The following is a 51588-nucleotide window of genomic DNA, read 5'->3' on the forward strand; positions in this document are numbered from 1 at the left end:
GTTAAGCATGGTGTGATTAATGAGAAAATACCCCCCTCCTCTCGGAAAGGAGGCTGAAAAGACACACAAAGATCAGGCAGGAGATGACTGAAGATATTTTTAAAAGCTGGATGTTTTCGTCAGGAGGGTCTCATAATACACGTTAAATTCCTTAAGTAATTAACAGACATTATTAGAGGTCAGCATGATTTTCGAGAACTCATTTAGATGGAAGGAATCCCTAAGAACTAGGACATAGATAATGGACCTGCTTTGAGGTTGAAAATGGGGGTGGTGTCTGCGGGTCGCATGTAAAGGGCTCGTAACTCGAGTGAACTGTTAAATAGCGTCTCATTGGACTCGTGTTGTGAAACATCACACTTATTTTTATAGCAGTGGTCACAGTGGGAGAAATTACAGGAGACTAACTTGTGTGTGTAGTGACACTGAGGCCACATGTGCCACACTGACGCCACAGCCTTGGGATGATTCTGGCTCAAGTCACTTTTGCCAGACTCGATAAACAGCGGCGCCAAGAGGAGTCTCAGGAGTTTCCATCCCAACCGCTGTCTGAGCTCCAGGCCCACACCACCAGCCGTCTCTGGTCACGGATCCGTGAGCATCCCAAAGCACTGGCGTTTCCCCTCTGCCTGCTCCCGCTGCAGTGCTCTGCAGCCCAGGTGTACCCTAAGGCCAGACAGCTCAGAGAAGCTCTCCTTCTCTCCTCCTTCCACATCAAAGGAGTCCCCAACTCCTAAAGTTTTCTAGGACTTACTCCCTCTTTTCCAATCCTAATTTCACAGCCCTGGTCCTGTCCCAAATCTGGACAAATAACTCAACTTTTTCAAATGCAATTCTGATCAAGTCACCCCACTCCTCTTGTCCCCATCGATGGCTTCCCATTACTCTGAGGAGTCGGGGCAAGCTCCTTCCACAGCCTCTAAGGTGCTTGGACATTCACCTTCTCTTGGTTCCTTAAACAGACCAAGTTCCCTTCCACCACAGGACATTTGCACATGTTGTTCTCACTGCTTCTGTGCCTCCCACTCACCCTTCAGCTCTGAGTTCAGCATCTCTTCTTTAGCGAAACTTTCCTCAGCCCCTCTGTCTAGGTCAGGATCCTTTGGCTTATACTAATGATTCAGAGTCACCTGAAGGGCTTGTTAAAATACAGATTGCTGGGCCCCACCCTAGAGTTTCTGATTCAGGAGGTTTGGGGAGGGTCTGAGAATTTGCATTTCACTAAGATCCCGGATGCTGCTGGTGCAGGCCACAGTTTGAGAAGCGCTGGCTTGCGCTGTCATGTCATTCCCCGCTTCCGGTCTGTAATTACATACTTTCCTTTGTGTAACTCTTTGATTATAACTGTCTCTCCTCTAAACTATAAGCACCATGAAGCAGAGACCCTGACTCTTTTTGTTCATCATCAAAACTCTAGCTGGCATATGGAGGTGCTCAATAAATACTGTTGAACAAATGAATGAATGAATGAATGAATGAAAGAAAACTGGTCTTCCCAACTTCCCCTCTGGCAGGCTGGAGCTCTAGATTTTACATAGAGTCCTCCTACTGCAAAGCAACTAGATTCCAGATCCATTATTAGATACATGATTTTGAAACCATTGCTAACTTTGCAAGAAATAAGGGAACTTCCCAAAGACCCCTTCAAAACAAGGAAGTGATTGCAAGCCACGTGTTGGAAAGGGGGCTGCCCTTGGGGCGAATGCTGACGCTGCCCCCTTCGAGATCCACCCAGAACAGAACCACAGGGAACAGAAGACTAGAACTTTATACAGTGGGGGAGCTGAACCAAGACTCATAAATTAAGATCCTGGAAGGGGCTTCACCTTTAGTGAAAGGGTAGACCAGGAAACCTCCACCCACCGGAAAAGGGACTCTACAAAGAAACGTGCCTGAAAAAAGATAGGTTCCCCTGTAAACCAGGAACCATATGCCTGCTCCCCACACTACCCTTCAGGTCTGGGACAGGTCCGCCCGGAAATTAATTTACCATGGTAATAGCGCCCTCTTGTGTCTGGTATGAGTAACTACAAGTTTTTCTAGAGGAGAGCCCCTTAAGTCAGCATCTTCAGGTTTTCCAGAGATTAAGTGCAACCAATAAAAAATCCCCACGGCAAAAAATTACCAAACCCACAAGGTAAAAAGCCACCAGGAATTAAAGTGTCAACAAAAACAAAAGCAACAGATTTAGTCCCCCAAGGGTTTCAGATATTAGATTTATCAGATACAGAGTGTGAAATAGCTGTGCATGAAATATCTAAATACTATATAAAAGAATTAAAATAGAAGAAACAAGAGCGTATAAAAATAATTACGTATATTTGAAAAAGAGAAGATGGGGAACCAATCTTTCTGCTTTGGGGCTCTCTGCATCGACTTCATCATCTTCTCGACTGATGATGATAAATATAATAATAATAATAATATCTAACATGTTTAGTGTTTAAAATAGTGCCTGGCAAGGAGTAAACGTTTTATAAATATTAATTTGTTTAATCCTCATGACTGACCTGTATCATAGGTCACTTCTTATTTCCCCCTCTGGTTTGTGAGCACCTTGGCACAGGGACTGTCTTATTCATCTTTGCTACCCTGGAGGCTTGCATGCCTTATGACCATAGAGTGTTCATTACATGCTTGTAAATAAACTGAAATAATGCACATAATTTCTTTGTCTCCTCCCCACTTTGCATGTGGCAATACCTGCAAACTTGGATAGGCCTGCATGACCATCTGTTCCATTCGCTTCCTCTCACCCCTTCATACCTTACACCCTATCCATGAGGAAGTCCCACCTACTGCAGAAACTTCTTACCTGCTTGGTTTTCTGGTCTCCACCTTTGCCCCCCACCCCATATGTTCTTCATACAGCAACTAGACTTAGACTTTTTTTTTTGCTGAGGAAGTTTCGCCCTGAGCTGACACCTGCTGCCAATCTTCCTCTTTTTTGTATGTGAGCCACCGCCACAGCATGGCCACTGATAGACGAGTGGTGTAGGTCTGTGCCTGGGAACCAAACCGGGCCGCCAAAGTGGAGTGTGCCAAACTTAACCACTAGGCTAGTGGGGCTGGCCCTAGAATTAGATTTTTTAAAATATAAAACATACCATGTTCCTGCTTTGTCTAAATCTGCCCCCCCCCACTGCAAAAAAACCTCTTCCTGTCTTACTTCGAAGGAAATGGGAATGTCCTGCCCACCCCTCTGCCCGCTCCTCTGCGTGGCCCTCTCTTACTTTCAGCCACAGGACGGCTTTCTGTTTCTTAAACCTGTCAAGCTGTTTCTAACCTTAGATGTTTGTACCTACTGTTCCCTTTGCAGAGAATGTTCTTCCTTCTGAAGAAGGGGTGTTTCCTCCTTACCGTTCACTCCTCAGCCCAAAGGCCCTTTCCCTGACTCCCCTCCCCCAGCCCGTCTCTCTGACGTTATTTTATTTTCATCTTGGCACTTGTGGCTATCTAAAATGACTGCTATGTGTTTACTTCTCTCCTGTGTATCTCCCTCCACTAGAAAGAGAGGGCTTGGAGAGGAGCGATCCTCTGTCTTGTTCTGCACTAGCTCCAGGGCCCCAGCCCAGGGCCTGCCCCACAAGGAAGCAGTCAGTCAGTACTGCCTGAATGAGCCGTCACAGTCACCTACAACGAGGCAAGGTGTGATATATGAGAACATTGCGAGAAAGGAGGAGATTACTTGTGGCTTTAAAACAAAAGCTCTGGGAAGAAGTCAGCGATGAATCGCTGCTCTAAAGGGAACCGGACACCGAGAGCAGAGGGCTGATCCGTCCCCTTCACGTTGGCTTCCTCAGGCCTTTGGGGATTGTGTAATTTCGGTTTCAACATTTAAAAAAAGATATGTCAGAACTGGAATGATTTCAGACAAAGGACAATTTAAATGAATACACGTAGGAAAAACAGACTCTGTAAGGAAAGGCTCAGTGATTTGGGATCTTAGGCTAGACGTGGAAGGCCAGCAGGTGGCTTCAGAACTACTGAAAAGTGAGTCGTCCTTGGTCCCTGTCCAGCTGCCAGGTGTGGAGGTGGTCAGCTGGGGCAATGAGCCAAACTGAAAGGAGAATCAGCCTTTGCCCACCCACAAATGACCAGTCCCTGCCTTGACTGAAACCCTTGGGGGAGCCCCACTGCTGAGCTTGGCGGGCCAACGACCCCTCCAGCTCCCCAGGCCTCCCCCTGTGCACTGGTGGCCTGCCTGCCTCCGCCAGCTGCACTGGGCTCCTTCACTCATGGTCGGCCTCCACGCCTGCCACCCCTTGGCCTGGACCATCCTTCCCACTCCTCTGTCTGTCCTTCCAGCGGCAGCTCAAAGCTCACCTCCTCCAGAGTCTCCCCAGGCTCCGTAGGGCCATTGCACTTTGCACACACCTTCATGACAGCCCTTAGTCACACTCCACTGCCACTGTCCACAAGGTCCTGCCCAGCAGGCACACGATCTTTGCAACCTCATCACCCAGGAGGCCTTGCTGAAGAGATGTTGCGAAACCATCAAATGAAGAAACAACCATTCCAAGTTCTGGCTCCTTTCTGTGGCGCTAGAATGTCCCCGGCCTCCCCCTCTCCTTCCTGACGCCACCCCACCACCGCAATCTCAGAGGGAAATTATCAGAGCAGCAGAATGTCCGGGGCGATACTTGGGATCTGTCTGTTAGCCGATGGGGAGTCCCCATTCACTGGGAGTCCTGCCTGCTGGGATTCTGGAAGAAGAGGATCCTCACTGGTCATCTGCAGACAGCCCAGACAGCTGCACTGCAGCAACCCTCAGCTATCAATTTATTTATTTGCTGAGAAAGATTCTCCCTGAGCTAACATCTGTGCCAATCTTCTATTTTGTATGTGGGTCGCCACCACAGCATGGCTGCCGAGTAGTGTGGGTCCCTGCCCAGGAACCGAACCCGGGCCACCGAAGTGGAGCATGCCGAACTTAACCACTAGGCCATGGGGCTGGCCCCTCAGCAATCAATTTAAAAAATCTGAGTCAAAAGTTTTCACCCTTCTCGCGTGATAATAACATCCTGGCGTCTTTTCTGATTAAAAACTTTATTTCCAGAAGCAGAACTGGTTTTAACAGAGTTCAAGGGATCAGCCTGCCTGTAAGGCCCAAATTCCACCTCCCCAAGTCCCAGCCTCCCTAGAAGTTCAGAAACTCTGCAGCTTCGTTCCCCCCAGACGCCCCACCTTTGAACCCTCTTCTTGGGGCTTGGACAACTTCTGCTCAGAGCTAAGACTTGGTCTCCCAACTTGTCTCCCTTCTACACCTTTCACAAAAGCTCCATTTCCACGGGAAAGAGACCAGCCTCCAATCTGCTTTCTGCGAGAGGGCGTTTCCATGGGAAACAGGAGAGGAGGGGGCTCTGGCGAGCAGCGAGGGGCCCTTCACAGGCAGCAGATACGCTCCACCTCCTCCTCACACGCGTAGAATTTTTCAAACAGCTCAGGGGAGGTGCCATTACACTCCAGCCACCTCCTCAACGTGCCCAGGGCCCGGAGGGCGTCGGCTTTGGTGGGCAGGGGTGCAAAGCCATCCTCTCCGCCCCCCTCCTCGTCTTCAGGGCCTATCTCCTCTTTGCACACTCCAGACACAGCCTCCTCACCCTCTAGGTCCACAAAGCGGGAAAACTCCTCGAGGCTCAGCCCAGCAGGGACAGGTGGCATCTCAGAGGCTTTGTCCAGGGACAGGGGTGTTCTGCCAGGAGCTAGCCCTTCCTGAATGAAGCTGCGCACGATGAGCTGAGGAGGCACCTTGGCCCAGGCCACTGCTGCCATGTGCAGTGCGTCCAGCACCGTGATGCCTGCTGCAGCCTCAGCCAGCGAGGTGCCAGCCCTCTCACTCTGGACCACAGCCAGCTTGCCCAACAGACGGTGCCGGTAATGGGCCTTGAAGGCCCGGACCACGGAGGTGGGCAGGGAAGGTGTGGTGCTGGTGGCAGACAGAGGCAGGAGCCTCACATGGCAGAGCCCGGGCGGGCCTGCCAACCCCTCCACCACTCGGGCGGCCAGCAGCAAGGCTACCTGTCGGCCCTGCCGCCCCATGTCCCCGTCGAACTGTGCCAACCACTCTGACCAGGGGACACCCAGGTCAGCGTGGTAGGAGGCAGGCAGAGCCTCACTGCTGACCCCAAAGAAGCACCTCGGCGCAGCCCGGAGCCCACTGACCCACGCCCGCCGCTTCTCTGTGCCCCTGCTGTTGGCACACAGTAGCACCTGTATGCGCTCACAGGCACCCACTGTGCCGGGCACGGCTCGATACAGCAAGGGCACTTCAGCGCAGCCAAAAACGTCCTCTGGGGAGAAGTCTTTCAGGGAAAGAGGCGGTTGGGCGGGGGATGTGGGGCCTGGGGGAGGCGGCTCAGGGGGGAACGGAGGCGCGAGAACATGGCGGGCCCCAAAGCCTACATTGTTTCGACGTTTCCAGCGGACCAGCCAGCCGATGCTGGGCACAAAATCCTGGCCCATGATGTCGGCCAGCTCCTTGGCTTTGTGGAGCAGCATGGGCCCCGTCACGTCCCAGGCCTTGGCCCGGGCGATGTGGTACCAGCAGAGCAGAGCCTCGTCGATCCCGCTGTACTTGGACTCGCGCTTGCGCTTGCGCTCCCGGTTGGCCGTGCCGCTGCACCAGTCGGCCAGCAGCTTCTCCTTATTCTTGCAGATGCGTGAGATCTGGGGCTGGGAGACCCGGAAGCGTCGGGCCACCTCCGACTGGGACATCTTGGACTCATCCAGGAGTTCCAGCACCTGGATCTTCTCAGCCAGGGACAGGGCATGAAGCTTCTTCTTGCTGCTCAGCTCCATGGCTTCTCCACAGGCACTGTGGGGTGGGGAGGGCGGGGGTACAGACGGCTGAGGCCAGGTGGGAGGGGAGAGGAGCACAGCAAGGAAAAGAGAATCTATGAGGACAGGGAAGTAGGCTGGTGTGGGAGAGACCAGGGACGACTGGACCAGCTGGGAGAGGGGGAGACAGTCACCCTTGGGAGGAGGTGAGAGGGCTGGGCTGAAAGAGGAAGGGCAATGGCTAGGCTGAGGGGGCAGCGGGCTGGGCACTGATCCCCAGGAATGCCAGAGCAGAGCTGGGGACAGGGAGCTCACTGGTCAGAAAAAGACGAGAGTCTGGGCTGGGGTTTGGCATAATTGGGGGAGAAGGATGAATAGAGCTGAGGGGACAGCTGCAGAGACAACAAAGGAGTATGGATGGGGAGGACGTGGGGCTGGGCTGAGTGGGGCAGGTGTAGGGGATAATCCCTGGGAGGGGGAGGGGGATGATGGCCTGGGCTGGATTGAGATGAAGATGTTGGGGGGCGAGGTGGAGTGGATGAACAGAATTGAGGTGACAGGTGTACAGACTACAAAGAGGGACGGATGGGGGCTGAAGGAGCCAGTGTAATTTGGTGCTGAGTCCTGAGGAGGAAAGGCTGGGCGGGGGTGGGTCTGGAGGCGGAGTGGGGGCACAGGGCCCAGAGGGCAGGTGCACAGCGACAAAGGGCAAGAGGGGTGAGGAGGCTGCGGGCAGAGAGAGGGGCGGGGTGTCCCCGGCGGGAAGGGTGGTGGCCTGGGAGGGGAAGCAGGGCGCGGGCACGAGTGCCCAGGACCCAGGCAGGCCGGGAGGCGGGCTCCGCAACCTCTCCCACCTCGAAGCGGGGTCCGTCTGAGGGGCAGACCCAGGCGCCCGCCCGCCCGGCCTCCCCGCCTCCTGGCCTCCCGCTCCGCACCCACCTCAGGCGCTCGTCCCGTGGCTCCCGCCCCTGTCCCGGCCGGGCTCCCGAGCCCCTGTCCGGGCAGCGGCAGGGGAGCAGGGGAGGGACGGACGCCACGACCCGGAGGGCGGAGCGGCCGGGGGGCTGCGCGGGCAGCGGGCGGGTGCGCGCACAGCAGGGCCCCGCGCGCGCCGCCCGCGCCGGGCTCTCTCCCGGCTGGGAAGACCGCGGTGCGGCCGCTCAGCTTGCCCCCGCCTCAGCCCCGCCCCACCCCACCGGATTGGCTCTCAGTGGCGTTCTGTCCCGCCCTCGGCTAAGTCTCATTGGACTTCGCGGAAGTGGCGGTTCGTCGGGCCCTCCGGGGGGCGGGGCTCCCAGCGCGAGAGGGCGACTAGGCGCAGCCACGACCCGGCGGGAGTCCCGGAGGCTCGGCGGGCAGTTGGGCACCCGGCCCTCGGGGCAGCGTGGGGGCCGGAGAGCAGACAGCGACCCAAGGCCTTCCCGGCAGTGACCCTAAGCAGCCTCAGCTTCCTCGTCTACCAGAGGGCTGATACCCCTCACGAGTGGTTTTGAGAAAATGGATGCGTCACGCTACACAAAAGCCGTTACCATGGACAGCGCTGGTTCCACGTCCATCAGCCCGGCTACAAACTGTTTGCCTCGGGCCAGTTCTGATTTAGGGCGAATAAGGACTAATGTTGAACAGTTTTGGTACCTGTTGGCAAGATTCAAGTTCCTAAACTCAAGATGTAACATCATTCCCTTCCTTGGTGACCTTCAGTCTTGCCTGTGCCTGTTCTTTGCAATTAAAAGTAGACATCGTAACCTGCGGCCCAGTGCTCCCCACCTCCAACTTCACCTGCTTTCCACCCTCGCTTCCCTCCTCCTCTCACAGCTCTGGAAGGCTGGAGCCACATACCTGAGTCCCCATCTCTCTGCCTTTCTCATGGGTTTCTCTCCCCACCCCAATCCGGCTGGCTGATCCTTCTTCAGCCTTCTACATCCCATTCTAAATCTCACCTCTTGCAAACTCTTTCCATATTTCCTCACTTGCACCTGCCAAGCCTCCTCCTTTTTTCTTTTCTGGACCTTACACTACTCAGTCACCAAAGATCACTGCTTTACTATCTCTACTGGACTACTGCTGTGTAAAAGCGCGAGGACCGGGACCGTGCTCTGTTCCAACACGATCCCCAGCCCAGAGCATCCTGCTTAAGTACTGAATGCAAAAGCCCAGGCCTCAGGCCTTACAATAATAGTGGCTTTCAGACTGTTCCAGAAGACCCTAAGTATACTTCAGGGGGCTGACTGATTTACATCTTTACAAAAAAGTTCAAGAACTTCAAAACACACACTTAGGAAATATATAAGATCTACTACGGAAGCTGTCGAAATGTTGGCTGCAGGTAAGGGAAATTCACTCATTTTTGTGCACACAGAACATGCCCTGAGGATGGCTGCTGTGTACACTATCAGCCGAGTGCACGCCCAGAGAGTGCCTGCCCCCACCCCTCCCAGCACACAAACCAACGAATGCCAGGCCAGGCTGGGGCGCCTCTGCTCCTGCTCATTACTCGTGCAAAATGCTTTCATGTCCCCCATCATGACACCATTAGTTTTCTTGTGTCACTAATTGTCTTTTATATTTATACAATAATCAAGCTTCTGGACCCATTTTAAATATCTGAAATTGCCAAGTGCAAACTTATAAACCTGCCACCATTTGCATCTGTGTATCCAAGTCTAGCAGATTTTTTCCAAACCAAAATGCTGAAATAAACAGGATGCTAAAGTTGATTTTTACCCACATTTCATATTAACGTCATTCTTTATAACAAGGAATTGTTATAACTTGAATTTACATAAGAAATTAAAACTAAGAAAACACCCAATTTTACATATTGAAGTTCAGCAAAAAATTTAATTTGGGGGAAAAAGCTGTATTCCAAAATGTTTAAAAACCACTGTCCTAAGGCAAGTGTTAGAATGAAGCGGCCTTCTTAACCAGGAAATGGAGTCAGGAGATAAACCATCCAGCAGAGGGCTCTGTGTAAAAACGTTTATTTCTACTAATGTTGAGAATACAGGAACTAAAGAAAGAAAAAAAGATACCTCAACTCCAAAGTGACAGTGAATTAGGGCCTGCCCACAGCCAAGGAGAAGGCCACTCCAGGGTGTCCTGGCATGGACTGTCCCCCCCTACTACTTAATGTCAGTGTCACCAGGCAGAAAACTGAGGAATCAGGGTGTGAAGACCTTACCAGCTGCTAGCGAGCGTGCAAGGGAAGAAAGGGATGTCTACGTGGCTTCCCCGTGAGCCAGGAGCCAGGATACACAGAGCAGGAGGCAGAAGCTCCCAATTCAGTTAAGGGCAGGAGCTAAATGCCCAGGTCAAGGAAGAACAAAAAGGGGATTTTGGAGGTAGGCTTTTTCATCGAGTTAAAAAACAGGCACATTATCCAACGTCTCCCTGTGGCCCCCAAGCTGCTGGCCTGGCCCCCTGATGCTTCCCCTCTCCCCACAAAACCAAAGAGAATAAGGAAGGGAGGCAGAAGATAGGAAATTCCAAGGGTCGGGAATGCTTCGGTCACTAGAAACCGTCTGTGAGAGTGAGCCAGGCGAGCACAAGGAAGAATCAGGGTGAAGCTGCTACTCCCCCTGGGGTGGGTGGAGTGGGACAGGGCAGAGCCAGGAGGGTGACCAGGAGCATCCTGGCTCGGGCAAAGGATCCTGGGTAGCAGGAAGAGACGGCCACCGAGAGCCACTCTGGGGGAAGGGCGGCAAGGCGAAGCAGCACGAAGGGCTGGAAAGCTCCTTGCAAGCGCCGCCTCAGCTTGCTCAGTTGCTCACTCCCAGCTGCTCCTGACAAAGAGACCCCTGCCTGGCTTACCTCCGGGGGAAGGGAAAACCCTGGGGACTAGAGTGGAGGCAAAGCTGAGAGAAGTGAGCTGCTCTCCCACTCTTTCTCAGAGGACAGTTTGAACCCTGTGATCACCAGGGCCGGGGCCCAAGGCAGGCAGAGTGAATGCACTTCATGGAGAGCAGTGAGAAGCTGGGCCCACAGGTACGCCTTGGGGCAGTGTGCTGCTCCGTTCTCCCTGAGGGCCTGGGGCCAGAAGCGGTCAGAGCTGCCTCCTCAGCTTGCTGTTGCCAAAGGCAGGTTGGCACAACCGCTCCGAGGTTCTCTGGACTTGTGAAAGAGAGGAAGAGGAAGGGCAAGGTGGGCATGAAAAACAAGAGAGGAGGAGAGAAACAGCTCTAGATGTATGGGGGTGCAGGGGGGTGGCCACATCAAGAGGAGTTCTGGTTCTGGTAGATGGACGCTTTCTCCTTCAACAGGTCCAGACACAAGTGGCAGCTCCAACTTCCTGCAGAGAAGCATAACGGGGTTAGGATGGGTCCCACACAATCCTGACCTACTATCCTTCCATCCCCACACCTTGCCTCCCAGAGCAGGTCAGCTACAGATAGGATGGGAGATGTTCTGCAGTACCCAAGTTTCACAGTTACCCTGAGCTAGGAGGAACCTCTAGGTCCTCAAAGATTATGAAAAATAATTCTCAATGGAGATCAAAGAAAGAATCACCTGGAGGTCTATTTCAGAATACAGATTCCTAGGCCCTCTTGGCCCTGTTAAATCAGAATCTCTAGGAGGAGGGCCTGGGCAGATAGGATTTTTTTTTTTTTTTTTTTCCTGAGGAATATTCACCCTGAGCTAACATCTGTTGCCAATCTTCCTCTATTTTGTATGCGGGTTGCCACCACAGCACGGCTGATGAGTGGTGCAGGTCCACACCCAGAATCCGAAGACACGAACCCGCGCTGCTGAAGCAGAGTGCGCCAAACTCAACCACTACACCACGAGGCCAGCCTCAGATATGATTTTTTAAAGCATCCCAGCTTTAGACTTGTGATTACAGAAGAACCAAGACCCCAAAGGTTAGAATAAAGATCAAGAATAGAGGCTCTAGAGAAACCAATTTTGATTCCACCTAAGCTTTCTGAGAAAACCATGGAAAGATGAGAAGGGCTCCCCACCATCACTAGGTCTTTGAGCAGAGGCTGAGGAAATTCCTTTCCAATGAGAGGAAAAGGGGGTGAACTATGATGACCCAATTTGTTATGACCCAAGTCTAGTTTCATAGAAAAACAGGAAATAATGTCGAAGAAAATAACTGGCTCAGACCCTGTTTATTAATATTTACTATGGTTGGATTCTTCCATGCTTTTTTTTTTTTTGAGAAACAAAATTAGCCCTTAACGCCTTGAAATTATAAGCATAATTGCATACACGTGTATTTGGATATTACTCTGCAGGAAAGAATCCACAGCTTTTTTCAGCTCCTCAGAGATGACTCTCAAAAATGTAAGAAGGTCCTTTTTAACCCAAAGATCAACTCGCAGGGATTTGCGAGCTTTTCTGTAAACAGCCAGAGGGTATTAAATATTTTAGACTTTGTGAGCCACATACAGTCTCAGTCACATCTTTTTTTTTAAACTCCCTTTAAAAATATAAAAATTATTTGTAGCTTGTGAGCTATATAAAATAGCTGCGGCTGGATTTGGTCCGTGGGTCACAGTTTGCCAACCCCTGACCATCTGATGGCTTCTAGAGGGTCCCCCTGAGCAGCCTGCAGCTCTCCACTACTCAGAGTCCGACAGTACTTCAGCAGGAAAGTACTTCAATAGGAAAGCCCTTCTACAGTTAACATAGAATTTTGTCTGTAAATTGTTATTTTATGGTTAAAAAAAATAAAACACACTACCTGTCCCCAACGTAGACTTATAAACTCGGCATGACAGATGACAAGAGCTGAGTGCTCCCCTGCAGCTGCTAAAGGACTCTCAGATTTTGTTAGTGGCCTCTTTCTCTAGGAGGTGACAGCAGTGTGACCTATATTACAAGTCAGGTTACATCACACAGTGAGCCACTTTCTCTTGCCTGTAATGCTGGCCCACATCCTTTGTGCACAGTAACAGCTTCTGAGTAAGCTTCCCAATTTCTATAAAGGAGGGGTTTCAGCAGAAATCTGGCTGGAAGGGGACTCGTGCAGAGGCAGCCACTTTTTGGTGCCACCACTGGTTTCATCAAAGAGATTCCATAAACCTGGAGCATTATTAAGCGAACTACTGGAGGGGCAGAGTGACCCACTAAGGCTCCAGGTTCAACTCTCTTCTGGATTAGGTGGAAATGAACACTCAAATCTGTCAAGTTCGAAGAGCTGATACCGAAGCTTCACATCAGACAAACTATGAACTGAGTTTCCTGAACTGGTTGGTGGAAAACAAATCACTCCTTCTGGTAATTGTTCTCTGCTCAGCATCTGTTTTCTCTAGGGCATCTGGTGACAATGTGCAAACATTAGACCCTTGAAGTTGAAATGCTAGGAAAGCATCTGAACTGAGTGAACGTGAAGTGCCTACTGCCTAATTTGGAAGAATACATCACTGATAACAGACCTCATTTACTGGACAGGTGATTTTCCAAGTTACTAATAAAATAATTGCTCTGAGTAAGAGATCCGGGCCACCTACCTTCAGGAGGCTCAGACATGGATGGGGTGAGACAGTACATGTGGTAGCCGCGATCACAGTCGTCACAGAAGAGCAGCTGGTCCTAGAGAAGGCAAGATGGAAGAGGAAGGGGGAGGTGAGTGACTAACAGGCCTGTTAGGCCACTGGGGGTAGGAAGGGCGGGAAGGGTGGGAAGGGAGGGAGGGAGGGAGGGAGGGAGAAAGGAGGGCTTCTGCAGACACTGCTGCTACTTCCAAGAGGGGGGCAGGGTAGGTGGCAAGTAAGGAGATGTGGGAATCTCTGGATAGAAAACCACTGCTGTCCAAGGCCACCCAGACCAAGTCCCTGTTATTCCACCTGGACACTACCCAGCTGCCTAACTGATCCCACGGCCTCCCGTGTCCCCTACAATCTATTCTCCACAGACCAGCCAGTTATCTTTCTAAAATTTCAGACAGATCACACCACTCTCCTGATTCAACCCTCAGACCTGGTGGTGCGTGCCTTCCAATCTCATCTTCTGCCTGCTCTCCCACCAAAGGAAGGCTCCAGCTGGCCACACTGGCCCACGTATACTTGGCCTGTCTGCCTCAGGCCTTTGCACTTGCTGCTCCTTTCCTGGGAATGCTCTCCCTCCAAATCTTCTTCTTTTAACCCTGAGCTAACATCTGTCGCCAACCCTCCTCTTTTTGCTGAGGAAGACTGGCCCTGGGCTAACATCCGTGCCCATCCTCCTCTACTTTACATGGGACGCCGCCACAGCATGGCCTGACAAGTGGTGCATCAGTGCGCGCCCGGGATCCGAACCCGGGCCGCCGCAGCGGAGCGCGCGTACTTAACCACTATGCTACCGGGCTGGCCCCTCCTCCAAATCTTCTTGAACTGGTTCCTTTGTATCATCCAAACCTCAACACCGACATCACCTCCTCAGAAAAGTGATCTCTGACTGTCTAAATCAGTCATCCAGTCACTCTCGGCCACATTACTGGTTTCACTGTCTTCGTGGCACATCATAAAAACGTCACTCCTTTCCTCGCTATTGCTTGTTCCCACAAGAATGTAAGTTCCACGAAAGTAGGGACCTTGTCTGTCTGGTTTCGTGTCCTTAAGTGCCTAGAACAGGGTCTGACACAAGCAGGTACTCAGTAGACACCTGCGGGACAAACCAGAGTTCTGACTGGGATGCTGGGGCGGGGCGTGAGGAGGGGCATGCTCCCTTTGGAGGGGACGGAGCAGGGACAGTAAGAGCCAGAGGCGGGGCGGGGGCACGCACGTCGTTCTCGGAAGTGCCGCAGATGTTGCAGCACTTGCATTCGATGCACTGCCAGCGGTAGGTCTTCACGGCCGCCATCATCACCGGGGTGAACTGCAGGCAGGACGGGTGCCCTGTGGGGGGAGCGAGGGAAACAGGCGGCGGGAAACGGGGGAGAAGTGAGGTGCCCTGGTTGACTGACAGCCACTGGACGCTGGCAGGCCAAGAGCCCCTCGGGGATGGGGTGCTGGCGGGGGCAGCCTTGCCCCCAGGTGGAGGTACCTGAGCGGCCACAGTCAGAACAGGACACCAGCTCCTCGGGTTGTCCTGTCTTCTTGTTGATCTTTGAGTCCCCCAGGCAGAAGTCGCAGTAGTTGTTGGGCAGGGCCAATCCATCGGGACCCTTCTTGGCTACAGGGAGAAAGAGAAGAATTTTGACAATATCCACAAGGGCCCTGGGGCCTCTCCTCCCTGCAAGGAGGCTTTTCATCACCAGGCAACTCCTGCTTGTGCCACCTCCAACCCCTCAGCTTACATTTCTGCTCCTCGGACCTCTGGGAAACCGGGGTGGGTGGCTGCGAGTCCTCCTTGTCCTCGCCCTCCTCCTCAGCCAAGTGGGAGTGGGCATAGTGGTAACTGAGGCCTGGTCGGTTCTTATAACGTTTTCCACAAACTGAGTGGGGAGAAGATTGCAGAGAAAGGTGTCAGGAGCTGAGAGTGCCACCTCCCTGCCCCTCTAGGCTGTGAGGCTCCACCTGAGGCAGAGGCAACCACCCCCGCCCCCAACAGCTCTGCTCTGGGACCGGCCCTTAGTGACTGCCATCTTCCCTTGGTCAGGAGCATCAAGCCCTGGGGCTCTCCAGCTTCCATGGCTCTTCTCCTTATTAAACCCCAGCCCACGGCCCCTCTACTCTTCCACACTGGCTGTCTGGGAGGCTGAGCCCTTACCCCATAATCACTTGCCTTGGGAATAGTCTGGGGAGCTCCAGGTCAGGAAGGAAAGGGAATTTTTACAGTCTTGCAGTATGGCAGGAAGGAGGGAAGGTAAGGAAGAGACTCCAAACTTTTTTACCTCTCAGTAAATACGGAGGCTCATGCTACCCTGTATATACCATGGAGCCCATCTCTGCCCAATGTGGACAACGGAGTTGGGGGCGGATGCCTTGGGGATAACCTACCAGCTGAGTCTGCTGGGGTACCTAGCCCCCAAAGAAATCCAAAGACACTCCCACATCAGTGCCCTGCCCAACCCCCACCAACCAGCAAGGAAAGTAGATCCCCACAGGCATCTTAACTCTTGAGCAGTGATACCAAGGAGAGCAACGGGCCAGCAGGAAAGGAGTGGGGAGAGGACGGGAGGAGGAGGTGGCAGGATGGTGGGTAACACTGGCTGACCACCAAGTGTCTGTTTTGGGGAAGGGAGAGCAGAGGGACCTGTCTGTAATGGGCTCCTTATAACACTTTTGAAGCCACCCCATGCAGTGGGCCGAGCAGCCCTGGGAGGAAGTTTGTGGGAGACAAGCAGTGCTGGAGGCAGCTTCCAGGACCGTGAGGAGCAGAGCGCAACAGAAGGTCCACTGCTCCTATCCCCATGCCATCTTGGAGATTTTTAAACTAGCATCACAGGAGATGAGAAAGGCAAGAGGAACGAGGGAGGAGGGAAAAAGGGATAGGAAAACCAAAAGTCTGAAAAGTTGAGAGAGCTACCTCTCTGGGGCGCTTTCGAGGTATGCTTTTGTTTGAAACTATCTGAAAGACAGAAAGAAAAGTCATGAGAAGAAGGCCTTGACACACTTGAGACAGGAGCAGCAGCAGCAGGAAAGCGGAGCAAACGAGAGAGAGACCCCAGCGGCGATGGGTGCTGTCCCTCCCAGGGTGGAGGGACAGAAGTGGGGCAAGTCAGAGAAAAGGGGGAGAGAGAACAGACACTGAAAAACTCTGTGCCGGACTCCCGAGGCCCTGGCTTGATTTGGGCCAGCAGACCTGGATGCCATCTATTAAGAGGCCAACCCTGCCTGCTGTGTGTGCCCCCGCCAGCAGCACCACCCAGGGACGGCAGACATCTCTCCCTCAGCATGCAGGTCCCCCCGTCACGTAGCAGAGGCCAGGGCCTCCCAGGGGTCTCAGAGGAAACCAGTCAGCAGGCAGGACAAGAGCCCAGGCTTGTTTTACCACTCTGAGAAAGAACGCAACCCTCCCTCCTCTCGTATCTTGAGCAGGCGCTGGCCCCAGGCAAGGACTACCCAACCACTCGTGAGGCACTCACTGTCACAGGCGTAAGGCTTGTCCCGATCCTCCAGGATGGAAGCGTCTAGCTTCTTACGAGCACTGCCCACACCTTTACCCTGCCAAAAAGAGCAAAAAGATACTCTTACTAAGGTGTGTAGGCCTGAGGAGTGAAACTCTCCCAGAAGTGGCTGCTAATCTCGCCCTAGAGGGAAAATGCCAACGACAAGCAATAAAACAGCAGACGTTGCAGGGCCCCTGCCCCAGGCTGCAGGCAGAACCCCGGCCCCTCACCTTGGATTTCCCCTTGCCCCGACGCTTGGGAGTGTCTTCTTCATAGTCCTCATCGTCGAGGTCATCCAGGAAGTCATCCGGTTCTAGGATCCGCTGAGTGGACAGGAGGATTAAGATGGGCAGAAATACTGTACATCCAAAAACGCCCACAGGACGGGTGTGGCCCAGGCCGCCCAGAGCCTCCTCCGTGACCAGGCCCCTCCACTCCGGCCTCGTTCCTCACTGCTGCCCTTCACAACCTATAATGCTGTTCCTTCTTCCTTCAATGCTTTGGGCTTTCCTGCCTCTGATTCTCTCCATGTTGTTCCCCTAGCCAGGAATGCCTTTCCCACCATCTCCAAGTGGCTATATTGAACGCCATGTCTTCATAAAGCTTTCCCTGATTCCCAAGCAGCTGTGCCCTCTCCTGCCTCTGACCTGCCGCCCTGGGAACACGCTACTGGTGGTTCCTTTCTGACACCTCACTTCTTCAACTTAAATCAGAGCTTTGCTGTTTATGGCTTCCCTTACGGGAAGTTTTTTTTTAACTGCTCTGTTTTGGCCTCCCTGTATGTAAAATGAGGACCACAGTACCTACTTGATAAGGTTGTGCAGACTGAAGAAAATGATGGAAAAGCACTTAGCACACTGCCTGGCAGATTCTTTAGCTCTTATTAGTTTTATGCATAGTTTGATCTCCCCTGTTGGCAGGAACCAGTCTGCTTCACTGGTGTAACCCCAGGCACCAAAAAACTTTGGTGACAAAAGAAGAGGAATGAGTGCGAGTCTGTACTTAGAAGGAAAAGAGCAGAAAAGACTGACAGTGAAGCAAGTCAGTACCCGGTGCTAATTAGAGAATGAAGCAGGAACAGCACTCCAGGGGCCTGCCTCCTGGCCCCCAGCTTTTGCTTCCACTCTGATCACTGGGTGGCCTGTGATGAAGAGGAGCATGGTTCCCATCAAAGCCCCCTTAGCCATGGCGTTAATCTTGTACCTTTCGTGCTCGACTGTTGGTCACAGGAAACTCGCCCAGGCTGTCATCATCTACTCGGGGGTCTGGGGCACCTCGCTTCTCCAGGGGGTCGGTGCGCAACAGAGCCTCTAAACTACTGCCGTCCTGAGAGATGAGCCCCTCCTTCTTCAGGGTCTGGTCTGTATCTGCAGGGAAGGTCAGGATGAGGCGAGGCTCAGAAGGGCTGAAAGCAGACCGCTCCGGGTCCACACGCTGCTAGGCCAGCCACAGGCCAGTCATGTCTCCTGGTCTCTGGCTGCCCAGGAACCAAGACACCCTAGTTCACTTGGTACCATCACTTAAACTGTTTACCTGTCTCCTCTATTAGACTGAGTTCTTTACAGGAAGGAATCCCGTCTTATTTATTCATTTTAGTATCTTCACGATCTAACATTGGGCCTGGTACAACAGGTGCTTAGCAGGCCTCTTACCACGCAGCAGGCCATGCCCCCGTTCAGGGAGGAGTGGGCTTTACCTGGTTTAATAGATGGGAAAGAAAGTCTTGGATCCTCAGGAGGGTGGGCTCGCCGCTTTTTCCGCCAGCGCCGGGCAGGGTAGGAGTACAGCTGCCCAGAGGCCAATCCTGTGGAAGGAAGAGAGAGAGTCAAGCCCTAACCCAGTCCTCGAAAATAGTACCCAACACTTTCTAGATAAGTAGGTCCCCTTGAGTTCTAGAGCAAGTGAAGAATATGGACAGTGAGAGCCTGGGGGCAGAGGGAGGGATAGTTTATGGAAAAGAAAAATTGATGTAAACTCAGGGGACCTGGCCAACACATAGCTCTGCAGAAGCCCAATAACAGCCTCAGCAGGGCAGCCCTATGGGTACAAAGACACTGGCGTGAACCTGTCTGCTTCATCCTACCTGGGCTTCTAATCATGGGAAGACCACATTCATCCATGGGTGGAAAGCAGTAAGGAAAACCCTCTCAGCTGGCATCACCTCAGATGAGGAAGCTTCTCCCTCCTTGTGCTCCTGAGTCTGGACCCTCACCTGGACCCCGGTGTCGCTTTTCCATCCAGATATAACAGTTGCTCTGGGCTACTCCGGTCTGTGAGTCCAAGAAAGGCAGGCGCACGCTGCGCTCGGCACAGAGGCGGGCGTTGTAATTGTGGCACTGCTCCATGGCATCTTTGTAGTACTGCTCCCCCAGGCTGCAGGGAAGACAAAATCGGGTTGGGGTGTGTGCTGGGGGCAAGGGGCCTGGGGTGCTGAGCTATCCCGCTCCCTTGCCATTGGCTTCTCTAGAAGGCTCAAGAGACTGGGAGACTGCCACATTGCTTCTGTTTGCCTCCATTTCTGCCTCATGGGATACCAAGCCCCTTCACTAAGCCATTATGAGGAAAGGCACTTTATAAACAAATTACTGCCAGGAACACACGATTTATCATGTGTCTAATCAGACTTAAGGCTAACCCACAAAGAGGGGAAGAAACTAATGTTCATTCTCTGCCTCTCATGAGTCTGGCCCTGTGCTAGTCAAGATGCTATTTCTCTTGACCCCCATGACTCTGAGAAGCAGAGGTTAGCTCCTTTTTACAAATGAGGATAAAAGTTCACTAAGGTCTGGGGACTTACTAAAATATGTTTAGCAAACTACAGTATAGCTATACAATGAAATTCTACTTGGCCAAAAAAAAGAAGGAAGCTCTTCAGGTACCGTTACTAAATAATCTCCAAGATAACTAGGAAAAAAAAGCAAGGTATAGTGCTGAGAGGTGCTGTAGGATGCTACCATTTATGTAACAAAGAGGTGGAAAGGAAACTGCAGGCCTCCAGGGAGAAAAACCGGGTAACTAGGGGACTTTCTCCTATATGCCCTTTCATATCTTCTGAATTTTGAACTAGGTATTTAGCCAACTAATTAATTCTATATACAAATTTCACAGTCAATGGAAAACATCTGAAAATACTTGAATTTCCCTGAAGCCTACTTTTCACCGAGTACCATTATACTGATACAAAACCTGTTTGCTCAAAGGCCCATCCTAGGCCCTTCTCCATTCTCACACCATCAAATTAGGTGTGAGAATAGGAAAGAACCTTCTTGGACTCAATTTCAAATCTGAATCAAGGGTAAACCTTTTAGTGCTTTAAAAAGCTGGAAAACTGCACAGTGCCAGGAGTTTTCCAGTTCTAAGAAGCATGTATATAAAACCAATCTTGTTCTCATCCTTCAGGGTTTAACAAGCACTTTATTATTGGAGCTTTAACTATAACAATTCATATTCATATATTCGATCAATCTTAATATAAACAAACAGGGCAGAGGTGATTTTTTTTCCCACAGTATCCCTACCCACGAAGGTGTCTGGAACATCTTAACTTGGGAGTAAAGAGACCTGGCTTGGCTGCAAGTCACCATATAAACATGGACATTTAGTCAATCCATGTGGACCTCAGGTTCCTCTGCTACAGACTGGGGAGGTTAGACTAGATAAGCTCTGGCATATTCTATAAGAGGGAGGGTCCTAGCATGGGAAGCTGCACAGAGTAAGCCTCCGTTGCTTACATCCATAACTCGAGCTACACCAACAAACCCTGCTCTGGAATCCGAGGGGGGGCTTTCACTGAGCAGCCACAAGAGACCACTTAGGCACAGCTTAGTATGTCCCAGCAACTGAAAAAGACACATACCACACACAAGGCGGTGACACCACAAGACATGCTGGCTGGAGTCAATGAGCTGTAATGACTGTAATCTGAGGTAGGCATGAATCTTGTGTTGCAGAGTGGAGAGAAGGGAACAGGCTCACAGTTGCTCGCCTTTAGGAGGCAGCCATGTCCTCACCACACAGAGGAAAATTGGATAAACAAGGCTGAGTGCAGCAGCTCCTTTGTTTCTGCTGATGGGAATTGATACTGACACTGGAAGTCAAATGGAAGGAAGGACCAGACGGCCTGAGAGCTGCAAAATCAGAGCAAGGAGGCTGGAAACGGTTTGTGGGGAATGGATGACAGATGTTCTATCCAAGTTCTTATGAGTTAAGTGGGATTTCAGAAGGTGGGGCAAACTGTCTTGTGAGTAAGATAGCTGGGAATGAAACACTTAAGTTGGCGGAAGAGGATCTGATGAGGAGAGGGTAAGACAGAATGAGAGAGCTCTTAAAAACTTAAGGCTCCTATCGTAAGAAATTTCAAGCTAACATTATCCTCTAGATCTTGCTACCTAACTCAGAAGGTTTCAAGACCACTCAGCAGCCCCAGCTATTTTATACTATTATTGTACCCTAATAAGACCCTTTAAAGACTGCTTCAATTCTGACACCACATTTGAGAGGGACAGAGAATTTACAAATAGGAAAATTCTTCTCCCAGAATAAGATGCAAGTCAGAAAAGATGAGCTAGTAGTCCTGACCTCAACGTATAATCTCAGCTGTCAGAAAACAAGGCATACCATGATCAAGAGAAGACCAAAAAAGTGTCTCTTTCCAAGGTGAGAATGGTACAGAAAGAATGGAAGCCCCTTCTTAAAGGGAAAGTTCTGTAGCGGAATGTATTAACTGTGGTCCACAGCCCTCTGCAGCCAGGACTGAGGAGGAGAAAGTTGGTTTCTTATTACCGGTGCAGTACTCAGGAACCAGTGGCTAGTGACCCTCATAATCTCTACACCTCTTCAAAAAGAAATAAGAAGTCATGCTTTCTTTAAATGGGGAACCCCTCACTGCTAAAACTACAAGAAAGAGTTGGCAACTCTATTTCCCTGAAGAAAGTCTTCCAACAGAAAGAATCTCATTACATATAACTCTCAAAACCTAGGCAAGTCTGACGTTCCCCCAGTAAAGTAAGATTTCCAAGGTTAAAGCTTTGATTCTTTTTCAAGAAGCAAGAAACCCCTGTAAAACCTCCCCTTATAATGGGATGGGGGGAGTCGACAAAAAGAAAGGCAGGGAAACAAAGAAAGAACATCTGAGTCAGTAAGGATAACTATATAAATGGTAGATCAACAGCGTCATTTCTAAATTGAGGGAAATGTCAGCCTGAAGAGAGAGCTGGGGAAACTAGAGTGGGCAGATCAGAGAGAAAGATAATAGTGCTGGGAGGAGGGGGATGAAAGAGGCAGCAGGATGGAGCTGAAAGCAAGAGGAAAAAAAACCACAAGAGGAGAAGGAGAAGGCACTTAGCTTAATGGAAGTGGGAAAGCATTCTCAAAGAAAAGGCTCCAGGCAGGAGGAGGGGAGGAGGCAATGTACTCTTAAAAAAGGCTCCCGGGAAGAGTGGGGCTCAGTCTAACACGAAGGCAGATGAAAAGGTGTGAGACCCTTAGAAGAGTTCCCAAACCTTTACCTTGTCATCCGGTCAAAATCCAGAAGCCCCGACTGGACAACTAGCCACCTCTCAATTTTCCTACCCCAACACTAAACCCAATTAATCCATGAAAAGGCGCTTGCTCTATTCGCCCATGGGGCATGAACCCATTTCAAAACTCATTCAGATTCCCCTTCGGGGAGGGGGCTGGGTGAAATCAGGTCCCAAAGCGTCTTTAACTCACAGCTCACAACCATTCTCCATTTTCCCAACCACCACCAACTTGGCTCGCGATCTGCCCAGCCCAAGGGGACTGCACAGCGCGAGGCCGGCCGACCCAGCTGCTCCCCTAGGCTGCAGGGGCGCCCTGGACGCTTCCGTCCCGGTCCCGTGTTTGGATGGCTGGGAGGGGAAGGCGCAAAGGCCCGCTCCCCTGAAGTTCTTTCCCTTCTGTCTCTGCTCCTCAATTCCTCCCAAGAATATTTTTGGTCCTGGGTACCAAGACCCCCGCGCCCCCCAACGTCACGGGGCTGTTTAAACAAAACACCCCGCGGGGCTTCACGGCGCCTGGGGCTCCAGGGCCGGCTGCGGGAGGCCGACGGGGAGGGGTCGGTCCCGGGCCGCCCTCGGCCCGGCTCCTCGGACTTCGGCGTCTCGGGAGCGACCTCGGGACCGCGCGTCTCCCATACGCAGCAAGGGTGCCATACTCCGGACACCGCGAGCCCGCCCCGCCCCGCACGGCGCAGGGGGCTGCCCGCCAGGGGCTCCCGTGTGCCCCCCTCAGGGCCTCCACAAGTTTCCAAAGAAGCGCAACGTCTTCTCCGGAGTCTCCTGTTGCCCTCCCCGCTAGGAGTCGCAACGCGGCCTTTCCGGTCACGTCCCTCTCTCCGCCTCGTCCTTTCCCGCACCGCCCCCTACTCCCAAGCCCCTCACCAGACCTCCCGGCCGAGAAGAGAAAAGAAACGACCACTCACAGCTTCACTACATTTTCCACCACAGCCGCCATCTTCCCTGCTCCTCTCCCTCAGGCCGGGAGGCCCGGAGCCCGCAGCGCGCAGGCGCCGGGACCCCTCCGGGGAACCAGTTTCCTTGTCTTTCTGCGCAGGCGCCGCCTGGGGGCGCGCGCGCGCCCCAGAACGAGCAACGGAGAACGAGCTTGGGGGCTGTTCGCGGGGGCCAGAGAGCCGAGGAGCCCGGTGCGCAGGCGCGGCGGACACGGGTGCGCGCCCCGAGGCTCCGGCTCGAGCCCCACCTCTTACATTTGGAGGAGCGGGAGGAGGGAGCAAGGCTGTGGCCTGGTCCAGAAATGAGAGGGCGAGAGGTTGGTGAAAACTGGCAGGCCGAGATGGGCTACGTGGAGCGCATGCGTGCGTCTTGGTACCTGGCCCACTCCCTGCCAGGAGGTACCTGGCAGGCCTCCTGGTTAACCATTTGCCCTTACTCACAGGCGGGAGTTGGCAGGTAGCGAAGGTCAGAGGGGTGCACAGTCCACTTGGGCCCCCAAACATATGTCCGTTTTAGGGAGAGGAAAATTAACCCCCAGAACTGGGCAGTTCTTTGCCCTAAATATTGGGGTCTGACAAAAGTTACCTCACCTTCCTACCACCAAACCCAGCCACCATCTTCTCTGGTACCTACCTCTTCTCCCTTGTTTCCTACTCCTCTCTAAGCTCCTTCCCTCCACTTATGTTCTGAAGACATTCCCTCCTTCAATTATCCCTCTCTCTCCTGTACCATTCATTTCTCCTTCACTATTGAATCATGCAAATTCATGTAGAAACATGGCTTAATATCCTCCTTAAAAAAAATCAGAGCCCTTCCTTTAGCCAATGTCTGCCTTCAATTATCACCCCATTTCTTTTCACTCTTTTAAAGCAAATATTCTGTTTATACTCCCTATCTCTGTTGACTTATTTCCAAGTCTCTTTCTGCCCAGGTTTAATGGGAATTTTGTTTCCACCAGTTCACTTGAAACAACTAACAAAGTCACCACCACCTCTACCTCAAAAGATTTAGAGATTTCTTCTGTGTCCTCGTTGGCGTATCAAGCCCCGTGACACCATTCACCCTTCCCTCCTTTTCCAAACTCCACTCCAGGTCTGTGAGACACACACCATCCCAGCTGTCCTCCTGTCACGCTGGCAGTGCCTTCGGCTTCTTTTGCTGGCTCTCCATCCTCTGTTCCACCTATAACTTTCAGAGTCCCCAAGGCTTTGTCCTTTGTCCGTGTCATATACCTTATTTCATCAATTCCACAATGCACATATTCCTTCCTCTCCCCCCACTTTAATATTTCAGAATCAGGACACGTCTTACCATCACTCTGCCTTATAATCTTGTTTGGCAGATGGGAGTTGTGAGGTATTTGTCACTGCCTACCCTGCACCAAACTTGCAGAGTGGGTGTCGGTGGCTTGGAAGAAAAACCCAGAGACAACACTGGTACACTCTTCTACCCCTGGGAACCAAATGATTGTAGGGACAAAGGGTATCAGAGGTGACTCCCAAGCAGGAGTCAAAAGTCTGTGTTATAGCCTGAATATTTGTGTAACCCCAAACTCATATGTTGAAGCCCTATCCCCCAATGTGATAGTATTTGGAGGTGGGGCCTTTGGGAAGTAATTCAGTTTAGATGAGGTTGTGAGGGTGGGACCCTCGCGATGGGATTAGTGCCCTAATAAGAAGAGGAAGACAGGTATCTCTCTATCTCCACGAGGAAGGGCCATGTGGGGACACAGCAAGAAGGCAGATGTCTACAAGCCAGGAAGAGGACCCTTACTAGGAGCCCAATCTGCTGGCACCTTGATCTTGGACTTCCCAGCCTCCAGAACTGTGAGAAATAAATGTCTGTTGTTTAAGGCACCGAGTCTATGGTCTTTTGTTATAGCAGCCCAAGCCAACTAAGACAGTACACTGGCACTAAAGCTGAAATACACCTATGCGGTGACCCAGCAATTCCCTTCGTGGATATATACACCAAAAAGCATGTGCAAGAATGTTCACAACAGCATTAATTATAATAGCCCCAAAATGGGAACAACCCAAATGCCCACAACAGTAGAATGGATTAAACGACAATGAAAGGAACAAACTATTGCTACACAACAACATGAATGAATCTCAAAAACTTAATGTTGAATAAAAGAAGCCAGTTGTAAGAAGAGGACATATATTGTATGATTCCATTTCTATAAAGTTACATAAACACACACACTGGTCTATGGGGGTGGAAGTCAGGAGAGTGGTTACCTTTGGAGGATAGTGACAATAAGGGGGCATGAGGTGGCTACTGAGGTGCTGGTAATGTTCCTTTTCTTCATCTGGGTAGTGGTTCCACAGGTTTGTTCACTTTGTAAACATTGAACTACACAAGATTTGTGTACATCTCTGTATGTATATTTCAATAAAAATATGAGTAATAATAAGTAGGCTAGTTATATATAATTGGAAAGTCAGATTATGAGCCCAGCCTCAGTGGCTTTCAGTTCTTTCAGGATTCTTTTAAGAAGTGCTACATCACTGAACAATAGATACTCCACATGCTCTGAACCAGTGACCAGTATATATAGTGTTTCTCTTGCAGACGAGAACCAAGGAGTGGAAGTAGGGTCCAGCCTCTTGAAATCTCAACTAACGATTCTGCAAAATGTTTGTTTCCTGCTCCTGCAGCTCTGGGCTCTGGCTGATCTAGAGCCTTTAGGACCCAGGAGAGGAATGCTTCCACCAGGGGGCACAGTAATGATTCTTCTAAATCAGGAGCTGAGACTGCCAATGGGCCATTTTGCGTTCCACATGCCACAAGGCAAGAAAGTGAAAAAGGGATACCACTGTTGGTTGGGCTTATTCTAATCGTCAAGGGTAAATAGGATTGCTATTCCTCAGTGGGGGCAGGGGGAAATAGAAATGAAACCCGGGGAATCTTCTTAATGTTACGTTCAGGTAGTTAATGGGAGACAGGTTCCTGGTTAGGTATTTAATTCCAACCCTCCCACTAAAGACAAGCTAAAAAACAGAAAGTGAAAAAAAATCTTAGGGGCCAGCCCGGTGGCATAGCGGTTAAGTGTGCGCATTCCGCTTCGGCAGCCCGGGGTTCACGGGTTCAGATCCCAGGCGCCCACCAACGCATCGCTTATCAAGCCATGCTGTGGCAGCGTCCCATATAAAGCAGAGGAAGGTAGGCACAGATGTTAGCCCAGGGCCAATCTTCCTCAGCAAAAAGAGGAGGATTGGCATGTGATACTGGCTTAGGGCTAATCTTCCTCATACACACACACACACAAATCTTAAAAGTATTGAAAAGTTAATGATAAAGTGAAGAATTACTGGACCAACATTTAGAGGCTAAAACCCAGAAAGGTAAGCCCAGAATTCAAAGCAATTTTTGTCCTGGGGGCATTTACTGATCTGGAAGATATAACTGTGAAATTGAGCTGTTATTTGGCAGTCTTTGGGGAGAGAGGGTAAAAAATTAAAACCTAGAGCCTGACCAGGGTAGGAAGTCAGATACCCCACCACGGACATATACACACTTTAATAGGGACATGTAGCCCAGAATCATGTTATCTGGGTGGTCCAGGGAAGCTCGAGCCTTGAACTTGGATTAAAGTAGACCCATCTTTATAATGTCCCTAGTAAGCCGGCAGAAGCAAGCATATTTGGTATCAAGCAACATCCTTTGTGAAGGAATGTACTGTCATCCTAGTCCTCAAATTATTTCTAACAATATTTTTTCAGATACACTATCCAGCCCATAATCAAAGATAATTAGGCACACAAAGAAACGAGAAACTTTGTGTAAGAATGGATACAAACAATAGAAAACCAAATTGACCCACAAAGATTTAAGATATTGGAATTATCTGATACCGACTATATAATAACACCGCTTACTGTGTTTAAAGAAGTAAAAGATGAGCATAAAAATATCTGCAGGGAACAAATACCTAGTAAGAAGTGCCACAACAGAATTTTTAAAGAACCGCATAGAACTTCTGGAACTGAAAAATACAACCAAAATTAAGAACACAATGAATTGGTTAAAAAGTAGATGAGACATGGCTGAAGAGAGAACAAGTGAACTACAAGGCAGAAATTGTCCTTAATACAGCATGGAAAAACAAAAGAACAGAAAATACCCAATTAGAGTAGAAACACAGCAGATATATAGAGAGATCTAACATACGTTTAATTGGAGTCTCAGAGGATGAGGAGAGAGAAAGGGGCAGAGGCAATATTTAAGGAGAAAATGACCGATAATTTTCCCCAAATGATGAGAGATGCTAATTTAGAGGTTGAAGTAGCCCGAGCTTTATGGAGATAAAAGCTAAACTATTTGGTATGACATTTCACGATATCTGCAACTCACTTTCAGAAGGTCAGGGAAAAAGTTTTTATATGTAAGGAGATAAAGCAAATGAGGCAAAATGGTAATAATTGACAAATCTGGATGAAGGTATATGGATGTACATTGTACTATTCTTTCAACATTTCTGTAAATTTGAAGTGTTTCAAAATAAAGAGTTTGCAGAAGAAGTCAATTCTATACAGGGAAATCCACCAAGGGCTCAGATTTTTTAAAAAAGAAGATCTGGGATATGTCACCTGGTAAAGAACCCTGAACAGTCAAGAGGCAGGCTGAAGGCAAAGGGAACATGAATTGTGTAGTGAAGTTATTCATATCAGCTACCGCTTTGTTGTAGAAAAAGACTATAGCTTCTACATATATCTCTTTTCTTTCTGTGTCAAGTATATTATTATTATGAATATCTTTTTGGTGAGTAAGATTGGCCCTGAGCTAAGATCTGTTGCCAATCTTCCCTTTTTGCTTGAGGAAGAATGGCCCTGAGCTAACATCTGTGCCCATCTTCCTCTATTTTGTATATGAGTCACTGCCACCGCATGGCTTGATGAGTGGTGTAGGTCTGTGCCCGGGATCTGAACCTGCGAACCCAGGCCACCAAAGCGGAGCTCACTGAACTTAACCATACGCCACCAGGCCGGCCCCCAAGTATATATATATATTATTTTTTTGCGAGGAGGACTAGCCCTGAGCTAACATCCGATGCCAATCCTCCCCTTTTTTCTTGAGGAAGATTGGCCCTGGGCTAACATCCATGCCCGTCTTCCTCTACTTTACATGGGATGCCGCCACAGCATGGCTTAACAAGCAGTGTGTTGGTGCGCGCCCGGGATCCGAACCTGCGAACCCTGGGCCGCCGCAGCGGAGTGCATGCACTTAACCACTGTGCCACCAGGCCGGCCCCTCCAAGTATATTTCTAACATATTTTAATTCTCTCGTTCTTCTTTCCCTCCACTCTCGTATATAGGGTGTATTGGTGGTAATTCACTTTCCAGCGTAGTTCATAGTTTGCAAAATATTGAGATGGGCTGGTAAAGGAAATGCAGGAGGTATGGACATCATCTAGAAATCCAGACTCCAAAGTGGATGTAGTGATTGACAAGATTTTTTTTTTTTTTTGGTGAGGAAGATCAGCCCTGAGCTAACATCCATGCCAATCCTCCTCTTTTTGCTGAGAAAGACTGGCCCTGAGCTAACATCTGTGCCCATCTTCCTCCACTTTATATGGGATGCCGCCACAGCATGGCCTGACAAGCGGTGTGTCGGTGCGTGCCCGGGATCCGAACCCGGGCTGCCAGCAGCAGAGCACACACGCTTAACCGCTACGCCATGGGGCCAGCCCCAGGATTTTGAGTTGTCTCCCTTTGGAAAAAGAGTGAATGTATTTTTGATAGGAAGGGAGATAGATGCATTATACTTGTAAGAGATATATTTATATTTAAAATTATATTTATATATTATATATTTAATATACATTTATATATTTTAATATGATATTAAATATATCATACTGTCATATAATTTATATTATCACATAAATACATATAATGTTAAATATATAAATAATATATAAAAATACATTTAAAAACCTATAAAAAGTGTATATATGTATACTTTTTAAGAGTAAATACTAGAATAAGGACATGCATGGATGTCGGGTACCTAAAACAGTGGACTGTAGAGATATCTGTCACTTTTTTGGCTGTCCAACAACAACCTCTCTTCCTGTTTTGGGGAATTCCTTTCTGTGGGTGGTTTTGTGGGACATGGCGCCTGGACACCACTATATGAGCTGAGGAGGGAAGGTCTTCTCTCCACCCCTGGCTCCCTTGGTGTAAGCAGGTATCCTGAGTTTAGCTAATCTGATGCTTCTCGTCCCCTGCCGAGTTCCCTCTCTCCACCTCAACACGGCAGCCCCGAGTGGTTGCCCAGGACACTTGGGCTGGTGTCTGATGCAGGGCGGGTGGGGAGCAGTTCCAGGGGACCCAGGACAAGCATGTTCCCCTTTCACGGCCACTCTGGCCTCAGCTCAGGTCGAGGGTGAGGTGCTGCTTTCCAGCTGGGTGAAGCGCTAAGGAAGATGTCCTTTCTACCCCCCGCACCAGGCAGATGGGGACAAGCCACCCGAGTGTGGAGGTGGAGTCTGCAGGCAAGAAGGTGCTGGCCCTGCAGCTCCCCACCCTTTGCCTTTGCACTTTCGCAGGGCCTGCAGCTGAACCCTTTGGGGGGAGAGAGTTGCAGGTGAGTACAGGCTTTGGGGTCTCACAGACCTGGGTTCAAATCCCACCACAGATAGTGAAACCCCTAATCTCTAATGACGGTGAAAGTTTCCTATTGAAAACAAAAAGTTTGGTGGAAATGTAAAATGGTGCAGCTGTTATGGAAAACAGTACAGTGGTTCCTCAAGAAATTACACATAGAATTACCACATGATTCAGCAATTCCACTTCTGTGTATATACCCAAAAGAATTGAAAGCAGAGACTCAAAACAGACATCTGTACACCCATGTTCATAGCAGCATTATTCACGATAGCCAAAAGGTAGAAGCCATCCAGGTGTCCACCAATGGATGAATGGATAAACAAAATGTGGTACTGTGTACATACAATGGAACATTATTCAGCCTTTTTTAAAAAGAAGGAAATTTCAACACACACTACAGCATGGATGAAACTTGAAGACGTTATGCTAAGTGAAATAAACCAGTTGCAAAAAGACAAATACTGTGTGATTCCATTTATATCAGGTCCCTAGAGTAGTCAAATTTATGGAGACAGAAAGTAGAATGGTGGTTGCCAGGGGCTGAGGGGAAGGAAGAATGGGGAGTTAGTGTTTAATGGGTATAGAGTTTCATTTTGGGAAGATGAAAAGTTCTGGAAATGGATGGTGGTGATGGTTGCAGAATAACGTGAATGTACTTAATGCCCCTGAACTGTACACTTAAAAATGATTAAAATGGTAAATTTCATGTTACATATATTTTACCACAATAAAAAAACACATCACCATAAAAAAATAAATGCTGCGTGGCCAAGCAAAACGCGTCCTGGTCAAACTCAGCCTCCACTATGAAATCCGTCACGGGGCCTGGAGGCAGGAAGGGCTGGGGGTCTGGGATCCGGAGGGTCAAAAGGATGGAAGAGAACCAGCGGAGAAAGGAAGAAGGGGCCCACTGAGGCTGGAACTCGCCTCCCGCTGCCCCCGTGGCCTCTACCAATCAGACACCAAGCCCCACCTGTGCACGTTCCCCTCCTCTCCGTCCCCGCTGTCCCCGCCCCATCCAGTCGTCCTCATCCTGCAAGGGCTTTCTCCTCTTTGATCTTTGGTCCCTCTCCCACTTGGCCTGGGTGGTGACCTTTCTAAAACCTGGATCTGACCACGTGTCTCTCCTGCTTGAAATCCTCCAGCAGCGCCCCACCGCCTCAGCTTCAGCCGGCAAGCAGACTGTTCTAAGCTGACTCCAGCCTGTTTTTCCAGCTTCACAGCCCTGCCTTTCCTGAGCCCCAGCTCCCTTTATGTCAGAACTGTCATCACGACCAGTTCTGAATACCTTCTATGTGGCAATTAGTAAATGTTATCCCTAATTTTCTCAACAACCCTGCAAAGTAGGTATCACTGACTCCATTTTAGAGATGGAGAAACTGAGCCTCACACAGGCAAGGATAGATTCAGAGGTCCATGCTCTTTTCACCACCTAGAGGCTCCTCTCTGTCATTCACTCTGGTGCCTCCGTGCCTTTGCATATGCATAAGCATAAGTGTTAGCCCTCAGGTTTGGCTCAGAATCACATCCGATTACCCTAATGAGCCCTGACACCACCAGAACCCCTGCCCCAGCCATTCCCCATCACGGTTTTCTTCATGGTGCTCACCTCTGTTGGAAATCATCTTACTTGCTTACAAATTTAATATTCTTCTCTCCACTACAAGGTAAGCTCCAGGAGAACAAGGATGGACCTGTCTGATATCCCCAGCACCTGGAGCATGCCGACTGCCCTGTAGATGCTCTAAAAACAGCACTGATGGGATGAGGCCGCTGACTCGCGCTGTCAGATCCCTCCCAGCCCCCAGCCCGGCCTTCCCTCCCACGTGCTCCCTTAGTCCTCTGACACTGGAGACGCTGTTGGTCCCTTGCACTAGGCCTTGTGGTTATCCTTCCACTCTTGGGTCTCCCCCGGCAGACCCCAGTGCCTGGGCACAGCGCCTGGCCTACACCAGTGCCCAGCCACCTCTCGCCAAGCATCTGAGTCAACGTTGGAATATCCCCAGTTGGCACTCGGTTAGTTCCTGCTTCATTCTCACGATGGCTCAGAATCAGGTACCATCTTCCAAAGGGCAGGGCCTGCCCTGTGCAAAGCGCTGGGGGGCTGGGGTCTCCCACAGGGTCAGCCCAGGCACAGAAACTGGCCCGTCTTCAGGAGGAAACCTGGGACAAGGGGACGGGGAGCACAACTATAGCAGCAGCAACTTTTATTGCAACCAGAATCCCTGGTCATGTGGGAGGAGATGGGGCAGAGGGACATTTGGTACTGATGCCATCGTCCAGGACACGAAAAGTCCAGCTGGCTATGCCCTGCCCTTCCCCCACCCCCCAATCGGGGCAGGGCATCCGATGGGGCTAAGGCAGAAGGGAAGTGAAAAGAGGAGTCCAGTTCAGCAGAGCCTCATCCAAGGGATGAGGGCCCAAGATGCTCAGGGCATTTTGGGCTGACTTCTGCACGTGTCCTCGGCGGGTTTTAGGGGAAAGCAACGAGGCAAGCTCTGCTCATGGGGAGAGGGTGGGGGTGGGGAGGGGGAAACAAAGGTCAAGGTGAGAAATTGCTGGCCAGTGACCACACAGGTGGGACCTTGGGATCTTCACTTCTAGACCAGGGCCGTGTCCACCCCCTGCTTCCCACCATTCACCCCAGCCTGGGTGCCCCGCCTGGCCAGCCTCGGGTCCTGTGTGGGGATCTGCATATGGCCCAGGTCCTGGTCCATGATCTGGAGGACATCGTCCAGGATGGAAGGCCCCAGGTCCACGTGCAGGGAGAGCAGGGAGCTGGCGTGGGACAGGAAGGGCTCATCTGCCCCCGACTCAGGGGTCAGCCCATTGTGGGCCGAGCCAGCCTCTGGAATTCTCCAGATGTCCACACTCCCTGCCTCCTGTGGGGAAGGCTGTGGGGAGGGCTGAGGGGTCTCCAGGTGCAGGCGAGGGGGTTTGGGTGGGGCCTGGGAGGTGGGCAGGGTGAGGGCCTGGAGCCCACCGATGACCGGGAGGGAGATGGCGTTCTTGAGCAGAGGGGACGGCCCGTCGGGGAGCTCCTGGCCACACAGCGTGGCCGTGCGGGTGAACTGGAAGGGGAGGTCGAAGGTGCCATCCTCCTCAGGTCCCTCGACTGCCGTTCCAGGCAGGAGGTGGAACTTGCCCTGCAGGAAGGAGATGTCACCAAACATGTCGCTGCCACCTCCGCTGCCGATATGAATGGTGTGGCGGAAGTCTCCCAGCGGCGGGCTGATCATGTCTGAGGACAGCAGGTCCCGAAGCTTCTCCTTCTTGCCCTTGCGGCTGCCGCGCTTCAGATAGATGGGCACCTTGGTGGACATCGTGACCTCACCACCGACCTGGCTGCCGAGGCCGAGACAGTCCACCCGCCAAGACCACAGCCTCCTTCTACCTCCTCTCACTGCCCTCAACCTGAAACACCCAGGGGGTGGTTTTCAGGCACCAAAATCTTGCCAAAAATCTAAGAGTAGTGTGTGGGGTGTGACCAAAGTTGGCCCAAGGAATTAGAAAAAGAAAGATTAACGACGTCACAGGGTCAAGATAACAAAAACCACTTTCTTCCAAAAGAGTCAAAAATTCTTCTGAAAATTGGAAGCAGAAAGGCAGAGATCTCGCCAGCAGCAACGCTCTCTTGTCCTCGAGAGTGTCTCCCTGGTCCGGGGCTGAGGAGCTGAAACACCAAGGGCACAAGTCAGGGGCAGGGACAAAAGTCGGAAGCATCCATCTCGTTTCTGGGCCCCCCGCGTCACCCTGGGAGCCCAAGTGGGGCCACCGTCCCGGGAGACCCTGCTGGGAGAAGTGGTGTTCATTTGCAGACTCACTGCACCTTAGAGCCTGGGTCAGCGGGGCCAAGCTCCTCCCTTTGCAAGTGGGGAAACTGAGGCCCAGGAATCTGAGTGACAGGCCCGAAGTCACAGGCAAAGTCCTGACTCTGGTCTCTTGCCCTGGGTCCCCGGCTCTGCTCCTCACCATCAGCCGGGTGCTCCACCCCTACTGTACATCGACGGCGCCCCAACATGACAAGTGCCAATTGTGCGGGGGTCTCACAGACTTGTCTCAATTCCCTGCTTGACTGAGGACAAAGATCTTGTAAACTCACCCATCAGGCCTGGCACAGGCTGGACGACACACAGTAGGGGTTCAGCCAACCGTGCTGAATGACTGACACCTCCTGTTGGGCCCAACCACATCCCACCTGGAAGTGAGGTCACCTTCTGGGAATTTCCCTTTTCTCCTCTGGGTTAGCACTTCCTTATGGGCAGGGGCTGAGTCTAACGTAGTTTCTGTCCCTCCTCCCTGCCCCAGCACCTAAGGGGAAGATGAGGGGGTACAAATATTTTTGGGGGGCTCTGCTCTGTGCCTGGCATTTTGCTCTGTTCTTTGCAAATGCATCTCATTTATTCATCACAACCACCCTCCTATCATGCCCATTTTAAAATTAGAGCAACAAGACATTTTCGAGGAATTCCCACAAGGCATTGCAGAGGGAGAGAAGCAAAATGCAAAACTGTAGTAGAGAAGATTCCATTTACTGAAAGCATTGACCAGCTCCTCATCCAGCCTCCCCATATATGAGCGTGTGTCCCTACATATACAGGTCTGGGTAGGATAACTACCTGAGACGAGAACAGAGAAGAATATGGAAGGCCAACAGCGGATTGTCATATGGGTACCTAGACCCTGGTTGGGGGCAAGGATGGAGTGAGGGTCAGTGACATGGGAGGAAAGCTGTCCTCAATAAAAATTATCTGTAATATTTGCTCCCTTTACTATAAAATGATATATGTCAATGTGAAGGGATGGTCGCCAAAATGATGGTGGTTCTCTCAAGGTGGTAGAATTTCAGGTGACTTTCCCTTTCTAGTTTTTGTCTTGTCCCTTTTATAAGCTCAAATTCTTAACAATAAGCATGTAATATTTATGTGTACATATTATTTATGTAATCAGAAAAAATAAAGCTTTCTTTTTTGTGTGTGAGGAAGATCATCCTTGAGCTAACATCTGCTGCCAATCCTCTTCTTTTTGTTGAGGAAGATTGGCCCTGGGCTAACATCTTCCTCTACTTGATATGTGGGACGCCTGCCACAGCATGGCTTGATAAGTGGTGCATAGGTCTGCGCCAGGGATCCGAACCCCGTGAACCCTGGGCTGCCAAAGCAGAGCGTGCAAACTTAACCACTACACCACCAGGCTGGCCCCCAAATAAAGCTATTTTTTTTTAATAATTTTATTTATTTATTTTTTTCCCCCAAAGCCCCAGTAGATAGTTGTATATCATAGCTGCACACCCTTCTAGTTGCTGTATGTGGGACGCGGCCTCAGCATGGCTGGAGAAGTGGTGCGATGGTGCACTCCCGGGATCCAAACCCGGGCCACCAGCAGCGGAGCGCGTGCACTTAACCGCCAAGCCACGGGGTCGGCCCTCAAATAAAGCTATTTTTAATGTGGAAAAAATAAATACACTCTAGAGGTGTGTCATACTGGTTTAACAGAAAAAGGAAGCATTGCAAAGACTCCCTCTAGTTCCTACGGTGGGGGACTGGCTGATATGGATACACGAGAGCCCAGATGTAGAATCAGAACACAAAAGGCAAAGAAAGAAACTCATCCAAGGTCACCCAGCGGGTAAGCAGATGAGTCTACCCTCTCCCACTGCCCCTTCCCCAGGCCAGCAGAGGCTGAGCAGGTGGGAAATCGCCAGGAGGGGCCGAGCAGCAGCACGGAAGTCTCTGCCAGTTCCTCTGCCCCTTCTGCATCCTGGGCAGGGTGAGGGGAGAATGGGGGTGCTGGTGGGAGGGAGCAGGAAGGAGGATGCAGGAGAGGCAGAGCCCCAACTCCCCCCCTCCAGCCCAGGCCCTCACTCAGGAAACCCCACCCCAGGACAACACCCTGGGTCAGCAGTGCTGAGCCACAGACACCGGACATCTTGCCCCTCCCAGAGCACCTGCAGCTTAACAGGAAACAAGTGACTCTCCAGTGGCGGAATTCCAGCTCAGCTTGGAAGGAGCTGTGGGGAGGGCGGGAGAGTCCACAGGGGCTGTGAGGTCTCAGAATCCCATCACTTACTCATCTAACGGACATTTACCAGTGCCCACCACACCAGGCCTGGGGGGCATGCTGACACAGACCCTATCTGGTCCCTTAGCAGGCGAGAAGTCCTGCGGTAGCTTCTCCTCCCTTTTCACTCATGGAGAGTGGGGCAGACTGGCGAGATTCTCCCAGAGCCTGGGCCAGGTCCCCCCCATCACACAGGGGCGCCAAGACAGCCTGAGTGTTTCCACAACAAGCCGGGTGTCCCTGACAGCTGTCTCACTCTGAGCCAGATGTACCGCCCAATTCCAGATGTGGGGAGAACTGAGGCTGTGGGGAAGGGCTGGGCTAGCATCAACCACCCAGGGGAGAGCTAGGAATTCCATCCAGCAAGCCCTAAGTATTCAGATTTGGCAACCACAAGATCCCGGGCCCCACTTTAATGCTCCCAGCCACAACGCAGTGGGTTTCACTACTGCCTTTACAGACGCAGAAGCTGAACCTCAGAGATGTGAGGAAACCCTACCGAGGTCACCCAGCTAGTAAGGGGAAGAGTGGGCACTGGTACCCAGCCGGGTCCATGTGGCTCTGATGCAATGGGCTACACCAACCTCCCCAGTCTCCTTGGGGAGCAGGAGAGAAGCAGGGTCCCAGCTAGGCTGGGGCCACTGGGTCCTCAGGCCTCCTCTAAGTCCTACCTCTTGGCTGCCCCCCAACTTGCAAGTGTCTCAGAGATACGAGAATGAACTCTCCATCAGGACAAGGCCTGCAGCTGTGATAGGAGCAGATAAGAGCCATCCTGGCTGTGTGGGCTTGCTCTGGACAGGAGCCCTAGGCCTCCTTCAGAGAAAACGACTTCTGGGAGGCAGAGCCCCTCCAGTCGTGAGGCAGAGCCCCTCCAGTCATAGGCCACTCCCCATCAGGGGTATTCAAAGAGCAGCCCCCTGACCTTGAAATCAGGAGACTGACCTTGAATCCATCTACCCCTGGGACTCACTCTGTGACCTTGGGCAAGACGCCTCTCCTCTCTGGGGCTCAGCTTCCCCATCTATAAAATGCGCTGACGATAGCCATCACCAGAGGGCTCCTGGAGACCCTACGGCCATTCCGCAAGTGAGAGCGCCACGTCCCACAGAAGGGGTTGGCGGTCACCGTCATCCCTGTCATTTATTCAGCAAATAGCTATAGGGCATTCCTCAAGCATTTTAGTTCTCCGTGGCCAGTGCCCCAAACAAGACCAAAAATGAACGGCCCCTGGCGCCAAGCGTCGGCTTCCTCCTGCCAGCCCCGACGTAGCCTGAGCGTAGTCCCCCACGCCAGCCAGCCGCGGGGTCTCACGGAGTCCCGGTGCGGAGCCGTGCTCGCCTCCGCGGCCGCTTGGTGGCGCGCGCGCTCCCTCTATCTCCCCGCATCCCGGAGGAGTCCGGGCTCGCACCGGGGTCTCCAGCGCGCCTCTGGCCCAGGCAAGCCCCCCAAGGAGTGGCGTCTTCGCGTACCAGATGCGGATCGGCTGCGGGATCTACTCCTTGTGAGGGGTTCTGGTCTCAAAACCAGACAAACGGGGAAAACGGGGCGATCGGGGACCCTGCTCAGGTCTCCAAGCTCTGGGAGGAGCCTCCCCCGTGCTTTCCGGCCTGGGAGATGTCCGAGTGTCCGCTCGGCGCAGGGCCAGAGCTCCGGCGTGCGGGCCCCCGCCCCTGGCTCCCGCGGGTCCGGCTCCTCAGCCCCAGCTCGGGTTCCGGCGCCGACCCCTCCCCGCCCTCTGCCCGCGCGCAGCCCAGCCCAGCCCAGATCCGTTTCAGGACACTCGTGGTCGTGTCTAAAGATAGGAGGACACTTCACCATAGGCTAAAAATACGACCCCCAGCCCCGGCGAGGACGGTGGGCTGGGGGAGGGCTCTCCCGCGTCCCAGGGGTGGGGCAGGGGCTAGGGCGCAGGGTGGAGGGCGGGACCGGGAGTTCGGGTTCGGGATGCGCTGCGCTCCGCAGGCGGAGGGGGGCGCGGGCGTGGCCTCTGGGACCGAGACGCGGGCGGGAAACACCGTGGAGCCCGAGGCTCCCTGGAAAGAACCTGCGCGGAGGTGAGATGGGAGTCGGAGCGCAAGCAGGGTCGGGGCACCACGGGGATGGGCCTCTCGGGGGGGCCCCCTCGGAGCCGCGCACGGGCTGTAGAGTCCCGCCGGCACTCACCTTGAGGCGCGCAGGCGGCGGACCCGCGGGCGGCAAAAACTCCAGAGCTGGACGGCGCTGCGCTGGGACGCGATCCTGGCTGTGAACTCGCTGTGCGAAACGAGGCCCCTGAAGCTCCGCCCCCGGCCCGCGGAGCCAATGCCGAGGCTGCCCCAGCCAGGCCCCGCCCACTTCCCCGCCCCACTCCGGGCCCCGCCTGCGCTCCCCCTGGGGAGGCGCCGCGCCTGGGTCCAGCAGCCGCGCGGGTCGGGGGTTCAGTCCAGACTCGGGCGCCCGCGGGCCAGGCGGCGTCGGGTGCCCAGGCTGTGCCAGTCGGAGCCAAAACTCTCGATTCTAGAAGGGCCGATTGGGGCGGCAGCCGGAAGACCGAATTCTTCAGAATTCACGGAACCTCCTTGGACCGGTTCCTTCTCTGGAGGGTCGGGCCGGGGAGGCGCCCGCACAAGTATATTCAGTGGCTACTAGGGGAATGAATGAGGCGTTGGAGGCGCCTACGTTAAAATATTACAAACGTGCAAGAACTTTCAGGAGTTTACCGCCCCTTAGAAAAGAGGGCATTGAGGGTGTGCGGGCAGAGTGGCCTGGGCACGCCCACATTTGCCGTCAGGCTAGGTGGCTTCCGGGGCGGGGGTGGGACCCACACTTAGACACGTTGCAACGCTGATTGGTTGGATGGTTCGTTCGTTCATTCATTCATTCATACAGTACTGGAAACATTGCAGGGCAGGCCCTACACAGGGTGCTAGAGACAGACGGCAGGAAGCTCTGCCCTCGCGCCATTCAGTGATTCAACAGATACTTGTTGAGCATCTGCTAGGTGCCAGGCGCTGTCCTTGTCGCTGGGGATTCAGCTGTTTCTGGACTGTGGCCTACAGTCCAGAGAAGGGAGATGGAGGAAACCAAGTCCCCAGGTACACCGTGACAGCCTTCTGGGTGGGCAGGTGCTAAGAAGAGGGGGGCAGAGGAAGGGTGGATAGCGATGGGGGCCAGGGACCTTGCTTTCTGGAGGGTGACAGCCATGACAGTACAGTGTGACCAGGATGGTAAAAGCTTCCATGCTGTAATTGTGGGAGGGACTCCTAGGGAGGCAGGGTCAGGAAGGTGTCCTGAAAGAGGGAAGGATGCTGGGGGGTGGGGGTGGGGATGGGGGTCAGCCAAGTCAGGAGGGAGGGAGGGAGGGCGACAGGGGGAGTGGGGTAGGCAGAATGATGACCTCCCTAAAGTTGTCCACATCCTAGTCTCTGGAACCTGTGAACGTGTTTTGTTACATGGCAAAGAATAATTAAGTTTACAGCTGCTAGTCAACTGACTTTAGAATAGGGAGATTATCCTAAATTATCTGGGCAGGCCCGGTGTAATAACAAGGTCCTTAAAAGTGGAAGAGGCAGACGGAAGAGGAGAGTCAGAGAAAGAGATGTGACAGTGGAAGATGAGCCCGAGCAATGCTGTGTTGTAGCCTTGGAGATGGAGGAAGGGGCCACAAACATGGGAATGCGGGCGGCCTGTAGAAGCTGGAAAAGAGAAGGAAACAGACTCTTCCCCAGAGGTCCAGAAGGAAACAGCCCTGCTGACGCCTTGATTTTAGCCCATGAGACCCATGTTAGACTTCTGACCCTTACAGAACTGTAAGTTAATTAAATCGGGTTGTTTTAAGCCACCAAGTTTTTGGTAATTTGTTGCAGCAGCAGTAGAAATCTAATACAGGGAAGTATAGGTTTTAACCTTGAGCTTTCCCAGCCCCTCCCTCAACCCCCCAGGGAAACTTCTGCCAGGACTGGCCTGGTGGCTCAGAGGAAAACTGGCCTGGACAGTCGAGAGAGGGGGCATGGTGGGCCTGGGCCAAGTGGTGGTGTGGGTGGGGAAGAGTTGTACCTCTCTCTGCTCTTGCCACCCAGGTTTTGCAGGCACCCACCCACCCAGGCCTGCCTGTGCCCCTTACCAAGGGCCTCCTGTTCCTGAGCCCCTCAAATCCACTGAGATCCCAGCGGGGTGGGCAGGCCAGCATCACTATCCCTCTTTCCGGGGATGGAAACCGAAGCTCAGGGCACTGACCGTGATCTGCTCAGCAATAGTGGCAGGGCATGTGGGCTCGGGCCCTTCTCCCTACTCAGGCTTCTCACTAGCCATGCTCACCCCTGCCTTCCCCTCCCTCCCACAGCACAGCCTTGGGAGGGAGGGGGCAGCCGGTGCCAAGCCCTGAGCACTGCCTCTGGGCCCCCGACCCAGGCTCTGAGCTGGCTCTGCTGCTGACTTGCTCTGTGGCCACAGGCAAAGGACAGTCCTTGTCTGAGCCTCCTTGCCTGTAAAATGGGAGTTAAGTGAGTCCCAAACAAGACAAGGGGACGCACAGCCCCCGCAGGCAGCAATTTCACGGAAACATTATAACAGGAGCTTCGGGGCACAGTGGGCTGGCCTTGCCACCTGACCTGGAATGACTTTAATGATGAAGCCCCCTGAGCCTGCGGGAATGTGGCTGAGGTGCAGCCCCCCACCCCTTGCCCACCTGCTGAGAGTCCTCCATTGGGGGGAGGGAGCGGGGAAGGATCAGGAGCTCCATTCAGAGCTGGTGACAAAACAGAAAGTCATGGGGATGGAAGCTTGGAGAGGAAAGACCCTCACCCGAGGCCGCATAAAACCAGAACGGACTCCAGGGCTCCTTGGAGAGGTTTGGGGGGCTGACTGGGGAGCACTGGAGGATGGGTAGAGAGCAGCAGATTTGGACCCCCCAGCCTGGCCCAAGCCTCTGCTCCCCTCCCTCAGCCACGAGTGATTTGTCCAGCCTGGCTGCCAGGCCGGGGCTCCCAACATGGCCCAAAGCCACAGGAACTGCCATCTGGGCTCTGGGGACTGTTTTATTTTATTTTTTTTTTATTTTTATTTTTTTTAAAGATTTTATTTATTTTATTTTTCCCCCCAAAGCCCCAGTAGATAGTTATATATCATAGCTGCACATCCTTCTAGTTGCTGTATGTGGGACTCGGCCTCAGGATGGACGGAGAAGTGGTGCCTCGATGCGCACCCGGGATCCGAACCCGGGCCACCAGCATTGCAGCACGCGCACTTAACCACCAAGCCACAGGGCCGGCCCTCTGGGGACTGTTTTAAACCCACCTCAATGTGACAAGGTTCCATCCAGTGCTGGCTCCCGGTGCTGCTCTGTACACTCCTGCCCTCAGCGAGAGCGAGGGGCCCCCCCAAAGCCCACATCTGAGATGCAACTTATGCCTGGCAGTGGGTTCTGTGCTTTGCATACACTCAGGTAGGCGGGTCCCTGTCCCCATTCACAGATGAGGTTGTGTCACGAGGCTGGGGCCAGAGGAATCCCTGGGGAGCCTGCTGCCGCTCCTCGTGGTTCTGCTGAATGGATGGGATCTGCATCCACACCCAGTGGCGCCATGGGAGCCCTGCAATTAATGAGCATTTATAAAACGGGATTTCATTTACTAAAATTGGCTTTTTTACGCAACTTCTCAGGCTGTGCATAAAGGCTTGAGTGTGGGCGGGGAGGCTGGGATCCTGAGCCAGGGGCGGCCAGGGTGCCCTGCATTGCTGACCCGATGGACACTTGGAACAAACCACCCCTCCGGCCCAGCCTGCACCCTACGTCCAGGGTCTGATGCCCCAGCCAGGGCCTGGACTATTCTCCCTGGAAGGGCTCCTGGACACTCTGGTGGCTGAGGGGGCAGGACCCTGAGGGACATTTGGGAGGAGTTAGAGGCAAGGAAGGCTGTGATGGAGGAATGCCCAGAATGGGATATTCAGCATCCTTCTCCTCAGCCTGGAGCCTCTCCCCGGCCTTGAGATGGGCCCAGTCGGTTCCCTCCCAACCCCTTGGCTGCTCCCCCGACACAGGGCCCTGTAATCACCACGCAGGGACTGAGTCAGCCCTTCCTTCCTCTCCCAGCCACTTCTTCCTGGAAATCGCCCACGTCAGCAGCCCCAGCCCCCCTGGGGGAGAGAGTCGGAAGCCCCCTTCTCCAAGGTTGGCTGAGGAGGTTGGAGGGATGGCCAGGGAAGGACCCCCAGGCTGGTGCCAGCTCTCTGTGGCCCCGCCCACCCAGGGATCTAGGGCCCTGGAGGCAGGTGGGGACCAGGAGTCTGGGGGCAGGTCTGGGAGCAGAGGGTCACAAGAGAAGGATGGTGATACTCTTGGGGGCATCTAGCCAGGCAGTGACAGAAGACGAGGTCTCTGGATGGGCCCCAGCTCCCCACTCCGGACCACAGGGCAGCAGGGAGCTGGGCGGGAGCGCCATCCGCCCCAGGAAGCCTCCTCTGTCCCAGGCTGCGCTCAGCCTGTGCGGCCCCATGGCCTGAGCCAACCCCAGGCCTGGGTTGGCTTTTTCCTTGATTGTTTCTTGTTTCCTTCCTCCTCTGGGCTCCTGCCAACTCTAGCCCTGCCTTCCTCGCTCTGTATCTGCCTTCAGAGAACTCTGATCGGCAGAGGCTGGGATTCGAGATGAGAGTCCCCTGGGAGCTACCCCCAGCCTCTGCCTCTGCCTTGGACCCCTCCTTGGGAGGTGGGTGGCAGGGCCTTGCTGGGGGACTTTCCTTTAGGTCTGGACTTTGGCCCCAGGGCCTTGGGGGTTTCCAGAGTGGTGACAGCCCTGTCCTAGCAGGGGCTGGCCCAGGCACTTCCTCCCAGAGGCCTTTGGGAGCATCTCGGCCGCATGGCTGTCCTTTGGCTGGAGAACATGGAATCAGCAGGGACTGTCTTCAACACTTCCCACCCCTTCAAGGCACCTTGTTGTGACTCATTTGGAAAACTCATATTTGCATCTACCTTGTGCCTAAGCTGTGCTGGACTTGAGAAGACATAGATGGCCAAGGCTAGGCCTCAGCCCTCAGGGAACAGATAACCCCAAGGGAAACAAATAACCAATTCTAAAACAGCACATTCTGTGTCATAATGGAGGCCCTTGACGGCAGAGCCAGCTCTGATTCACCTCTGTCTGTCGCAGGCCAGCAAAGATGAGGCTCAGTCGGTGACTATGGTTTGAATGAAGAACCCAGAAGAACAGCAGTGAGAGGGGTTAGTTCTGCTAGAGGTGGGGAAGCAGATGGGAGAGTTGGGAGGCCTTCAAAGAGGAGGTGATGTTTGGGCAGGGTATTAAGGGATGAGTAGGAGTTTGCCAGGCAGAGAAAGGGAAGGACATTCCAGGGGGAACAGGCAGAGGCAAAGGCAAAGGCCAGGAGGAGTGCAGGTGGATGCATTGTGTGATCAGGAAACCAGAGTGTCTAGTAGACTGTGGCATAGGAGAGGGGGAAAGTCCAGGAGGGTAGTGGGTGAGCACTGTTTTCCTTGCCCAGAGTTCATCTCTCTTATTCTGGTAACCCCCCTTAATTTTCCAGAGTCTCAAATGTGACTGCCCCACCCCCAAGCTCTAAATGTGGGTCTGAGACTCAGGCCTAGCCAATCTGAGTCATAGGGATGGTTCAGGGATGGGCATACGACACCAATGAGCTTCAGCCTGAGGACTTGCTGGGACTGTTAGGGTTACAAATGCCAAGATGTCAACCCAGGGCTGCTGGTAGTCAGCTCTGTCACCCTGAGGGAAGAACTTGCCTGAGAATAAAGCCTCCACAGAGAGAAACAGAAGCAAGAGAATGACTCTCAATGACATTACTTGTGCTCCTGGATCCACCCATGCCTGAAACAGAATTTCATTATAAATACCAACAAATTACAATTTGTGTTTAATCCAGTTGCTATTGGGTTTCTGTCACTTGCCACTGAGAATCTTGCCCGTTAAAGAATAATTAAAAGCAGGCAATAGCTCCTGATAGCTGCTGAATGTCATGGGAAGGGAATCAAGGATCTGTGTAGAAGTGAGACAGAATTCGAGTTGCATTTTTTTCATTTAAATTACTTTTTTGACACGGTAATGCTTTCAAAATGGTCCAAAATTCAGAAGTCACAAGAAGCCAAAGTCTCCCACTTTCGCCTGTTCCCCAGGCATCCGTTCTCCTCCCCAAAGACAACCAGCGTTATCAGTTTCTTGTAAACACTCCTAGGGATAGTCTATGCATGTAGAAGCAAAGCCTCTCCCATTTTTTTACAGCGATGGCAATATTTAGAAAAGCAGAGCCCCAAAGTATTGCAGGCCCTGGTGCGGGTGGAGGGAAGGCAGGCCGCATATTGGGGGCAGTGGGGGTAACTCTGCAGGGCCTGTGGGTAACCACGTTTTATTGGGCCTCTGCTGTTCACATTGTTCCTCGTCTTGCTTCTTTCAGTTAACACTGTACTTCTGACCCCTCCATGTCAGTACATAGTGTGTGTCCTCAGTTCACTTTTTACAGTTGCATAGGATTCCAGTGTGTCATCATTGATGTAAGTAGGTCTCAGCCGATGGACATTGAGGTCGTCCCCACCCCTCTCCTATGACATGCAGTGCAACAGTGAGTCACCTTCTATAAATGCTGCTGTACACATATGTGAGCGCAACTGTGGAATCAATTCCTAGGGACTTGGGGGTCAAAGGACACACACAGTGGTCGTTTGGTCAGCTCTGTCTGCTTGTCCTTCTCAGGGGGTGTGCCAGGTACCAGGGCCCCCGCACGGACCACAGGGCCCGTTTCTCCTCAGCTCCCCAGCCCCTGGTTCTCAACCTTTTTGATTCTTGTCAGTCTGAAAGGTAAACACTACACAGAGCCGAAGGAACCTCGGTGCAGTCTTAGTTTGCATTTCTCTTCAGATGAGTGAGTTTGGCTGTCTTTTCATAAGCTTCAGGCCCACTCGTATTTCCTTTTCCGTGAATTGACTGCAGAGTTACGCTTAGGAAGGTCGCTTCAGAGAGGGGGACCTGGAGGGAGATGCGACTAGAGGCAGGGGCCACTTTGGGGGCAGTTGGTTCAGGAGAGAGACAGACCCTGGCCCTGAGTTGTGGTGTAAAAGCCGGTGTTGGAGGCAATGAGGTTGAAAGATTGGAATTTGGTGACAGACCAGCCATGCGGGCCATGGAGGGAGAGAAGGGGAGTCAGGCCCAGTCCAGGGCGATGATTTGGGTGATGGAGGGACAGGGGAGGAAAAGGAGGGCGCTGGGGCCACCAAGGGAGAAGGGGATGCTGGGGGTGAAGACCACATGCCGCCTGCTCATTCTCCACCCCACACAGTGATTGATGACAAACACCAATCTGCTCGCCTAGTGCCCCTGCTCACGCTTCAGTGCCGGCAAACCCTGGGCAGGGCCCTGCAGGCCTTTCCAGCCTCAGGCTCCAGACACAGGCCTTTCGGCCCATCAGCCGTGCCCAGCCCTGCTCGTACACGCTCCTCCCTTCCCCTCACCTGGCCACCTCTCAGCTGTGGTGTCTCCCCTCAGGGAAGCCTTCTGGACCCGCAGTCGATGTCAAGTTCCCTGGAGAAACTCTGGACCACTGTCCCCTCTGGGCCATCATCATATAATTCACATCCATCCCCCACTGGACCGTAACCACCACTGTCTCTCCAGAGTGCATGCCACACAGTAGGTACCCGATGAATGAATGAAGGAAGGAATGAATGCATGGCAGGACGCTGGGGAGAGCAAGAAGGGGGCCCTGGGAGACAAGGGTTTAGGAAGATAAAGAGCCTGAATCGGGGGCTCTCTGTGAGGCACGGCAGCAGCTCTCGGCTGTCCCCGGCCCCCTGTCCGCGCACTGCTTCTCTCCGCAGCGTCCGCCTCCATCTGTGCTCCAGTGTTCGTGGTTTCTGTGCAGGAGCTGAAGCTCCATGAGGAGCCGGGATTCTGTTTGGTTCGTCTCTGCATCCCCATGCTGGTAAGGAGCCGGCCCGCAGCGAGTGTTTGCAAGCCGGAGTGGATGGCTCCAGGTCCGGCAGGAGGCGCTCCTGCTTCCTTCTCTCTAAGCGCCTGTTTCTGTGAAGGTGGAGAGGAGGACGCATCGTGATGAGGCATTCCCTCGACGGGCATCTCTCGTGGGCCTGCTGTGTGCCAGGCACTCTGCGGGGATGGGACGGGGTCCCTGTCCTCAGGGAGCAGGCCTTCCGAGACAGCTCACAGGGAGGGTATTACGAACACAACAGGATGTGGAGGGCTGAGGAGCGGAGGGGCGGGAACGTTGTGTGCACATATGTATGTATTTTCTTTCTTTTAAAGTAATCCATGCACATGGCCAAAGATTTCAGACCGGATATGAGAGTGGACATGACAATAATTCTCGAGCCCTCCCCCTCCTGACCCCTAGCCCTCCAACACCCATCCCCAGAGGTAAAGCACTGTTACCAGAAATATCGTAAGGGGCAGAACATTGGAAGGAGACTTAAGTCCTCAAAGGGAAACTGGGCCTTAGGAGGAGCCTGCCGGGAATCAGGAATGGCCGGGCCTTCTAGAACCCTGGCCCAGTGCACCTCCCCGTCCCACAGCAGAGAAGCCGGGAGGGCGCTGCTTCCTGGGAGAGCCACTGCGTCTGTGGCCGCCCTGCTCTCCTTGTTCCCACTCCTCTGGGTGGGGCCTGCTGCCCTGGCCCTGGACGCCTCAGTTCTCTTTCTCGGCACGAAACGCCTCAGACCCTGGGAAGATCTGGGAGCCATGGGAGCGGGCAGAGGAGACGGGGCTCGGCTGGGCCCCGCAGGTCGCTGGGCAGCCGGCTGCACTCTAGGGAGCACTGTGCAGGGATCAGGGGTCAGCAGGGTCACAGGGCAGCTGCTGTTGCTGAGACCTCGGAGAGGCCCTGGGCCCAGGCAGCTGCAGGCTCTCAGCTGTCAGGCGGCTCTGGGCGGGGAGCAGCCCGGAGCCCGGAACCCAAGGAGGAGGGTGGGTCTGGGTGGGGGAATCTGGGGCTGGCCGTGGGCCCAGGTGGGTCCCAGGGCAGCTAGCCCCTCGGTCAGTCCCTGGGGCCCTGGCAATTCCAGGGCAGCCCCAGAGGGAGCAGAGAGAACCCTGGTCGCTCAGAGACAGAAAATCCAGAAAACACCAGAAGCCAGGGTGACGGAGGGGCCCAAACGCCTGAGTGTGGCTGATGGAGTCCCACCTCTGTGACAGGCACTGCAAGGCCAGGAGTGTCAGCTCCCTCTCTAGTCCCCCCTCTCCTCAGCCAGCCTCCTAGCACCTCCCAGTTCTGTGGCTTTTGAGCATGAGGAGCTCCCAGATCAACCTCTCCAGTCCCCACATCTCACCAGTGCTGTTCCTCCCATCCCAACAGCCCACGGGAGGCTGTGCCCACTCGGGTGCCCCTTAATCCCAGCCTGCCCCCACAGTCCCAGGCGCCTCCCTGAGCACCGCTCCTCAGACTCCCTCTCCTCCCACGTGCTCAGGCACCCGGGCTGCCCTGGGACTCCTTTTAAGTCTGTCTTGGGCAGCCAAGTTGGTCAGCATGGCAGGGTCGAGAGGCAAGGGGGTTGGAGTTTAAATCCCAGACTCATCGCTTACTTAGGCCGGTGACCTTGAACCTCTTGGAGCCTGCCAGCAGAGGTCGTTGGAAGGGTCGGATGTGATCTCGACGTTGGGTGCACATGTAGGTCCTCAGAAATGTTCATTCCCTTTCTTTCTTGCCTGAGCTGTGTTCTCTCTGTCTGTCCCCTGCCACTCAGCCCAATCCTGCTGTCCTCATTCAGGGCCTTACCATTTTGGTTGCAGATGACAGAAAATTCAACTCAAACTAGTTTAAGGAAAAAAACTGGGGGTGATATTTGTGGATAGGGGCAGGGAGCTAGCTTCACCAGAGCTCAGACAGCGTGGCCTGGTGCTGAACTCTCTCTTCATTTCCTGGCTCTGTCTTCTGGTTTAGTCCATACTTAGGACAGATTTCCCCTCATGGTGGCAAGATGGCTGCAGCAGCTCCACCCTTGCAGCTGGGTCTTTTCTACCACTCCAGCAGAAGCTTTAGAGTCATTGTGTTTGGACTGTCTGAGGTCATGCCTATCCCTGGCCAATCACTGAGGCCAGGGAGATGCAATGTGCTGTTTGCTTTAGGCAACGGAGGAGTGTGGAGGCAGGCCGGTTCCTGGGGTACTGTTTCCATAGGAACGGAGAGTGGGTGCTGGGTGGCTGTGTCCTGTGATAGCTCCTAAAGTGTCTCTGGTCCCCAGCCTCTCCCAGCTTCACTTTGCCCTTCGCAGCCCTGCCAGTCCTTTCCTAGCATGCTGGCTGGATATTGTCCCTTCCCTCCTCAGAAGCCTTCCCGGGGGTGTACAGAATCAGGTCCAGACTCCCTTGCAAGGCACTCTAGACTCCACAATCTGGCACCAAAGCACTCTTCCAGGCCCATCATTCTTTCCTTCTCTCTCTCCATCTGTCCTTCCCTCTTTTCTTTCTTTTTTTTTTGAGGAAGATTGGCCCTGAGCTAACATCTATTGCCAATCTTCCTCTTTTCCTTTTTTTTCCCTCCCCAAAGCCCCAGTACATAGTTGTATATCCTAGTTGTAGGTCCTTCTAGTTCTTCTATGTGGGATGCCGCCTCAGCATGGCTTGATGAGCGGTGAGTAGGTCTGCTCCTCCTTTCTTTCCTCTCCTCTCCCTCTCTCCCTCCTCCCCTCCCCCCTCCCCTCTCTTGCATTCCCTTCCTCCATAAATCTAAAGCCCCTCCCCTTACTGTTCCTAGGTATATACCCGAGAAGTGAAAACATATGTTCGCACAAAAACTTGTGCACGAGTGTTCATAGCAGCATAATTGACAATAGTCAAAAAGTGGAAACAACCCACTGTCCATCAACTGACGAATGGATCAACAAAATGTGGTATGTCTGTGCGATGGAATATTATTCAGCTATAAAAAGGAATGAAGTACTGATTCATGCTACAACATGGATGAACCTTGAAAACATTATGCTACATGAAAGAAGCCAGACACAAAAGACCATGTATTGAGCCAGCTCTGATGGCCTGGTGGTTAAAGTCAGGCACTCTCACCGCCTCGGCGGCCTGGGTTCATTTCCCAGTTGCAGAACCACACCACCCATCAGTCAGTTGCCATGCCGTGGTGGCGGCTCACGTAGAAGAACTAGAAGGACTTAGAACTAGGATATGCAACCATGCACTGGGGCTTTGGGGAGGAAAAAAAAAAAAGATCATGTATTATATGATTTCATTTATGTGATATGCCCAGAATAGGCAAATCTATAGGGACAGAAAGTAGATGAGTGTTTTCCAGGGGATGGGTGTGGGAAGGAGATGATGAGTGACTGCTAATGGGCATGGGGTTTCTTTTTGGGGTGATGAAAATATTCTAGAATTAGATAGTGGTGATTTTTGCACAACACAATATACTAAAAGCCACTGAACTGTACACAATAAAATGGTGATGTTTACATTATTATATCTCAACAACAATTTTTCAAGTGTTAAAAAAAAAATCCAGGGGCCGGCCCTGTGGCTTAGTGGTTAAGTTCAGCACACTCTGCTTCGGTGGCCTGGGGTTCGTGGGTTCAGATCCTGGGCACAGACCTACACCACTCCTCAGCCATGCTGTGGCGGCGGCGTCCCACATACAAAATTGAGGAAGATTGGCACAGATGTTAGCTCAGGGCCAATCTTCCTCAGCAAAAAAAAAAAGAAAGAAAGCAAAAAAAGAATCCAACCCCCCCAGACAGTCGAATCCTTTTACCTCTAGTTAAAGGGAGAGGCCACGTGTGTCAAACCAAGACTGGCTCTCAGGTGGCTCAGCCAGGAGCCCCAGGGCCAGGGGAAAGGAAACGTGTACCAAACAGAGAAGTGAAAGCTTAGCCCACGTGGCTACTCCCAGCACCAGGGGAAGCGGCCGGGCTGGGCTGAGCCGGGCTGGGTGACCCTAGGTCAGGGAAAGGAAGCGCCAAACCGAAGTGGCTGCAGAAGCGGAGCAGGATGGAGGGGCCTGAGCAGCAGTCACGCCCACCCCAGCCCTCACCCGCCTGGTGCCCCCACCCCCCAGTCCCCCAGCTTCTGCTTGGGTTCCCACACACGGGAGCTCTGTCCCCCTCGGCAGCTCTCCCCTGACCTTCCCAGAGCCTGAATCCTACAGGACAGCCATGCAGGGGTTAAGGGCGGGCAGCCTCGGGCTCCACCAGGCCAGCGAGGGAGGGAGAGGCGGTCACCTTGCCAGAGCAGGGCTGGGTCAGGCCTGGGCATCGGGGCGTGGAAGGCAAACTGGGTAAGCGCTCAGGGACTTTGTTTCTTCAGAACCACCTGCTTTGCCCTTGGGCTTGTGTCTCAAGGGCACGGGGCGTGACCAGAACCAGAGATGCCACCCAAGGGGCTTCTGACTCACCAATGCCCCTCCCAGAGCCTTACTTCAGAGGTCGTGAGCCCCAGTGCAGGTGGGAGCAAGAGCTCCCCATGAGCAAGAGGGATGACACATCAGGAAACTGGTGACCCAGCTGAAGAGGGGCTAGGAACAGGCAGCTGGCAGTTGCTGGGCACGACTTCCTGACCAGAGCAAAGGGAACCATCTGGTGGCAGAGGCACGTCTGCCAGACCCGTCTACAATCTGGCCTTTGCATCCTGCCTTCTTTCTGTTTGAGTTTTAAATGCCTGCTCTGGCCCTCCCGGATCATTTCCAACAGTCACACCACTTGTATCCAGGCAACGGGCTCGCGCTCCCATTCATGCTGAGCTCGAGCTCTTTCCTGGGAGGCCAGGCGCTGCTGCCCCCCGATGCCCTGCACATGCCTCCCCCGGGGATGCAGGTCCTTCCTCCCCCTCTGCCAACGGCCCCATCCCACCCGGGCTTCTGGGTCTGCCTGAGTCTGTCACAAGGGGAAAGGGGGCTCTGTACTTTGGCAAGGAGGGACGAGGATGATACCACTCCCCACAAGTCTTCTTCAGCAGCAACACGAAGAGCCAAGAGCTGGGGCTCTGCAGAGCCACACATGGGCTCACTTGATAAGGGCTTGGGGCTTTGTTTATCGTGGCTCAGGGCCTGTTGGTTAATCTTCCCAGACAAGGGTTTTCCAAGACAGGGAGGGGCGGGTTTGCAGCTGACATTTGGTTTGGGAGAAATACAAATGATATTCTCGAACTTGGGCAACTCTATCAGGCTGTGGAAGAAGGACCCGGCCTCCCAAATTGCCACATCTGGAGGCTGGTAGGTCACCTTGCCCTTCGGACCACGCCTGGGTGCTTGACGTGTGGGGGATGCTGGGGAGGAGGGAAAATCAGCTCCCCAGGCCGGGCCCTGTCTCTCGTTTTTGTCTTCAGAGCAGGCACCTGTGAACCCATGAAACAGAAGAGCAGCTGCCTGTTTTCGAAGGGAGACCAGCCCTACCCAGGCCCGGGCAGATCCGTCATCGATTCTAGGTCACCGCTGGAGGTGGGAGGCCGAGGTGGGGCACTGTTAGGTTACCTATTTATCTCTGACTCAAGGCACGGGCATCAGCACCTGCCGCTCCAGCACACCCTTTCCGAGCTCGGCCCAGCCACTGGGGCTCTGGTCTCGGCTTTGGCACGTGATAGGACAGCCTGCCAGCTTAGGGCAGAAACCCCTTCCGTGTTTAGCTGGCGATGGCCTTTCCCAGATGCCAGGACACACAGGCACGGGGACGTGCTGGGGGCCCTGGAAGGCCTGGCCTTGTCCGAGTGTCCTGGGCTATAGGCGAGCCCTGGGCTGCTGTGC

The 51588-nt window shown here is 52.9% G+C and overlaps 3 protein-coding genes across 3 annotated transcripts; all 3 read right to left on the bottom strand.

Annotated features, from left to right (window-relative positions):
- Positions 1-5006: 5006 nt before the first annotated feature.
- TIGD3 (tigger transposable element derived 3) lies at positions 5007-7843 on the bottom strand. Its single transcript, XM_087423222.1, has 2 exons — positions 7720-7843; positions 5007-6817 (listed from the first exon to the last, which is right to left on the bottom strand). The coding sequence occupies exon 2, from the start codon at positions 6799-6801 to the stop codon at positions 5386-5388; it is 1416 nt and encodes a 471-aa protein (XP_087279348.1). The 5' UTR covers positions 6802-6817; positions 7720-7843; the 3' UTR covers positions 5007-5385.
- Positions 7844-9745: 1902 nt separating this feature from the next.
- DPF2 (double PHD fingers 2) lies at positions 9746-23303 on the bottom strand. The gene is made up of 11 exons (XM_004437598.2): positions 23199-23303; positions 18969-19129; positions 18453-18560; positions 17960-18123; positions 16987-17079; positions 16733-16811; positions 15002-15139; positions 14749-14877; positions 14488-14600; positions 13236-13317; positions 9746-11068 (listed from the first exon to the last, which is right to left on the bottom strand). Exons 1-11 carry the CDS (start codon positions 23228-23230, stop codon positions 10992-10994), a joined length of 1176 nt encoding a protein of 391 aa, XP_004437655.1. The 5' UTR covers positions 23231-23303; the 3' UTR covers positions 9746-10991.
- A 7563-nt stretch (positions 23304-30866) lies between these two features.
- Positions 30867-38151, bottom strand: CDC42EP2 (CDC42 effector protein 2). Its single transcript, XM_087422655.1, has 2 exons — positions 38071-38151; positions 30867-33520 (listed from the first exon to the last, which is right to left on the bottom strand). Exon 2 carries the CDS (start codon positions 33168-33170, stop codon positions 32448-32450), a length of 723 nt encoding a protein of 240 aa, XP_087278781.1. The 5' UTR covers positions 33171-33520; positions 38071-38151; the 3' UTR covers positions 30867-32447.
- Positions 38152-51588: the final 13437 nt, after the last annotated feature.

Source organism: Ceratotherium simum, chromosome 34 (assembly GCF_057802395.1).
Source record: "Ceratotherium simum simum isolate JZ-2026a chromosome 34, ASM5780239v1, whole genome shotgun sequence".
NCBI classification, from domain to species: Eukaryota; Metazoa; Chordata; class Mammalia; order Perissodactyla; family Rhinocerotidae; genus Ceratotherium; species Ceratotherium simum.

Coding starts and splice junctions, on each gene's coding strand:
- TIGD3 (XM_087423222.1), bottom strand. CDS start 6,801: ATGGAGCTGAGCAGCAAGAAGAAGCTTCATGCCCTGTCCCTGGCTGAG.
- DPF2 (XM_004437598.2), bottom strand. CDS start 23,230: ATGGCGGCTGTGGTGGAAAATGTAGTGAAGCT. Junction 18,124..18,452: donor TTTCCCATCTATTAAACCAG/GTAAAGCCCACT, acceptor CCTTCCCTGCAG/ATACAGACCAGACCCTGAAG. Junction 17,080..17,959: donor CCAACAGTCGAGCACGAAAG/GTACAAGATTAA, acceptor CTGTCCACTCAG/CGGATCCTAGAACCGGATGA.
- CDC42EP2 (XM_087422655.1), bottom strand. CDS start 33,170: ATGTCCACCAAGGTGCCCATCTATCTGAAGCGCGGCAGCCGCAAGGGC.